At 38.8% G+C, this 71,379-nt stretch overlaps 5 protein-coding genes across 11 annotated transcripts in view; 3 read left to right on the top strand and 2 right to left on the bottom strand.

The window, feature by feature from the left end:
- The first annotated feature begins 3,521 nt into the window (after positions 1-3,521).
- Positions 3,522-7,595, top strand: mmp13b (matrix metallopeptidase 13b). Its single transcript, XM_020644606.3, has 11 exons — positions 3,522-3,663; positions 3,792-3,902; positions 4,429-4,556; positions 4,698-4,846; positions 4,987-5,112; positions 5,225-5,380; positions 5,527-5,647; positions 5,847-5,980; positions 6,086-6,245; positions 6,376-6,479; positions 7,038-7,595. The coding sequence occupies exons 1-11, from the start codon at positions 3,541-3,543 to the stop codon at positions 7,136-7,138; spliced, it is 1,413 nt and encodes a 470-aa protein (XP_020500262.2). The 5' UTR covers positions 3,522-3,540; the 3' UTR covers positions 7,139-7,595.
- A 10,621-nt stretch (positions 7,596-18,216) lies between these two features.
- tsku (tsukushi small leucine rich proteoglycan homolog (Xenopus laevis)) lies at positions 18,217-27,583 on the bottom strand. Of its 2 annotated transcripts, XM_020644585.3 has the most exons (4): positions 27,336-27,583; positions 23,972-24,007; positions 22,906-23,215; positions 18,217-21,259 (listed from the first exon to the last, which is right to left on the bottom strand). In XM_020644585.3, the coding sequence occupies exons 3-4, from the start codon at positions 23,209-23,211 to the stop codon at positions 20,519-20,521; spliced, it is 1,047 nt and encodes a 348-aa protein (XP_020500241.1). In that variant the 5' UTR covers positions 23,212-23,215; positions 23,972-24,007; positions 27,336-27,583; the 3' UTR covers positions 18,217-20,518. The 2 variants fall into 2 exon arrangements, with proteins under 2 accessions (XP_020500241.1, XP_020500240.1); XM_020644584.3 differs by lacking the exon at positions 23,972-24,007 and having other exon boundaries at positions 27,336-27,582.
- Positions 27,584-32,008: 4,425 nt separating this feature from the next.
- On the top strand, positions 32,009-46,764 carry gucy2f (guanylate cyclase 2F, retinal). The gene is made up of 19 exons (XM_020644609.3): positions 32,009-32,545; positions 32,656-33,470; positions 34,308-34,609; positions 35,671-36,025; positions 36,321-36,405; positions 37,284-37,380; positions 37,563-37,688; positions 38,548-38,628; positions 38,774-38,950; positions 39,277-39,433; positions 39,654-39,803; positions 40,042-40,190; positions 40,696-40,859; positions 41,534-41,726; positions 41,818-41,992; positions 43,197-43,295; positions 43,384-43,478; positions 43,550-43,635; positions 44,419-46,764. Exons 1-19 carry the CDS (start codon positions 32,538-32,540, stop codon positions 44,498-44,500), a joined length of 3,396 nt encoding a protein of 1,131 aa, XP_020500265.2. The 5' UTR covers positions 32,009-32,537; the 3' UTR covers positions 44,501-46,764.
- A 304-nt stretch (positions 46,765-47,068) lies between these two features.
- On the bottom strand, positions 47,069-50,848 carry serpinh1b (serpin peptidase inhibitor, clade H (heat shock protein 47), member 1b). 2 transcript variants are annotated; one of them, XM_020644542.3, is made up of 8 exons: positions 50,714-50,839; positions 50,328-50,359; positions 49,433-49,582; positions 49,127-49,319; positions 48,680-48,950; positions 48,491-48,589; positions 48,149-48,381; positions 47,069-48,037 (listed from the first exon to the last, which is right to left on the bottom strand). In XM_020644542.3, the coding sequence occupies exons 3-8, from the start codon at positions 49,549-49,551 to the stop codon at positions 47,735-47,737; spliced, it is 1,218 nt and encodes a 405-aa protein (XP_020500198.1). In that variant the 5' UTR covers positions 49,552-49,582; positions 50,328-50,359; positions 50,714-50,839; the 3' UTR covers positions 47,069-47,734. The 2 variants fall into 2 exon arrangements, with proteins under 2 accessions (XP_020500198.1, XP_020500197.1); XM_020644541.3 differs by lacking the exon at positions 50,328-50,359 and having other exon boundaries at positions 50,714-50,848.
- Positions 50,849-56,768: 5,920 nt separating this feature from the next.
- The window catches only part of gdpd5b (glycerophosphodiester phosphodiesterase domain containing 5b), a 44,426-nt gene continuing 29,815 nt past the window's right edge, over positions 56,769-71,379 (top strand). For 3 of the 5 annotated variants that reach the window (XR_010667131.1, XM_020644590.3, XM_020644589.3), the window contains exons 1-2: positions 56,770-57,224; positions 71,138-71,309. Coding sequence is in view for 3 of the 5 variants with exons in the window: in XM_020644590.3 (XP_020500246.1) it covers positions 71,193-71,309 (117 nt within the window). In the remaining 2 variants the exon portion in view is untranslated. Of the gene's footprint in view, positions 57,225-71,137; positions 71,310-71,379 lie in introns of all 5 variants that reach the window. The other 2 variants (XR_002278308.3, XM_029279460.2) reach the window with 1 other exon arrangement.

Genomic DNA, 71,379 nt, shown 5'->3' with positions numbered 1-71,379 from the left:
ATGCCTTGAGCTGAATGTAATCAATGTGTTGATTGATGCAGTGAGGGATCTAAAAGAGTCTCAGAAGGCAATGACAGCAAACCAACAAACCACAAAGGAACTATAGAATGACTGATATGAATTGACTTAATCCACTCCTCTAGTGTGTCAGGGAATGATTCAGAGTGCTGAGGAACCAGATGAGAGTGGGAGGATGATATGAGGTTTGTATGCAAGCAGCACCTCTTTATTATTTCTCAATCATCTGTTGCCAATATTCAATAGAATCCATCCTCTGATATATCTGAGGAATGAAGTATGAACACATCAACATTTACAACACACACACACACACACACACACACACACACACACACACACACACATACAGCTGAAAAGGCCAGGACATCTACTTTATTTCAGTTCCTTCAGTTTCTTGTTTGCCTGTGTGGTACCATATTTATGCTGCCTTGGGGCAGCTGTGGCTCAGTTGGTAGAGTCGGAAGGAAACCAAAAGGATGGGGGTTCGATCCCCAGCTCCTGCAGCCACATGTCCCGCTGCTTCCTCAGTGGTGTATGCATATGTATAATGAGATTAGTTACTTCTGATAGTCACTTTACATAGAAGCCTCTACCATTAGTTGTGTGAATGTGTAGGTGTGTCATGCGGTGTCAAAGCGCTTTGAGTAGTCAGAAGATTAGAGAAGCGCTATATAAGCTCAAATCTATTTACCCATTTACCTTAAGGCCCTGACACAGCAAGCAGACGGCAAAGAATGAGTGGCAACGAAGGCCGCAGAAAATAAGAGGTGGCATGCTTAAGGGGCTTTACATAACCTGTGTCGAGAGGGAGATAAATGAAACCTCTGAACAGCCAATCAGAGAGATTCCTCTCACCGACGATTCAACATGTCGAATCAACCAAAAACTAGAGCAACGACCGCTCACCGACGGTCCAACTAGGACCAACGGCCAATGATCTCCTTGGTGTGTCAGGGCCTTTAGAACACAGTACCAAACTTTTGCTTCTTGAATTGCTTCACACTGGACAGATAGAAAATCAGTGTTCAGGTTATGACCAACCCATGGACCCAGATTTCAATGGATCACATAGTTATCTACCAAAGTCTGGGATATATCCAAAATAAATCAAAAGTCTATAAATGTTGAGCTAAATCTGTTAACATGAGCCTAGAAATACCTAAAATAAACACGGAGACGATGACAGTTTTCCTGTTTTTTTGTTTTCTTTTGTTTTTATGATTATATTATACATCCAATGGCAATGAGCATTAATCACACTGCAGACAGATTCATGTGAACCCTGTGCTCATTTATCCACAGGGAGAAAACACCAGCCTCCCGACTCTGTCCTCACAGCAACATTGTATGTGTGTGACATTTTAAAATAACAGGGAAAAAAAATCCCCTCGGTTGCGAACTTCCCCCGCTGTGAGTCAGGAGCACTCTGTTGACCATCATCTAAACATGTTGTTGCTCCAAAAATATTTGTCTACACAGAATGCTCAAGAGTTTGGAGCAAATGTTTGTAATGCATCACACAAAATGGGATGCAGATGTCCATGACGTTTTACTTTACTGTAATTGTTCTTGGGCAGAAATCTTTAAATGTGTATTTAAAGTGGAGAGCTTTTGTAAAGACATATACTCACTAATGTATTTATTGTTTCTAAATATAGAGTTATTGTTATTATTTTCTATAATGTAAAAAAATGATTCTAGTATTGTGTCTGGAGCAAGTAATTATAAACCTTTGCAGCTTCACACTGACACTAAGGTATGTAGCGTGTCCTGACCTGACTTCAGCACTCCAGGGCTTTACTTCTTTTTGGTTTATTTGTTTTTAATTGTTAAAAATCTCTGCTGTAAATGCTTTTTCCATTTCCTGCCATCATGACCTTTTCAACCTGTCTGCAGCCACACTATGAGCTCTGTGAGACACATCAGTGCTTCGTGCTTATGATGGCAATGGCATGCTAACATTCCCAATGTGGCAGTGCTAATACTTTAATGTTCAGCAAGTGCTTCATTTACCATCTTTAAATCCAGCTCTTTACCATGCTTACACATGTTAATGAACAAAGTAAGGTTCAGGTTTTACAGATAGTTATTAGTTTGTAGAATATTTGTTTGTAAAAAAACAAAATATTGTGTAAAGTAAAAATTTAGATCCAATGATCCTGAAACTAAAAGTTCCCACAGTCATCGGGGCAACATCTGTAATTTCAGAGTAATTCTCCAAAAGCTGTGTTATTCCATTTAAAAACTAAATGTTACCCAATGAATGCAAAAGGAAATTAGGGGTTAACTTTAGTCAATTGGCACCTCTGGGCAGAAAGAATGTCTCTATTAAAATAAATGTTTGTTGAGATATATTTTAGTTGAATTGCTGGACCAGCATACAAACCAACAGTCCCCCAATTAGTGTTTCATTTTTACAATAACAGTGCCCAGCTTTATTCTTCTGTTTACTTTGGGGTTTTGTTTCTTAAACTGTGGTCTGATCTTAGACATTATCCTGAATGTAACATATCATTGTGATATGTTGTTGGACAGCAGGGGTTCAAACATCTTGTAAATTACAGTTCCTCCTGATTGAGAACACTTGTAGAGAATTACGCATTCATTTTGTCATTCATGCTTTGTGTAACTCTGGTGACTCTGAATCATATTGTGCTGAAGGGCAACTTGAGGAAAAACCTAAGTCAGGAAGCGCTGATTTCAATTAATAGCAGACAGAATGGTTGCAAAAACAAACGCTTTCGTCAAACTAACTCATTGTTTGTCAGTATTAGAGTGCTAATGTCAATGTCAGAGTGTCAATAGTCAAACAAATATCTCCCAAGGTGACTTTTATATCATATACTTTACTCTTCAATTCTTTGTTTTCATCATCCCTTTTTGTTTGTTCACTACTCATTCTAAAAAAGACAGAATGACTATAATGAGACCAGCAGCTTGAAATAATACCCAAATGATGTTCTTGGAGAAAGCCATTTTTCTTTCTCAGAGTTTTGCTATAAAACATATTTTAAAAAGAACTACTGTTTGTGTGTTGTATGTATCTTTGGAACTTTGACTCTCCTGTCTGCATAACAAATGACCTTTTTAAATACTAATAAAAAACTCTTGACCTTGATCTGTAAGAAGTTTTATAAATAAAAAATAGTTATGTGACTTTTTCATGAAATAAATATGTCGAGTAAGTTATCTACAAAGGGTCATATTTTTTAATCCAAGAACAAGATATAACATAACAAAAATACCAAATGCAAGCTGCACTTTTTTTTTTCCTTAGCAGCATTTCCAATAACTCCATTATCATACTCCTTAGATCGTGGTAATATGGGAAATGAGTGAGTGGGTTCAAAGGAGTTCACTCAAACCACAGCAACTGTAGTTTTACTGATACATGCACATTCTCAGCAGACAGAGGAGGAAGTGGCTAGGTGCTTTTACATGAATCACAAGGCTCCTTTGAAAAAAAAAAAAAAGTCAACCTAAAACTCCATAAATATCCTGCAGAGGTTTTGGACCCCAATGAGTGCTTTGGATGTCACAGAGACAACAACAATGATAGCTCTGCTGCTGCTGGCGCTCGTCCCTCACTGCTTCCCTCTGCCTCTGTCTCCCCGGGACAACGACAACCAGCTTTTAGCAGAGGTGAGATCTAAAAGGCTGTTATTCATGAATTAAGTGTAGCAAGGTTTTTTTTTCATATATTAATCCATGCCTAAAGTTGTATATTGTTATGAGTGTCTTTAATCTCTTGTTCTCTCTCAAAAAAACAGAAGTACCTCCGCCGGTTCTATGGCCTTCCTGCTGGTCTCCAGGGAAGACATAGCTCATCAGGAGCCTTTAAGACAAAGATCGAGGAGATGCAGAGCTTCTTCAAACTCAAGGTGACCACATCTAGAATCCTGCTTGAACAGTAAAGAAGAACTGTTGTTTCCTTGAGCATTGTTAATGCAACAGCTGAGTTTGACTTTTTGAAGAAGGAGAACGTCTTCAGCTGTAATATTTCATTGGTGATTTACCAACCACCATGTGTTGTTGTGATGTGCTCCTCTTGTGTAATTGGGGAAGCAAAGATAGAGTTGATTCATTCATTCATTCATTAATTTCATAAGGTGTACATTAAAACTGCAAAGTTTTACGTTTCTTTTTCTTTTCAAGGAAATAATTTGAAATAAGTTGAGTTGAATCGAGGCTTGTTTTTTCTTGCATTGCGAAATGTTTTGTATAAATATAAAGATGTACAAAAGATAACCTAAAAAAACAGTGCAAGAAGTTCACTTCAATATTGCAATCAACTGAAGAAGTCAAAATAAAGAAAATGACCCAGAAGGACTTGAAAAATATCAAGGACTTTTCTTCTTTGTGAGTTCTGAGAGGGTGGAGACTAATCTCTCTCTTCTGCCTCTGAAGGTGACGGGGAATCTGGATGACAACACTGTGGAGCTGATGAAGCAGGCCAGATGTGGTGTGCCAGACATCGGGGAGTACAACCACTTCCCTCGACACCTTAAATGGCAAAACAACAATGTCACTTTCAGGTATGCATTAACCTCGTACTGTGCATATAATTAAACAAAGGAGAAATGATGACACAAATATTTTTGGAAGTAGTTGAGGTATTCAGAGAGAGAAATGTCCACTTTCATTTATTTCATAATAATCCTTTTTTACGCTTTCAGAATAACAAATTATACACCAGATTTGAAAAAGTCTGATGTAGACAGAGCCATCCGCAATGCACTGAATGTTTGGTCTGATGTCACCCCTCTGACCTTTAAGAAGCTGCACAGTGGCATCGCTGACATCATGATCAGTTTTGGCTCAAAAGGTACAAAAATCCAAATGGATATCTTTTGAATAAATACACAAAATTACATGTTATTGTTGTGTTCTACACTGCAGCTGCCCGGCCTTTAAAGAACCATTACATCCTGCTCAGTATATAATGATCTGGTCTGTACTCTGTAGAGCATGGAGACTTCAACCCTTTTGACGGACCTAATGGCCTGCTGGCTCACGCCTACCCACCCGGCCAAGGCATCGGAGGAGACACTCACTTTGATGAGGATGAACACTGGAGCAAGGACTCATCAAGTTAGCCATTTTAACATTCAACATACATCACTAAACTTTGTCTAAAGCTATCATTGAGAAACAAGTGAGGCCTATTTGAACAGTATTTTGACTGAGCCCTTCTACCCCACAGCTTACAACTTGTTTATAGTGGCGGCCCATGAGTTGGGTCACGCGCTTGGTATGTCCCACTCCTCGGACGCGGGGGCTCTGATGTACCCCGTCTACTCTTACGCTACAGGCTACCCACTGGCTGAGGACGACATTGAAGGCATTCAGGCGCTCTATGGTTGGAAAAGATCTTATATTGATCATTAACTTAACAACTTAAATTCAAAAGTTAGATTGTACTTGAGGAGAAGCCTTTTGTAGAATTGTCTTGTGGTTTAGGAGAAATATAATGTGTGCAATGTAATGATTCCAGATCTTTTACAGGTCCAAACCCAAACCAAAGAAAAGTGAAGCCTAAACCTGATGCACCAGACAAATGTGACCCCATGCTAACCTTTGACGCTGTAACAGAGCTCAGAGGGGAAACCATCATCTTCAAAGACAGGTATGGTTGGTCCATGATGTAATCCATAAAACCTATTTTATTCTCATTCATTGTCATGGGTTAAACTAATATACTTAGGCCACAAGAAAATGTGGCAGAAGAAGTTGATTATTCTGCCTCTAAGACCGTATTTTACCATGCATTGTGTTCATTTGTAGAGCTTTTGGCTGCTATTAATATCTGGCTTACTTTTTTCTAGATTCTACTGGCGTCTCCACCCTCAGATGCCAGAGCCTGAGCAGACGCTGATCAAGTCCACTTGGCCGTCGATTCCTAACAAGATAGACGCAGCATATGAGAATGCAGAGAAGGATATTGTCATGATATTCAGTGGTGGGTTTTTACAGAAGAACAATATTTGAGATTAAATTGTATGATTATTTTTCAGATGCTAGAAACAGTATGCATGGTAGAAAACTCAGCTTTGTGTTTCCTCAGGGATCAAAATTTGGGCTTTGAATGGATATAACCTTGTGGATGGTTACCCAAAGTACATACATAAACTTGGACTTCCCAAGAAAATACGGAAGATAGATGCGGCCGTGCACATTGGAGATACCGGGAAAACTTTGCTGTTCACCGATGAGGACTATTGGAGGTATGAGAGCAGGGATTAGTTTTATTGTGCATTTCATTCAAAGAAAACTTCTCCAATCTGCTTAGAAGAATGTTCTTAGGAAATTGACTAAGCCACATTTTCCACATTCATTCTCATTGTTTCAACACAGTTATGATGAAGCCACAGGCACCATGGACACTGGCTACCCACAACCCATTGAGGAAGATTTCCCTGGGATGGATGATGAGGTTGATGCCGCTGCTTATCACCATGGTATAAGAAATTCTCAATACTTTTTCATAAAAGTTAAAGGTTTTATATGTGATTTTTCACACTTAAATATAATATAAATCAAGTATATCCTTGAAATGAAAATAACTCTGTGAGTCATGACTGTCTACAATGGGTGTAACACCCGAGTCCCACTGTCTGTGATGTTTTCAGAGTTTTCAGAGTCCTATCTTCACTTTGTTTACATCGTCAGGACGGCCGGCTGACTCCTCCCCTCGTGTATAAAAGTTGTTTAATTGAGGGACTAGAGAAAGGAAGAATAACATACTGTACTCACTGCTTAACTGTGTTTCTAGATCACACTCGTTTCAGGTAAATTTACATGCAGTGTGAAGATACGAGCATAATAAAGATCACTAGCATTAGCATGCTAACACAACAATGCAGCGCAAGTTGTTTTGGTTTCATGCTGGTGCTCAAGGGCGACATCTGCTGGATCAAAAAATCACATATAAAGCCTTTAAAGCATACAAAAGATGTATTTTTTCCAGACTCTAACACCAAGCTGCTTTAACTGATTCCCGCTCTGTCGTCTTTCAGGGTACTTGTATTTCTTCCATGAACACATGCAGTACGAGTACAGTTACACCTCGAGAAAGGTCATTCGCATCATGAGGACCAACTCCATGCTCAACTGTTGATGAGGTGGTCTGCATCGACATCCAACAACACACACAAACATCACTCCATGAGATGCCGGGAGATGATTGAACGAGCTGTAAAATGGACTGATGAGGGGGAAAGTGTTGAATTGAAAAATGTTTATTTCCACTAGTGCTGGACACCTGTAGGTCACCTTGTTTGTCAGACAAAGAATGCTGGAAAATTCCTCAAAGAAATATGTATACTACATTAGATTATTTCTATTTATTGTAATTTTCTACTACAAGTCTCTCTATGCACTGCAAGAAGCTCTGCAGGTTACGTTTCTTGTCAGTTACAGTTGACTCGGCTGTTGTTTGAGACAATTATTTGACTACTTGTTTCACATCTTGAGTGATTCAACAAAGATTGTATTTGATTTTTTTGTGCTTAGATTTCTGTTCTGTGAATAACAATAAAACATTTTAAAAGGCATAAAAATAAGTGTTGGATAGTTGGCTTTGTTGGGAATGAGCATGTTACTGCATTTATTTATTTGTTTATTTTAAAGGGACGTTGTACATCCGCTTAGCTGTAGCAGAGTTAGCTATGAGCTAATTTACATCTGTAGTCCCTGAGACAACATAGAAGATTGAATTTAAAGTATAAGCCTTAACATCCCCAACCACACTCTGCGCAAATAATGTTGGTACTGAGTATTCCAAAGTAAAAACATACTCTATCAGGCAGCTATGTTGTTCTCTGAAGAGGAAAATAAAGTAGCCTGTGCTCTTGACATCATAATTTTACTTTAAAAAATCAATCAGTCAATAAGCTTTATTGATATAGCACCTTTCATACAAATCAAATGCAATTCAAATTGCTTTACATGAAATAGTGACTAAACATGGTACAAACACAAATGGATTCAGAAGTAGAGGCTAATGCTCACAAATAGGAATAAAATATTATGCAATTAAAGCAATAAAAAGGTAAAGAGTTTCAAATAAATAAGAGAGTAAAGATACAGTTAAAAAATAAATAAAAGCACTTAAAATTAATGGCTAAATAATAAAAGATGAATATATAAAGATAAATGAAACCGTAAAAACAACATTTAAATCAATATATATACTTTTTTTTAAAAGGTGCATAAAAACCTACAGAAAGCCAGACTGAATAGAATTGTGTTTAGTTTGCGATTAAAAGTTTCAATATTACAGTTAACATTCACACCTACATAGGCAGAGTAAGAGACACACACACACACACACACACACACACACACACACACACACACACACACACACACACACACACACACACACACACACACAAACAAAGCTCTTAACTGAATATGGTAAAAAAGTAAAGCTTGGACCTGCAGCTTTCATAATAATGAAAACGAAAAAAAGTAATAAACATAACTTGTCCATTATAAATCAATCCCTACATTGTCACTGCCAGTGTTGACATGAGATCATTCCATCAGTCACTTTAAAGACCGACTTGTGCTCATCAATATTTGTAACAAACTCCTAACAAAATCCTCACTCTGGATCATGCACATGTAATTCACAACCTTTTCCACTAGAGAGAGTCCCTTACAACCATTTGACCAGCTTTCACCACAGACCTTTAGAATAGTCAGTGATAAAAACAATATATGCAGATTCATGTCTCTACACCAATTGTCTCAATTCGTTCCAGATTATAAAAAGGTCAGATATATGTGTTTAGAACAATTAAATAAAGAGAGAATATTTGGCTCTGACTGTATTAGATCTGAACCATCCACACATTAAACAGACTACTCAGTTTTAATATTGTTAAAGTGACTTTACAAACAGTCTCTTTATCCCCACACAAAATCCAACAAGCTTTCCTCTTAAAAGGCACTTTAACTCTGCAAAATGTTGCTCAGTGCTGTGCACATGACAGATTAACGTTGGGTTTTTGTAATAAAGCAATGAGTAAGGTCTTTTTAACAGCTTTTTGTAAAGCGTCTCGAGATCACATTTGTAATGTTGGCGCTTTACAAATTAAGATTGGTTGATTGACTGATTGAACCTAAAGCTGATAACTGGAGCAGAAAGTTTAAGAATACTGTGTGAGTAGTTCTGAGGGTCAGTCAAACATATCGAAGTGAACTTTAGGAAACAGTGCAGCTCGAGCCAAGAGGCACAATTCACAGGCCCAATCATGTGGATGTAATTACAGTGCAGTGAAGCAGTCACCCCATTTGCTCACTGCGTCAGCAGCTCACGGATCCTGTATCACTAAATCTGATGTTGGTTTTTAAAGCCCAGCTCCAGTTGATGGAAACATATGTTTAACTGAAAATTAACATAAAATATATATATTTTTTTTAATGAATAGGATTGTCATATAATTTTCATACACTACTACTTTATTGTGCCACTAAAAAGTAATTGCAATTCATTTAAAAAAAAAAATTCAGTCTTAAATTAAAAAAGCTGGACGTTTTATTCAACAAAGCTAACATTTAAACATGCAAGCTAATTGTGTTTGGCAAACAATACAGTCTGAGGGAGGCTTACAAACTGGTTCAGTTACAGCTGACCTGAGGTCTGTGCCAAAAATGGTCCAAATCCTCTTCCTTCTCTTTCCCTTTATCTTGATACTTAGGAGGTTTACAGATGCCTGTTTGTGGCCTGACACAAAGTGAATCCAATCCAAATGTTAAAAGATAGAACAAGCAGTAAAACACAGCTGGGCTCATATTTCAGGCTTTCTTGTTTGTTTTAGAGGATCACTTTGTCTCACGTTAATGTGCTTTCACTCCTCCAGGAATGCAAGTACGTCTCTCTTTTTTTAATATCTACTTCTGACACACGTTCAGTCTTTGGTTGTTTTCAAATTTGAGCGACTTAGTGTTGACTTTACTTGTCTTCTGCTGAACAAAAAACACTTTTAGTTATCTGTTGGGCATGAAGATTTAGAGGTCATGCAAGTCTCCCCCTGTTTATTTCATTCCAATCACAGTTGGGCACCTCACCCTATTCCTGCCACAGTCAAAAGTCATTACCATTTCCTCCTCTTCCAACTCAGTGAAACTGCAGCATCATGGGTTTGAACTGGAGCCAAAAGGAAATACCATAAACTCTGACTTATTTTAGCCTATTTATAAGTTACCGAAAGCTAAGAAGTTTTGTTGAGTTTATACAAGAAAATCCAGGACAATGCATTAAACATAATGGTATAGGCCGTCTGTTATTATCCTTTTTTCAAGACAGTCTAAGTCATTTTATTAGTGACTGTATGAGAATTCTCAATAAAGTTGCCCTTCAAAGCATTGTAGCACTGGTTAAAAATGTTGCCAACAAATTGAGAGAATGTAATGAGGTCAAAGAAAAAGTGGAAAAAGGCAGTATCCTTTTAGAAAACTTTGACACAGTGCAGAACAGCAGCTCCCGATGGAAACCAGATGGTGAAGAATGGCAGAGAGGGCAGCAGTCCCAGGATATATCCCTTTTCCTCTGGGAAACTCCCTCCCAAGACCAACAATATGAGGAGGATGATGCAAGACGCCTGCTACTCCAACAGTGAGCTGATTATTCTCAGTGTGAGAAAGCAATATATATGCAATATAATATGGTTTAAGGGACTTTTAAAACCCATACATGATCATTTAAAGGCCAAATGTTATACTCTTATTTTAACAAGTTAAAATAAGACTCTAAGCTCCCTAAAATATGTGAGTGAAGTTTCTTGCCAAGAATCCTCTCTGATCCTGTATTTTATCATGTCTATAAACCCCTCTATTTCAGCCCTGCTCAGAACAGGCTGTTTCTGTGTCTGTACCTTTAAATGTTGTGTTCAACCACCTCTGCGCTTGGGCTTTCTTGCACCATGCCTGATTGTTTACAGTGAGAAGGCAGACTCAGAGGGCAGAACAAACACCTAGCTGTGGGGAGTGTCACCCACCTGGGGGAAGGGTCACTGCCCTTTGTGATGTCACAAAGGGAAAATCTTCAAATGGCCTGTTTGAGCACACATTTTCTGAAAAGTGGAGCAGGCAAAAGACAGAGGGAATGGACTTTCCTCATAATTGGGGGGGGGGGGGGGGGGGGGTTGGGTTGTAGACAGACTAGGGACACATTAGTGTTCAATCAATCAATCAATTTTTATTTGTATAGCGTCAACTCATAACAAGTGTTATCTGGGGACACTTTACAAAAAGCAGGCAACAGACCTTACTCTTTGTTAGGAAAACATAGTGAAGTGTATTTTGTTTAAGGTGACCTTTAAGGAATTGATGTCACATATGCATGTCAGAGTACAGGTGGAGTAGGTACAATAGGGTGTTGTTAAACTTAGTTTGAACAGTGCTGATGATTAGAGTGTTTTTCTGTTTAGTGTTGATGTTGGCAAACATTAAACCTTTGTGTGTATCTGTGTCTGTGTTTATCTTCTGTTGCCTTTTGTATACTGAACTGTCTGTTGTTATTCTTCCTCTTCCATGAATAGAAAAGGGAAAAGAAATGAAGTAAGGCGAGCAGTGCGGCGTCACTGAAAGGTACAGTCTGTGTTTCTTAAATAGATGCTGGAATGTGGACCGGCAGGCTGTGCCCTTCGTTGACCCATGAGTGAGTAAATCTGATCAGATATGAGCCGGGGGAAGACGAAGGAGTGAACCAAACGTATGGTGAAAAAAGTTTTAAGAACTGGTCAACCACAGCACATCGTCTTTAAAAAAAACACATTTTGTATGTTAAAAAAATGGATTCCATTTTTATAGCAAGTTGTGTTTGCATGTTCTCCCCGTGCATGTGTGGGTTCTCTGCAGGTAATCCAGCTTCCTCCCACAGTCCAAAGACATGCTCGTTAGGTTGATTGGTGACTCTAAATTGCCCGTATGTGTGAATGTGAGTGTGGCTGGTTGTCTGTCTCTATAAGTCAGCCCTGTGATTGAATAGCAAAATTCAGGGTGTACCCCATCGCTCTCCCAATGACAGCTGGGATCGACTCCAGCCCCCTACCAAACCAAACGGGAAAAACTTATTCCAAGTTTTTTTTATTATTGGGCGATAAGTTTGTCAACATTCACAAGCCTAGCCTAGCATCGCTGGTTCAACGCCAGACAACGCTGGCTGAGAGTTAGCGCTTTAGCAAGCTAGCCAATTAGCATTTGAGTTTAAGTTAAGTTGGTTAAAGCTACTAAAACTATATTTTCATCCATGAAAAAATAGCTTTGATTGTAGTACAAAATGGAAAAGATACAAAACTAAACTTTTAAAGGCTGGTAAAATGAACCTCAGGTAGTCGCTGATCCTGAAACGCAAAAAGAACTTAATGTTAAACTGCTAACCTCAAATATGAGTTAGAGTTAAAACAAGCCATGGGAAAGTATCGGATAGTGAAGATTATCGAAGGTTTTAGTAATTTATACTGAATGATTGGAGCACATTTCATCAGCGTCTCCTCAGAGGAACGATTTCCAAAGAAATGTGATTCAACTAAATAATAACTCTATCCCGCTGTAAGCTGTTTCAGGCTATGTTTGCACTAATTACCTTGAACTCAGATGGTGCCATGAATTCCTGTCACACCATCAACATCACAGTTAAACTGAATTAATCGGGGTCAGCAGCGTGATGTAACCACAGCATCATCTTTATAATCCTTCTTTCATCATTCAGAGAGACATAAAGTCACGTTTCAATCACTGCAGCCGTCAGATCCTCCATTATGGTTGGAAAAGCAACGCCCACTGACATGAAAGGCCCCGTTTATGGCCCCTCCCCACATGTAATTTAACATATACACATGCACATTGCATCAGTACCGTTAGCATTAGCCTCCTGGCCAACATTAACCACTCTGTGGATTTGCTCTGATTAGCTTCTGGAGCTGACTAAAAGTTTGTTGCAGGTCAACGTTGAAGTTACTAAAATGAATAAACCTCGACGGGCCCCTCCATGTATCCAGGCCCCAGAAAGCACCCCCTTTTTGCGCCCTTTTTGAAACCTGAATATAAAAAATACTGACAATATTTTACATAGTTTAAGATAAAAAAATGAGGTGCTAAAAAAAGAGTGCAGTTTCTACAGTGTCCACTAGAGTCTGTGTCCTGCAGTGAGTCAGTCCCCATAGTTAAAATGTCAATTTTTACAGCTTGGTGTCTTAGCATTTGCTAACGAGTGTCCTTTACTGGATGTGGTTGGAGCCTGGGTGAAATTTACATAAAGTGTAAAATAAAGATTTTTTTTAACACTCAAGAAAAATAAAATTACGTTACAATAACAAAAGAAAAGTATTGAAGCTTACACTAAGTGTAATTTTAAAAGGTCAGGATATTTTTGTAATGTCGATACACCAACAAACAATTGTTCTAACAAACCATGACCTTAGTTTTCTGAGATGTCAAATGCTGACTTGTAAACAGCCGATGGAACCATCCCAACTTCCATGTCAGCACCTATTCAAGAAAAATACAAGAATCAGCTTTTTACAACTGCAACTGCTGAGTCAAGGTGCAGCCCTGGAAATGTAAAAGTTGTTTATTGTAATGGGAAAGTGAACCTTTTTTTGCTGTTGTGAGTTTTTTAAATGTTTTTTTTTATTTTTATCATGACCACCCTAAACAATGCATCGGCCGATTGTGACCTTGTGTCAGGCGTCTGATTATGACATAGTTCAGTGTTTAGAAGTCAAGTAGTTGTTCTTAGGCTTTTAAATATAAAACAACTCATTCAAAACTGGAACTTAAACTACAACATTTATTACAAGGATGTAAAATTGGATCATATGCATGAAACCCTCAGGTATAAAGCATCAATCGCAGCAAGACCTCAATTCATATGTTGCAGTTAAGTGTTCAAGCCACATAAAATTGTCATTAGGATTTACCAAATAAACCACAATGCTGTGCCATTGTACAAGCTCCAGCAGCTTAAGTGGCTCATAGAATAACAAGCAAATCTTTGTGGCTGATTGAAAGCAGAGCTGTTCTTTTGTTTGTCTGAAAAATAAAACCTCTGTGCTGAGCTGCAGCACTCTGACATCGTGCCTTGGTGTCTATTGTCACAGCAGCATGACGAGCCAGACGGCATCACTATGTCAATATTACTAATGCCAAATAAAAACTGTATATCTGCCACAATCTCTACGGGGATGCAAAATTAGATGATATCCAAGTTAAGAACAAAAATAATGAGGTTCTTCTTTCTTAATAGAATTTGTTGGAACTTGCCTCTAAATGCATTCTCGGGTTTCACAGCCTCCTGCAACAATGAAAAGTACAAGCTTGCAGTGTTTGAAGCAGTATCGGCCCGCAGTGTTTGAAGCAAAGTGAATTCACTTGGAAAAGCTCCAGCCTCCAGAGATTCTATCTGGGAAGGTCAAATTACATTAGTTTGATATTTGTTCAAGTAAGAACAGGCTACTTAATAAAAATACACAGGTTCTGCTTGCCTGAATTAATTATACACAGTTCAAAGCTTCCTTTTGCTTTGAAGTAATTGCATCTCTGTGCCAAACCTGCAGGGAAGCGAATGATTACCTGCGATTTCTTTACTCACATGCCCCCCCCCCCCCACCCAGCACAATGCAAACAGCATGCCTTGATTGAGTTGTTTTTAGAAATTTGCCTAATTATCGTTCTTTCAATCTTCTTTATAGTCGAAATAAACTAAAACAAGAAAAGCAGGTATGCTTTCATTTGTTTTTTTGTAGATGTGGTAAGGACTTTATCTTGTTGAACCTTGTTCAGACCTGCTTGAAGTGAGCTGCTGTTTGTTTGGCTGTGATTAATCCACAACCCTGTGCACATAACATATGTAAATATTGTTTTTTTAGACATCAGGTGCCTGAAAATAAAGCTTACCACATTAAGTTATCTTTTGACCCAGTATAAACTGTAATCCACATTAAGCTACAAGAGAAAGTCTCCTGTTCTCACATTTCTGCCGATCCTCAGAGGAGGAAATGGAGAGAGTCAGCCATTTAGAAAACGTTTGGGTGATGCAATGACTTCCAACCTTGAAAAAAACAAGATGTAAAGAGAAGATAAAAACATTCAGTTTCAACACTGTCAGTGTTTTGGGAATGTACGGCACTTAAACATGTTTGTGTCAATACTATTATAGAACATTCACTTTCTGCCACATTCAGTCGTTATGGCAACCATATTCCATGTCACTGTACCGCTAGTGAGTTCAGCTTGGTTTGTTTGTCAGATAGTACTCTTTACCATTTCTGTCCACTGCTGTAGAGGTGGGCGATATGGGAAAAATATCATATCACGATTTTATTTTGGAAAAATCCCAATCACGATTTTATCACGATTTTTTTCATACTGATCTTTAGACAAATTTGTAAGTTCCTGACCAGTTCAACCAAACTCATTTCCCTCTATGATGTTTTTAAATGCACAAAAACTGTGCTAACAAGTTTAATCTATTTGAAAAACATCTTTGTAGGAGGTCAGGAGGTCTCTCACCCAGAACATCTTTAGCACCCGAAATGTCTTTCCCTCAATTTGATCAATATTTATAAACAATTTGAAGGTTTTCCTCACCACTTTGAAATTATGATTTAGTTATGTGTCCTCTTTTTGTGTTCATCAGGAACATTTTCACTCAATGATGCATTCATTTAAAAACATGTAGACTTCAAGTTCTTGTGTTTCTGTTCTATTTTAGCCCTGCAGAGTTCCTACAGCTGTAGCTTCATACAGGCTCTGCAGCCTTTGTTGTTTTTTATGACAACATTGGACTAACTTTAGTTTGGTTTATATATAATCAAACATAATACAGAATGTGTTCGTTCTGTGACACATGATCAAAGTAAGTTTTACTGAAAGAATAGTTTAATTCATAGAGGGGGCGGGACATGGTTGATTGACAGACAGACAGTCACTATGGTTACTCACTCTCACCTGCCTGCTGCACGCATCGTGTAACGTCGTTTAGTGTAATCCCTATAAGTTTGGTTATCACTACAGGTGAGCTTCAGGTGGAGAGGCTTGATAGTAACTTTTAAAAACTGAGGGAGAGCAGAAAACACAGACAGCAACATTTTAAACACCGGTGTCTGATCCTGACTGTTAATGTCTCTCCGGCTCGTTAAACGGTTTCGCTATCCGAGATGTAAACTTAACTGCAAACTATGCGGATAAGTTAACCGTTGCTCACGCCGTGTCGGTTTGGAAAAATATCAGTGGAAATGTCATATGGAGTTGTTTTTGCGGACTTTACTTTTAAGTTTCGTTTTCGTTTTCACCGCTGCAGAGCAAAAGAGAGGGAGACGTGACTGTGTCGGAGCATAAACTGCAGCATGATAGAATAAACACATTAGCCCGGTTCTACGATCTCCCTGCAGATCGTCAGCATGTTAAAATCCTTCACGATCTAAGATCGTTATATCGCTCACCACTACACTGCTGTATTGATTTCAACCGTAAAAAGAAACTTGCTGACCTCCATGGTATAAAACATGTTTTAAGGTTTTCTTTCAGAATCCTGTTACACGGTGTGCTCTCCCTAAACAGATGATTCCACACATGTACAGATCAGCCAGCTGGACTATAATGTATCAAGCAGTGTGCACGGCAATGCATTTTTGCTGCATATCAACATCTCTGTGCATGTCCTGCAGCAGACAGAGGGTCATTGTTAGCTACAGCTGATCCTCTTTTTCAGTGTATGTGATCACACTGAAAAACCTGAAACACAGTATTGCCCTTCAAACAGTCTCAACTCAAACTGGACTTTATCTTTTAGACAAATAGAGAAACAACAATATTTGGGCCCAAAGGTTAAACACAGATCCCCTGCTATTGATCTGTGACCTGATTTGTTGTGGTCTTGCATTCCCCTGAATATAATTGTGATTTTACAGTTTTGTAAAGAGCCTTTTATCTTTATGTTTATGGGCTTCTGGATGCAACTGGGACAGAGCTGATGGATGGTTCTTTAGGTCTCAACATACAACAGCGCTCAGTGTAGGGACAAGAAAAAGAAGAAAAAAAAAACATCTGGAAGTGTTTTCTGAAATGGGGTCAATCCACTGAGGGCTTTCGGGCAGCTTCAGCAGAAAAGGTTGCATTCATGTAACACCAGGCATGACACAAGAAAACTGGAGGGGCTTTTAAGACGTACCAAAGATCCTCTTATTTCCTCCCACGTACAACCATGATGTAATCTCCAAAAACCCCTTAGTTTGTCACTCTTTTTTGTTTTGTTTTGGGTGTCTGGGTGAGTTTACAGAAAGCAATGCATAATGTGAATGCTCGCTCTCTCTCTCTCTCTCTCTACCGGGACAAACACTCGTCGCCACACATAGGAGATCTTTAAGCTGCCATGACTGACACCCAGCTTTTTCTGCCTCTGTCTCCTTTCTCTTTCCATCTCCTTCCTTGTCACCTCCTTGGCAGATTACCAAAACCAGTTCAGCATGGTTTTCTGCCAGACTCTGGCATTTCTGCCCACTTCTGGGTTTTTTAGGGACTGTTGAAGACCACAAGTCTGTGTGTGTGTGTGTGTGTGTGTGTGTGTGTGCCTGTGTACCCAGACACTTAGTTTATTTGAAGGAAAAAAAAAAGTCTCCAAAGAGAAAAGATGCTTTGTACCAGATTTAGCTAGCTAGCTAATTTCCATCTGTTGTCGCTGGGCAGATGATGGCAACAATAAAATACAAGTCAAACACACACACGCGCGCGCACACGCACACACACTCACACACACACACACACACACACACACTATGAGAGAAGAACAATACATATATTAAAGCATTATGTACAAGTGTGTCTGAGTTATAAGACGTTGCCAAAATGACAAGAATGGTTCCTAAAAATAAATGTTTTGACTTTGTGGAAGAAATAAAGCTAAAATGCTCCACGCACAACTAGTTCCACTGAACTGTTAGCTTTCCTCTTGTTCTGCAGGGAGACACACCCTGTTATGAGTCAGTCCTGTTCATAGTAACAAAATCACACACTGCTTTAAAAAACAGGATCTCGGGCAAAATGATAAATATAGTGTAGACACTGACACGATCTTTCCTGGGATGTGATTTGATCTTTAATATGTGTTTATGTGAATTTGCTGACACACCTTACCATTTAGAATCTGTCAGACAGAATGTGAGACAGCAGGTGTTCTGAACACACTTCATGGAAATAGTCATTTTATTAAACATATTATTCATACTTTATATATAAAATTATATACAATATGGTCACACACAAATATAAACTTCTACAGCTTGACAGGGCTCATCTTACTTTCTATTAAAACACTTCAACGGTGTCTTTCCTTTAGAGTCTCTCACACTGAAGCCACCAAGCCTTTACAGGTTGTTGACATTCAGAAACCTTCACATGCAGTATGGAGGCCGATCTTCTGCAGAACTACCACAGGAATGCAAAGGTAACGGTCACACACAAGAGCACAGTGCAGCTTGGTGTTTTCCCATCAACAGAAATTCATACTGAATTCAGTAGCAAATATGTGAACGTTGTCATACTTCATTGGGCAAAATCTGTTTGGAGATATAAGCCCCGCTCAGCTGGAGAGTGATCTGACAACAGGTCACAGTAAACCCCGGTCAACGTGGTCACCACTTGTTTACTCCTGTTGCATAAATAAACAAAGCACAGATTAGTAAGAAGCATGTCAAACACTCTCCATTGAGCAGGTCAAAGCTGTCCAAAAACAATGGGCAAGTTGTCACATTTGGTCTGTGTTCACACACACAGAAATGCAAGCTTTATGCTTATTTTGTGGGTGAAACAAAGATCAATTCAGCCGACTAACTTTAGTCACAGATTGTACAAGACTTGACTTTTTTTTTCCCACTCTCATATCTGTATTGTATATGTTAAGCTATACCAGCTGCCACTTAGCAAATAGACTGAAAACAGGAAAAGAGCTAGCCTGGTATTCCTGATACCTAATATCCCACAGTCATCGGTTTAGACAACATCAGTGCTGTGAAGGAATATGACTCAAGGATGGTAGTTTTGTCCTGTTTCATTTTACTGCACACTAACTTGTCTTCTCTGAACATTCTCAATTGACTTTTTCCTTGACTTGCGATACATTTATAAACTCACCAACATAACTTTTAACTGGAACTTTATTAGTGTTCCAAAAGAGCAACATGTAGACAACATGGACCAAGTCCTCTAGTGCTTTCACATTTTTATTCAAATGTATTTCTAACATAGCTTTGTCACTAAATCATGTTTGATTGACTCATGAATTACGTCTGGAAATATAATTTGACTCTTTCTTTACAGTAACATGTAGCCTTACTTCTTATCTCCTTGAAAACGTATCTCATGCTGTTGGTCCGAGTAGCGGCACCAGGGGATGAACTATGAGCAGCAGGGATTTTTTCTTATTTATTAATCATTATTATTATTGTTTGAGGGGGGGTTAAATACCTATATTGTATGAATTTAGATTTTTGTCTTGTTATTATTAGTTTGATTGTTTTGTTTGGATATTCTTGAAAGACTACAAAGATGGGTCAAGATCAAAAAATAAAGTATATAATGTTTTGTTTTTTTAAACTGAGAACACATACAGAAACAGACTGCTTCCATCCAGGCACCAAAACAACACGATGACATTCAGGTAAAGATCATGGCTTGTGTGAAATACCGTCATTTTGAGAGTTCCATATCCAGCTTTTGTGCTAAGCTAAATGAACCAGCTGTAGCTGCTCAACCGGGTATCTTTCTAACTACTCACACTACAAGAATGATTTTTTTCTGAAGCATCACATTCAAAGTAAAATGAAACATATTAGTGGTCAACATTAGAATCAGAATATTTTTCAGTGTGGGTATAATGAACAATGCATTTAACACTCAGTGACATTAAGGCCATGTTTAAGTGCATCATTTACCTCGACTGACACAAGTGCAAATAAAACATAATATGGTCCCACAACCTGTCAACATTATTTAAAGTTTTGGATTGAATGGAGATTCTTTACTGGTTGAAATGTTTGAAAAAGGAAATCTTTTGTGATATGAAACACACTGTAAAAGCTTTAAGATTTATGATGCTGGTGTCTCGACTTCAAGAAGGCAACATTTAATGTTCGAGACGATTTCACATTCCAATGTATATAAAAGTTTGAGACTCAGGACGTGCAGTCAGATCAAAGCAGATAAGGCGTCTTTCCACTATAAACATATTTACAGCTCTTTAAAACACTGTAAAGCTGGTTGTCATAGCAAAGAGGAAGGCAACAATGTGTAAGAGCTTTCTTTCCCTTGGCGTCACACTTTGGTTCTCTTATATGTTAACAGGTGTAGTTGTGTCAAAAAGAAAAGAAAAGCAGGAATCATAATAGAAGACGTCCAGAGGGATGTGTGAGGCTACTCACTCATCCAAAAGCACTTGTGACAGAGTGTACCGGCCCTTTAAAAGGACTAGTCCATTTGCAAAGGCACAGTCTCACAACACCACACCCTCCACATTACAGTTCAGGACCTCGTTGTGTTGGACCTGACCCAGCTGCCGGTGGAACTGTCCCTGTTTCTGGGTCCTCCAGCAGTGGATGTCTCGTCCCAATGTGATGCTCTTAATGCTGGGCAGATGGGTCAGCATGTTATTTGGTAAAGATTCCACACCGGAACCAGACAGATTCAGCTCTTGTAGGGAGTCTAGTCCACTAAAGACGGCAGTGTTCAAAGTCTTGAGCTTGGGGTTGTTTGAGAGATCCAGAATTTGAAGGCTCTGGAGGCCTTTAAAGCTGTGCGGCTCGATCTCCTGAAGCTCATGCAGGCCACTGATGGATAAATAAACCAGATCTTTAAGTTGAGTAAATGCACCCTTGGCGATGTGGGTGATGGGGTTACCATCCAGGTTGAGGTACCTTAGAGGAAGTCCTGCCAGCTTTGGTACACTGGACAGTCGGTTTGTTGACAGATTTAAGCTCTGGATGTGTAACACTCGTCCATGGAAACTCATGGAGACTGACATCAGCTGGTTATAGGACAGATCCACACTGACAGGTTCACCGTGGACTTTAGTAGTGAACACGTCCATGTCGAACACTTGGAATGTGTTGTGGCTGAGGTCGACTTCAGCCAGCGGGAGGCCAGAGAAGCAGCTCGGGGAGAGGCTCTCCAGGTTGTTGTAGCTCAGATCCAGAGTCTCCAGGTAACGCAGCTTGGACAAAGAATTGGGGCTTACCTGAAAATGTGAAGGCAAAGGAAAGAAGAGGTATGAGAAAAGTACTGAAAGAGTCATACTTACATTGTATAGCATTTATTATAATAGAAATATACAATTACATTTCACATACAATATCTCTGGCCCATTTGTAGTAGCCTATTCCTGTTCAAAGAAATTCTCACTTTTCTATTAACACGTTTTAAATAAACACAAATATATGTATCTTAAATATAATTTATAAAAACTTTGTTGACATTTATAATATAGACATGTATATCTGAACGGACAGTTATACAAGTAGAGTCGAGTGTAGAGTCCTAAACCTTTAATTACTGATCTCTGAACACCTGGGGGCAGCAAAAATTCACAATCTATAAAAAAAAATGGATATGGCAAACATGTAGGGAAAGAGTCTCCTATTCACACCTCCAGCAGTAAATGTTGTTCATGTGTGATGGATGCACAATTTCATTCTCTTTTAGCTCTGTGTCTTCACCAACTCGTGAGGTAAAAATGTGGCTCTTTAGCTGGTAAGTACTACACTTACACTTACTACATACCAGTATGGAATTGGGGAGTTCTCTTGAGTTATATAGAGCTTTGTTTCAATAAAATTAGCTGCTTGCTACAGCTTTAATCCCTGCAAATTACAGCTCACAGTTTAAACCAACACAATAAAAACACATGCAGGTAATCTGTTTTATTGGTTACACAGTTTAAATCTACAGTGAGCTAATATTGTCTTTGGTTAGCTAGAGGTGGTGCCCATACATGTTGGACTTCAGAAACAAAACTTTGTGAAATTACTTTATAAAGAATGGACAATTTATTCATTAAATTTAACTTAACCTGAATCAAATTGTGTGTCCTCAATTCAAATGGTAAATGGTAAATGGACTTGAGCTTGTATACTTCTTTTCTAGTCTTCAGACTACTCAACAACTGTACAAATTCACACACTGATGGCAGAGGTCCTATGCTAAGTCACCATTGTGGTGGAATTTCTGTATTTAGATTATAATGTACAGATGTCATTAGGTTTATTCACTGTTGTGGACTGATGATTCCCCATTGTGCATAAAGCAATTATAGCAAAACCAGCAGCAACAGGCACTCAGTTGACTGAGATGGCTTACGTTGGTGACAGTTTATACATAAGATGAATACGCCAGGAGACATGATTCAACATCACAATTCTGTTCTCGTGTCTCGCTCAATCACATCTGCAGAACTCTTCGAAAGGCATCGCATATATCCTAAAAGACATCATCATTATCAGGGTCACATTGACCCACCTAGACTAAACTGTGACGTCTATAACACTGGAGCACACAGTAAGTCTACCAAACATCCTTACAGATATGAGGAAGAACAGTTGACACTCTCTAAGCTGTACTTGGTGTTCTAATAACAGCTAAACTCTTTCAGGTCTGACTGACATTAGAGAACAGTGAATAAACATAATGACATCTGCACATTATCTAAATCTAAATAACTACAGAAATTCCACCACAACCATCAGAAGTGACTACATAGGACATGTGGCTGCAGGAGCTTCAACCGACTCTACCACCGTACCAAAGACGTTTCTTTATGCTATATAAATGATACATAGCAAACATTTAGCACATTTCTTTAATGTTTTAGTTCTTCCAAACACTCACCTTTGTTATATGGTTGCTACTAAGGTCCAAGCTCACAAGGGTGGTGTAGCCAGGACCAGCTAACATGGCATCACTGAGTGGGCCCATGGAGTTGGAGGACAGGTCTAGGTGGGCAGTGTCCAGCGGGATGGGGATTGGCATGGTGGTGCTGGGTCCCAACCCTCTACAGTCCACCCGAGTCAGACTGAAGCTGTCGAAGAGGCCGAAGCTTTCCACCTCACAGCGGCAGCCCGGGTGGCAGTTCTTCACAGCGCTGGACTGGACAAAGGCCAGCAGCGACAGGCCGAGCCAAAGGAGTAGAGCCATCGTGCTGAGGAGAGAGAGGGCAGATTCAATATTCACTTTTTGAAACGTGTCTAACCTGTCACTCCCATTCAAGTTAATTATCCTTTCATTCCTTTCATTGCGGTCAAACAAGCTTTTAATCTTCATTCCCCACGTGGGAAAGATGCACAGCCTAAATCACCAGATCGATGCACATTGTCTTGGTTGAAAGAAAGACAAGTTTGTAGTTAACAACTCAGAACAAGTCTCCCTCTCTGAATGCTGTCTTCAAGCTAATTGTTTACTCTTGTGAATAGACTTCAAGCTTTTATTCCTGCAACTTGAGTAGCCCCAATTTCCATGGCTCTTGCCTTCCCAGCGGGTATGACCTTATTTATTTGATCAAAGGCTTCATTTGCACTTTCTCAGTGTACTCACTAAAAAAAAAAATAGGCATGGTTGTAAAAAGGGAACATAAGAATGTGTCGTGAATCAAGACCCTTAAAATATCTTTGCTCCATATTGAAAGCAGGAAAAATTGCAGATCCTCTGTGCTTTGAGCAAAAAGAAAAAAAAAACATTTTAAATAATGCAGAATTTAATACTACAATGCATCTGAAATAAACGCTAAAGAGACCTAAAAATGTATATTTAAAAAAACAAGTTCAAAAAAGCCAAATGTGGAGCAATAATCAAGTAAAAGATCTTTTAAAAAGTGACAAAATAGTGTCTGAAAGTTTATCATATGTGAATAAAATCAACAGTAAATTAGTTTCATACATAACTAGAGAAGGTATCGTACCTGTTTCAGCTGTTTCTGTTGTCCCTCTATATGTCACTGTGATGAGAAAATGAGAGCTGAACAGAGCTCACCCAGTTTTACTTAAGCAATGTGTACACACACACACACACACACACACACACACACACACACACACACACACACACACACACACACACACACACACACACACACACACACACACACACACACACACACACACACACACACACACACACACACACACACACAGTGAAATAAGTGTGAAAATTGGACAGAGGTTAAGTGTTGTGTAACAGGTAGAAATGAACAGTCATGGTCAAATGGCCCAGGCATGACACAGCAGAGGGTGAGTTAAAGAAAGAAGTGTTTTATAGCCTGAAAACCTTACATCAATTAATAACTAACCTGCAATTACTAACTCCAACTCAGTTGGGACAACTCTACAGTGGTCTCACATGTTTTTCTAATAATTGATGAAGGCTTTTGAACATGCACACTCGTGCAAGAATGTTGTTTTTAAATGTCATGTTCATATTTATACTTCCCATGAGCACATGCATCTCTGTTAAAATTACAAAAACGGTCTCTGATCATCACAGTGACATTATTTTTAACTCATAACTGTCTTTTAGAGCGTGTAATAAAGGCGTTCAGAGGGACTCAGGTTACAGCTGTTATCAGGAGGATCTGACAGATTATTTATCTTATTGTCTTATGTAACAGGCTGAAGTTACGAGGCTACATGGTACTTTTGGGTCAATAATGCAGACTGATTACTACGGCTCAAAGTCTCCTTAGAGAGCACTTTTCACCTCTGTGCAGTGTTCCCTTTGTTTGACCCTTGAACTCTGAAACTACCGATGAATGCTTGTAACACTTAAGAGTCAGGCCTCTCCAGCTGAAGGTTTTGACCAACAGGAACGGGCGAGTTTTATGACTGACAAATGAAAGCTGAGTGCACAAATCTCTAACCCACAGAACAAAATGTAACAAGCTTAATCTTGGCTTAACTCAAATAGTTCAGTGATTCAATAAACCACCAATTAGAGAACTAAGAGACAACTTTACTTTTTTATAATCCTGGCATTTTTATCCTTTAGTCCTATAATTGAAAATGATGATAATTTCATTTCTATTAACACATCATTAGCTGCCACCAAGAAAAAAAAAAGTAAATTTCCCTTCTCCACCTCTCTGCAATTACAACTTCTGTTTAACCTTGGGCAAACAACAGGCCCAGAAGCCATCTTTGGTGGGAAACCACAACTCAGACTAAACATGGGAAACTGCCAGTAAAAGTAAGTGCTCATACCTTCTTTGTGTCGACCTCACAGCTCCCCAGCAGCTCATCATCTCTGATCCACACTGACCCTTCCCTCCTGCTTTCCCTGCATCATGTGCTCCATCTGTTGTGAACTCACTGCACCAGGTGTTTCTCTCAACCTCTCTCCAATAAATCTCAGCTAACAGCAAACTGCTGCTGCGGCTGCCTTCAAATCCAACACATTCTTAACTACTACAATCAGCCAAAGGCAACGGCAGTTACAGCCATGATCCCCCTGAGTGGACAATTGGCAAAGTCCTGTGAAATCACAGCCTGACACCTTCTTACTTTCATGGGGTCCTTTCACGCCTTCTATCCTGGGAAAGTAACTCAGCAACCTCTGAGGATCATCAACCATGAGGTGTTTAGATTTGTCCCCTTCCTACAATGTCTATATTTTATCACTGTGACTTTTCATCACAAATGTTACATTCTTCAAGATATCATCTCGCTGCTGCATTGCAAACTTGATCAAATTCTGCTAATAATGCAATCACTGGAAAGGTGTTATCAGTGCAAATACAATGATTAATGTGCCAAAGGTAAATACAAAGGCACCACTGCCTCAAAGCATTACCACTCCTCTCAAGTAAAACACAAATCAGCTTGATTTTCTTTTTCTATATGATGTTTTAAATGTACTGCCGATGTAAATGTAAAATGTTTAAATGTAAGAACTTAACCCAACACGCAAGTTCTCCCATTCAACACATTTATTTTCATTTAATGTTGAATGATAAGTCAAACATTCTCCAGCCCTCATTTAGTTCAGTGTCCTCCAGCACTCTGTTTGTTTTTACAGTCAATGAGACCTTTCAGTTTAATTTAATCTCCACGCTGAAGGCTGAAAAGTGTGTAATTGGAAGGATGATGCCACATTAATCCTCATAAGCCCAACAAAAGCATGACACTCATGAGCAGGAAAGTGTTCTTAAGTGTTTTCAAACAAACAGCGGGCAATGAGACGCCTGCAGTTAATGTGAATGAATCAAGTTTGGAATAATGAACGGGATGTTGTTGTAGATATACGAGAATTAAGATGTGTTGTATTTTCGATTTGGATTCTCAAACTGATTTCAGCCACACAAAAAAAACCAACACTGTTGAGATATTGGAACAGATATGGAAATAAAACAGCAACAACCTTTCAGACTATTTCTGCATTCTAAAAGCAGCAGTGTATGACTGGGAGCCTGGACAGTTTTGAAGTATAACTAGGCTACTTCTAAACAACTACATTACAGAGCATTATTCCTTTTTCTTCAGTATCCTACAGTAAATGAATGTAGGGCCATTCTGTTGTGAGGCTATACGACCTTAGAAATGTTTCATAGATTTATTTTGCTTGTCTACTTTAACTTTTTCTACAATGGCTTATACAGCAGCATGTTTTCTTAGTGCTCAGATTTCAGTCTTTTTGCCCATTCTAACTCATCAAACTGTGACAAGCTGTGATGAATTAGTAACTCCCCTGACTGCATAAGCACACTGAATCACAGCCATCATGTCCCGGGACGTTCAACACAGGAGGAGGGGAGGCTACACACCTCTGCAGATAGAAAAAAAAATAGCTGTACGTGGCAAATCAGGGACAGCTGAGGACTCTAACGCAGCCTTTTCAGATAAATGATAAACAACAACAATGCATGTGTAGCCTATACAGCCTATTGATGTGGCCTACCGTTAATGTAACATTCAAGTCAACCCCGCCCCTTCGAGCTGTCAATCATTGCTCCACATGTCACCTCTGTGCGCATCATTTACTCCAGTTTGACCACAACATGGTGTCTCTGTCTGGATACTTTGCGGTAACAAACACACGGAGGTCTGGTCAGTTGAGTGGGGTCACCAGGGGCGGGTTTCAGGATAACGTGAAATCTGATCTGACCACCGAGGTCCGCTGCTCTGCCACATTTCTGTGCCCGAAAACTTCACTGCTGTTAGACGAATATTAGGCTAAACACGCGTTTTCTGCCCAACGACGAAACAGTAGACTAATATAAGCTGTCATACTGTAAATAGTCTACTTTTTATCAGCCTATGTTCAAAGTTACTTACTTTGCTGCTTTTCATCCACACATTCCGCTTTTCGGCCGTTTTTCACTTCACCGCTCCCATTTCTCAGACCTCCGCGGAGCCTCCGGGTCAGACTGCTTCTTCCGTCTGCTGGTGTGCATGAGCTCTGCGGGTCACTCCGTGAGTGTGGAGGACCTCTAGAAACTGTCACAAACTGGAAACACTGGGACACACACTCGTCTTCCCATCCCAGAAAGTCTTTCGGTGTTTTGTTTTTTTTACCTCCCGCTAATGTACAATTGGAAGCACTTCCGGTTAAAGCCTCCAAAATAAAACGGCTTAAAAGGATTTTATCACAGTCTGTGGATTTTAAACGCGCATTTGTTTTCAGGTTTTCTTTTCTCAAATGATGCTCTTCATACTGGTGGTTTATTCATTTGCTTTATACTTTTAACTGTGTTGCATTGGCTAAGGTTTCCATGGATTTTATTTTAAACATCACTTAGTTAGTGATATGAAATATGTTAACTTAATAGACTGTAAGGTTAACTTGTGATTCTTTTTTTTTTTTATCAACATATTTTTATTAAAGCAAGTTCAAAACATACAGTGCAATTGGGATACAGTCAACATTTTATTTTTCCTCAGAAACATTAAAAACCCAGTATCCCTTCGCCCTTGTAAACAACCCTCCCAGACCAACAAATAGACCTCTTAGTTTAAAGACAAGAATAAAAGTGCAAGATTGGAAAACTTCACAACTTGTGATTAATTTAACCTTGCTAAAAACTAACTTTAAATAAGCCTACACAGCATAACCAATTGAGGCCGAATTTAATGTATCACACACTACAGACGTATTTTTCTCCCGCTATTTCACAATGGTAGTATTTTTACTGCTATAGCAAATGTAGGCTATTTTACACAGAGGGAATGAGAAAAAAGTTTTGAAAGAATTTGCCCTTCAACTGTTTTCAAAAATTCACACAGAATGAGCAGCGGTTGGGTCTTATTTTGAAGGCTCACGCATGTATTTCCGGTCTCTGTCTACTAGCTCAGGTTTTGACGCTGTTTTTCGGTGCGCACTCTGGTGGAGATGCCGCGAAAAATACATCTGAAAACAAAACAAGCTGAAAACTGTGTTGCGCAACAAAGCGGTGGTTTGTTTGATTTGGCCTGAATTTCAAATTCTGATGAAACTGATAAAAATAAATAATTGAACGGAAACGCAGACTTTTTCTGTGTTTGCCTTCACATTATCTGACCTTCAGTTTGAGAGCACTGAGCTTAGCAAATATAGATCCTACAAGAAATACAAATTTAATTGAAAATACATTTGAAAAGTTTTTCTGTAAATGCCATAATGCTCAGCACATGTGATATCAATCACTTCATAATTCAGAAATCACAACAGAACACACAACCTGCAACATTATAGACCTAACTCATAATGTGTGGAGAGTGGAGACACTAGCCTACTACTGTAACACGTTCTCTAAGGGGGGGAACGTGTTACAGATAAATCATGGGGAACATCTGGTGCTGCTCACACAGAACTGAGGGGCCTCCAGTCCTCAGCCATTGTTTTCCTTATGAGAGCATGACAGCATCACAGCAAAGATTACAGCCAGGCTCTCTACTCTGATTCAATTCACTCAAACACAGACTCTCAAGGGTACATACTTTTTTTGTTTTGTCGAAAAGCAAAAGAAAACATAACTTATCATCTCTCAAATGAATCCAAAAGTATAAAGTTGTGATGGAAAGAGAAACAAATCAAATAAGCTTTGTTACACATGTTTCTACTTGTACACACACACACACACACACACACACACACACACACACACACACACACACACACACACACACACACACACAACTCCTGCATGGTGTAATGTCTTGGAATCTTCAAGGCTGTAAAGATAAGATAGGGGGCAGGCTGATGGAATGTAGGGAACATTATCAGACTGCAGAAGACACAAACACACAGGAACATCATGTTATTCAAATGGACCAGAGTGGGCATGTCTCATCAAACATATTTCTAACTTTAAATTCTGACAGAATTTACATTTAACACGCTTTTCTTTTTTGTTCTTTCGTTTTACCCAAATCAAGTCACAACACACAGTCTGCATCATATGGGCAAAAATAATACTGAGGTGTATATAGGCTACCAACAGGTTGTAATGTATTGTATGGCTTACTGAGAAAGGTTAAGAGAAGAATGCTTCCTAATTTATACAGAAAATATAGCTAGTCAGCATTTAAAATCATGATCATGGATGGACGTTTTAAAGAAGTTGTATGTTGCCTATTGATCTGGTGGAGAATATGATCACATCCCCTTTAGCATCTACAGAGGTAAACAATAATCTCACTTTTATATCCCAGTGAAAACTATAATGAGCATGTCTGGATGGTTTCCCACTAGATGGCGCCAGAGGTAAACACACCCAAGTGTCTCCACTGTCTGCTACTACACTGTTGGGGTTAACTTTTAAATGAGCCTATTATGTTCTTATATTTCAGTTTGAGCTGTTTTAAATTCGCTTTTCTTCTGCTGGATTGCATCTTAATGAAAATAAATTGTAGGTTTAATACAATTCCACCAGTTTCCACCTGCAATATTATAATTCAGATTAAATATTAAATTAATAGACTTCATTACGCGCGCAGCTGTTTTCTCTTACACCACTTTTCTGTTGCCATGGTGAATCGTAGTATCGGGGCTCCATTCATGTTGGCTTTTTATCGTCGTGGTGCACGCGCTGAACACCGAGTGGACCTACTCAGAGTTGATTTAACTACTGTAATTGAAATCTGCTGATCTGGAACCGAAAACTCAGAGTTTCCCACCTGGGAGTAAATCAACTCAGAGCTCAGGGTTAGACTGAGGGTTTGTTGAACCTTCTTTCAGAAACGGGCCCCTGAAGAACCTTCCGCGAAAGTAAAACATCCACATGTAGTTCATAGCTGCACAATATTCAGGAGAACTCTGTGAGCTTGCCTTAGACCAGCACGTTGAAACTGCTCTGGGTAGCTCATTTGAAATCATGTAGGCCTAAATTTCACTTAAAATAAGTCTAGATGTCGAAATAATTAAACTTGATGAGATTTATAACAAAGATTTAATTTTAAGTAGCCTATTTTTTCCTATAGGTGTTGTCGACATCTCCTTGATGTAGGGCCTATAGCCTACTCTTCCTAGTTTTAAGCATTGATTTAAATATAGGCCTAATATATTTAGCATCCTGACCCTTTTATTTTCTGATTGAAGTTGACGGATCACATATACCCGTGTGGTTTTTTTGTCTAAGAACATTTGTAGGTATTTCCAACACTGCTTTTTCCTTTTTTATGTTCGAGGCAGTATATTGTGAAAGATTTATCTGGCTGATTGGAATGTCAAATATTTGGTTGTTCAATTTACCTTCTACATTTTTCAATGGTTTGTTTTGTTTTACATCTTTTATTTTTATTTGATGTGCATGTGCAAAATAGTGTCTAAGCCAAAGTGCACGCGCTAATGGGAGCTTCTGTCAGGAGCATCTTCAGATGTGCTGTGTGTGTTCAAATGCTCACAGGCTACACAAAGAGCTGAGTCAACACTTCTGCCCTCTATTCCTGGATGCAGGACAGCAGTGTCAAGGTTTAAGAGGCTCATAAGCTTATATGGGTTAACGGTCAACAAAGGTGAAATCACAGACACACACACACACACACACACACACACACACACACACACACACACACACACACACACACACACACACACACAGAGTAACATAGCCTACATCCAACCTGAAGGTAGAAACAGAATGGAGGGGCCTCTGTTTTTTTACACTGTCACACACATAAACAGCTGATATCTGATGTTAGTAATCGAACAGATGCTAGATAAAATACTTTTTGATTTTCTAGCCAGTTTTGACAGAATTGGTCATCTTCGTCATATGACCTTTCACCTGGTTTATTTGAACTGCAAATTGTTATTGTCAGGTAAATTATCACTTTAAAAAATGATTTATTTGTCGCTGTTTTCTTCATTACATATCACTTCTACTGCACAGTGATGTGTTCTGTTAAATCGTCCATGCAGCCCGTATTTTGCCCTGTCATGCTTTGGTTGATGTTGTGGCAACCAGTTGTTTAAGGTACCATTTGCCGGTCAGGCTGCTTCACCAGAGCAGTCTTCAAAAAAAAAAAAAAAGCTGAAAAGACTGACGCAGGCAAAACGCAGCAGAACTCAAGGGACCCAGGGACAGCCCTTCGTTATCTTTAATTACACCTCTCCACAAGGGTTCAAATTCATTTAATCTTTGGAACCTGCTGTACTGTGAGCATATTAGACCAATTAAAGCACGGTTCAGGTGTCTGTGCGCAATATGGCTAATGTGTCTCCATGGTAAGAGAAATGACCCTGTTTTGCAAATCAGAAAATGTTTGCTCCATAGATATACACCCACATATGAAGGCCTACATGTGAGGGTGTAGGTTTAAGACTAGGCTGTACTTAGACTACAGAGGAGTGTGATAACAAGTGAAAAGCCTTGTTGTCTCCCCAGCCTGCTTGACGACGAGTCTTTTAATGTAGGCCTAAGGCCTGTTGTCAATCCTCTTATATTGTGCCTCACTGAAATGGATTAGGGAGTAACACCTACGATTCGGTCCAGGGTCACTTTGGAGGGATTTAACTGAATGGACCTGAAGCTGACACTGGTCTCCGTTACAGATAAAATATCCAATAGCATATCTATGTTGCACTGTTACATTTAAACGTGAGATTGCTCACGGATGTGATTTATAACTCGATCTGGAATATGAAGTGTATTTTTTTTTTTTTTTTTAAGATATACATGTAGGAGAAGGGAGACAAGGGGGGCAGAGGTGATTTCTCTTCTTTCTTCACATTGTGCCTGTGAGCAGAGCTGTTTGTGGAAACGCACAGAGGCGCTGACTGCGGGACATAAGTAGCTCTCCAGGGTGCTGAAGTTGTCTCCAAACGCGACAGACGCAGCACCCGAGCTCTGCCTGTCACTTTCAGCCCATTATCCCAACACCATGACTTGGCTGTGTCTTCTCCGGATCGAGACTCTGGATGCTCGGGGTGAATAAGGAAGTTTTTTGGAATGTTAAGTGACGGTTTGCATGAACACTGGAGGCACACGAGCAGATCCAAGAGGACACCTGTACGACTGACTTACTGGACTTTGAATCTCTCAAGATGGCATTAAAAAAATGAAATGGTAAGTAGCCTACTTATTGTGCATACACTCCATTTGTAACTTATTGTAGCCTAATATACAAAAAAAAGAAACACACGTGACTAATACTTTTGCTTTGACTCGTTTTGCAGTTGGCATTGGGCTGATTCTTTATTAAATAGTGAACAAATAGATTCACTATACCTTGGAAACCCTGGAGGGAAAATGCAACATATTTCTCCACATTTCAAAGGGGCACTATGGGAGTCCAACCATCCGTGTATACCCATCATTAGAAGCAAACCAGCTTTTACGACACTTCCCTCTTATAACTTCTTGTTATGGATCCTTCTTGGAGTATTTACGTTCCCTTGTTGTGTCCGCTGTTTGATATTCAAAGTGGGGGTGCTTGGCCCTTGGAACTGCGACCCTGTTTATTACAGGGCCCTGCCAGCTGCGGCAGCCCGACTCGCTGTTAACAGGATAAACGGAGACCTGAGTCTGGATCTGGGCCTGAAAATGGACTACATCATCCTCCAGGAGCCGTGCGAGACCTCACAAGCCCTCACTGCGTTTATTTACTATGAAAAGATCGCTGATGCGTTTTTGGGCCCCACCAACCCGGGTTACTGTGTCGCAGCTTCTCTGCTGGCCAAGAACTGGGAAAAGGCCATCTTCTCCTACGGCTGTGTGAACTACGAGCTGGACCGCGTCATCGGATACCCGACCTTTTCCAGGACAGTGCCGTTTCCCTCTGAAGTGTTGTTCACTGTGTTGAAACACTTCAGGTGGGCCAGCGTTGTAGTGGTCTCATCCAATGAGGATACTTGGATAGATACAGCAGGGAGAGTCGCCTCTGCTTTGCGGAATAAGGGGCTTCCGGTTGGCATGGTTACATCCATTGGTACAAATGAGACTGAGGTGGAGAGCACACTGAGGAGGATCCAGGCTGCAGGAGAGATCAAGGGTGAGTGCTTAATGCAAACTCTGAATTTTGTGTTCAAGTGATACTCAGAAGATAAAATAATGAATCTACTAAAAAAGTGGAATTAGTAGGCTACATGACAGCCTAAATTAAAAGTAAAAAGGAAGCATAAGCCTAGCCTATATTCAAAATTCAAATTCAAAAAACTTTATTTGTCCCCAGGGGGCAATTCAAAGGCACACAGAGCAGTAAAATAACAACATTTTAAATCTAAAATATAAAGTTTCAATTTAAATACAACTTAAAGTTTAAACTTAAAATACAAAATATGAAGGAGTAGATATAAGTGGACAGTGATCGGACTAACAGATGTAAACAGATGTAAACAGAACTATGTGCAGTAAACGAGAAATAAATATATATATATACAGAGCTATGTGCAAGTAGGCAATACTAAATGATAAGTTATAAAGTGTATATATTACAAAATAAGTGAACATCTTCTGAACAGAAAGCCTCAGTGAACCGACACATTTCACCTTGTGGCAATTTGTTAGTTTTCTTTCGCACTGAGCACCTTTATCTCTGGAGGATTTTGGGACACCTTCCCTAGAACATAGAGGGCTCAAAGCTAAGAGATGATACAGTTATGATCTGCAACTGAGGTTTCTGGCTGAAATTGTGAGGGAAATTCAACCAACTCAAACATTCAGCACGTCTGCATCCTCTTGAACCAAATCTATATAAAATTGCAATTGTCCAGATGTCAACTACTGACACTTTAAATCTACATATTTCTCTCCTCTGGCATGCCCTTTCTGTCCATAGATCACATATACAGTAACATTTGATGATGTTTTTTTCTGCTGTCTGTTTCAGTCATCATCATGTGCATGCACTCTCTCCTGGTTGGAGGGGAGCAACAGGCTTCTTTTCTTCTCAAAGCACAGGAAATTGGCCTGACCTCAGGGAAGTATGTGTTCGTTCCCTACGACACCCTCCAGTACAGCTTGCCCTACACCAATGTCTCCTACTTCCCTCTCCAAAACAACAGCAGGCTGAGGGAGGCCTACGATGCTGTGCTCACCATCACTGTGGCTTCTGAGACTTTGTCCTTCAACGAGGCATTCGCTGGCGCCAAGAGGAGCGAGGAACTGTCGGTAGATGAGCAGCCAGAGCAGGTAGAAACTCTCTTTGTGTGTGTCAATAAATCAAAAGAATAGGTTGTTTTCAAACTGTACTTACATGTCCATTACTGCTACACACGAAAAACCCTCTTGGAAAGTGAATTACATTTTTCAAATAACTCTAAAAGTTGGTCACTATTTTGTGCAAATTGTAATTTTTATCAGTTTTTTATGTTTGTCCTGTAACTGAAGCAAAGTCAAGTAGTTTGCTGTTGTTCATCACATTATAAAAAATACATTCTTGTCAAGAAAGGTTAAAAATCCCCTGTATTGAGAAGCTTATCATACCAACACTTTATATATTAAGTCTTAATAACAACACATGCTTAGTATTTTATCATTAAAAATTCCTATATTAAATAGCTTGTCATATTTCAAACGTAGTAAAAGTTTCCTCATGTGTATGAACACAGCTTGAAACAGATGACAGAGCAGTGAGGTGAAGAACTGGAAATACTGGAATAACAATGCAAAGAGGCCAGACTGATCATAAACTAATCCAACTAACCAAGTCACACTGTCGGGGTGACTTAAGTTCCCATTAAGGTTATATCTTTTCATTTTTAAATTATAAAACTGTGTGCGCTGTTGTTTAATATTCATTATCGGAATCAATCAGTCTTAAAAATTGGGTTGTTATTAATGACACTGCACGTGGTTGGCTTTTTTCTTATCTTGAGGGCGTACCTTTGCAGTCAACATAGGTAATTACTACTAATTACGATCAATTACCTGTGGTGTGCAGTAGGATATGGTTTTAGGTCCAATTTTATTCTCCATTCTCTATGCTGCCACTCGATAAAAATGTCTCTCTTTTTAATTACTATGCAGCACACAGATATACCAAAGAATCCTAGCAGCTGTCAGACATTGTCTCAGATATTAAATGTTGGATGGCACAACACTTTCTTCAGATATATAATTCAAAATCATAGATAACATCATTTAATTGACAAAAACTCGACCAATTTTAATGAAAGCTTTCTGTCATTTTTACACCTAATAAAATTGAACTGTAAATTTAATTTTATAATACATAATGTTTTCCTTTTCAGGTTAACCCACTTTTTGGAACCATCTACAACAGTATCTACTTGCTGGCCAAATCCATCAACAAAGCCAGGAGAGCAGGCGTGTGGCTGTCAGGCTCAAACCTGGCCTACTTCACAAAGAACATAACCTTCACCGGCTTTAATCAGAAGGTCCTGGTGGACAATGCTGGGGAACTTAAGACCAACTATGTCATCCTGGACTCTGACAACACAGGGGGGCAGCTGTACCAGACCTATCTGGTAGAGCTAACATCTGGAGTGCTTCGTTCTGCTGGGAGGTCTATTAACTTTCCAGGAGGATCTCCGCCGCCGTCTGATTCCAGCTGCTGGTTTGACAAGACAGCGGTCTGCACAGGAGGTAAGAGGCTGTATGAATAATGGAGCAGCTACATGTCCATGGATGTGTTTTCACAAGTCCTAACAGGTCTATATTATGTTATCCATCCATCCATCCATCCATCCATACATTCATCCATACATACATCCACCCATCCATCCATTTATCCATCAATACATCCATCCATCCATCCATACATACATCCATAACATGGAATTATTCAGATATGATATAATTTATTAATCAAATAATTGTGAAATATTATATCAATCCATCTTCATCTCCCACTTGCTCATTAACATGTTGTCATCCTCAGGTGTGGAGGTCAACTACATCATAGTGGTGTTTGCAGTCATCATCGTTCTGGCTTTGGGAGGACTCGCTATTAGTTTTTATATCAGGTACAGACTTAAAACACAGATTTAATTAAAACAATTCAACACTGAGTTTCATTTCTGTACTTCCTTTAGTTTTCGTTTAGTGGTAGGTATGAAAAAGTTGCATTCACATACTCTTTTTGAGTAAGTCCTGGGAAAAGCTTGGGAATAAGACAGAAAAACCATGACAACAGTCCCAGAAAGCATAAAGCAGAATACAAAAAGTCTGTGAACTAGAGAATCATAGTTAAAGACAAGAGAGATGACCTCTAAAAGAGTGGTTACTTAAATAATATGAAATGAGAAATTCTTGACAAAATGCGGCAAAATGCTGAGAAAAACAAAATTGCTGTTGTGCAAGTGTTTTGTTACACACGTGCAGTTCTTTTTTTTTATGTGAAGTGCTGTTACATTCTTTTCCTCCACATTTGGGAAACCATTCAAACTTGAAACTGGATCACTGAAAATACCCTTGGTCTATAGATCACCTTCATGTTGCATCAAAGTAATGTGTTTAAATGAAATGGATCACCCACTCTATTAACTCAAAGTGAAATCTTAAGCAATCTATTGATTTTAAAGTAACTTAAAAGTCCTGTTGAAATTATGTTGATGTAAAAAATAAAGACTTGATCCTGACTATATTGTGTTTTAAGTCTGTACAGCACTTTGGTCAAATGAGGATGTTTTAAATGTGCTATAGAAATAAACGTCTGCATGACTTTGAACTAATCTCTTATCTGCCCATGTGACCACAAAATGCTCACAGGAGTATAAATAAAAAGTTCTCATATCGGGAACAGTTTTAGTTCCAAAGATGATTTAGGAGATAGTCAAAAGACTCGGACTCCTATTGGTCCAACCAATTTCCTATTTATTTATTTTTTTAATCCCACTTGCAGGAGGAGGCTCCAACAGATCCAACTGGTCAAGGGTCCTAATCGAATCCTACTAACCTTAGAGGATCTAACTTTTATTAATCCTCAGCTTAGCAAAAAGGTAAGAGCATCTCGATCAAGTCAACAAACTTCAAAACATCAATCTAATCTCAATGTATTTTTCTGCATTTCAATAACACAAAATAAAGAATGTATGTTCAAAATCTGAAATAATGTGCACCTTTATTTAAAAAATATTATAGGTATCTAACCTTTCAATCAAACTTCCCCTTGGTTTTGCAGAAAATTACCTTAGAGGATCTGAGTGAGTCCAAAAGTGCTCTGGAGGAGAAATCTACAGACAACTCACACTCTGTGAACAGCATGCAAATGGCAACTCATGAGACCACAAACGTAGCAGTGTATGAAGTGAGTAACAGTGAAGGAGACATTTTGTCATTTTAGTCTCCATGTATGAACTGTATTCAAAAATGCAAATATGGGTTGGTAAGGTTTTCGCTGTTAGGCTTATGTCTGGATCTTATCTCTACTGAGACATCAACAAAAACAAAACACATTCCTCAAAGTGCCAGTGTGGTGGAATTTCTGTAGTTATTTAGATTAATAATGTACAGGTGTGATTAGGTTTATTCATTGTTCTCTAATGTCAGTCAGACCTGACAGAGTTGAGCTGTTATTAGAACACCATGTACAGCTTAGAGAGTGTCAACTGTTCTTCCTCATATCTGTAAGGATGTTTGGTAGACTTATTGTCTGCTCCAGTGTTATAGACATCACAGTTTAGTCTAGGTGGGTCAATGTGACCCTGATAATGGTAATGTCTTCTGCAGTTCTGCAGATGTGATTGAGCAAGACACGAGTACAGAATTGTGATGTTGAATCATGTCTCCTCATGAGTATTCATCTTATGTATAAACTTTCATCAACGTAAGCCATCTGACTCAACTGAGTCTTATTGTGTGGAGTCAAGTCTTCGTAATTTTTTCAACAGCCAGCACGTTTTTTTTTTTTTTTGTTCAGATTGGTTTGTATGTGGAAAATCATGTTTTTTGCTATGTTCCGTTTATGGGTGAAAAAGATATGTTGTGACTTTCAGTTTAAAATTCATTGAAATCAATTGTTGTGAAAAATGTGAATATTATATTTCAGGGCTTGTGTGTTTTTGATCTGATTGTTTGTTTGTCAATGATTAAAAAAATACTCTAAGTACTTTTCTTTTTTTGGAAAAAAAAAAAAAGTAAAGAAAAAAGTCTGACTTCTCTTCCAGGGCGACTGGGTGTGGCTGAAGAAATTTGAGGAGGGGCAGTTCAAAGAAGTGAAGCAAAGTGTGACCAAGATTTTCACAAAGGTAGAACAAATCTCTCGAGCTACAGAAACACACTGAACTGTATTGACACAGCTAAGAGCTGAATACTGGGAATGGAGTAGCAATATTGACAAATACAGAAATGCATTTCTTAATCATTCTGAAAACCCCTTTTTTTTAATCTCAGATGAAAGACCTGAGAAACGAAAACGTGAATCCATTCCTGGGCTTCTTCTCAGACTGCTCCATGTTTGCCGTGGTGACGGAGCACTGCTCCAGAGGCAGTCTGCAGGACCTGCTGAGGAACGACGACGTTAAACTAGACTGGATGTTTAAGTCCTCACTTTTGCTTGACCTCATCAAGGTGAACTCTGGAATATTGCATTATTGTCATATAATACCCATGTGGAATTATTACCATCACACTCTTAAGATCAACACTTCCTCTCTTTGACAAAACATATGATTATCTCAAATCACTTCAACTCAGTGTGCAGTTTCTTTAACTGAGTGGTTTGGTTTGTATAAACTGTACATGTTTGTATCTCAATATCAATGTACATGAGGGAAACCTGGGTGATTTTTGAAGTTTAAATTAAGCTTAAAATAGGCGTTATCCTTGTTGGCCTGCATGTGCACAGTTAGTCATAATCAATATTAATTACACCATGTAACATTTTGTACTTTCAGGGTATGAAATACCTTCACCACAGAGACTTCCCACATGGGAGACTCAAATCGTGTAACTGTGTGGTCGATGGGCGCTTTGTTCTTAAGATTACTGACTATGGTTTCAATGAGCTGCTGGAGTCTCAGAAAGCTGCAATAGAAGAGCAATCACCTCAAGGTACCTTCTGTTCTGGATACAACATGTGTCACATCTGTATTTCATTAGCTGTATTTACAGAACATAAAGAACCCACTAGGTTTTCAACCCACATGGATCTATGGTATTAGCTTTTTAAAATTAGATGAGCTTTATATGTTTACACAAAACTCCTTGAATCTGGCTGTGCTTAATGTCACATTTGAAGTCTAATAAGAATTATTATTTTATTTTCACTCAGATCAATTCTGGACAGCTCCAGAGTTCTTAAGGGACCAAGCAATCTCACGCAGAGGCACCTACAAGGGAGATGTGTACAGCTTTTCTATCATCCTACAAGAGGTGGTAGTCCGAGGACCCCCGTACTGCATGCTGGGTCTAACTCCAGAGGGTCTGTATCTACCAGGGAGACAACCAGATACAGACAAACCACAGAAATTATTTCACATGTTATGTATTTTGTTACTAAAATCAAGATTTCTCAAGTATTACACCAATTTTTAAAATAGGTTGAGAAAATTAGCATTTTTTTACTTCTTCCATAAAACAGCTCACAGAAAGGAGTGTAACAGTGATGGAGTACTAATTCTAGATTGAAATTTGATTGACATGTACATTCTCTTCACCAGAGATCATCCGCAAGGTGAAGAAGCCTCCTCCGATGTGCCGCCCCACTGTTGCCCCGGACCAGGCTCCTCTGGAGTGTATCCAGCTGATGAAGCAATGCTGGAGTGAACTGCCTGATCGCAGGCCTACATTTGATGAGATCTTTGACAGGGTACATGTCAAGAGACAAACTTAAAGTCTTTATATGTGATTTTTCTCACTTAAATGTCGAAATCAAGTATATCCTCTGAAAATAACTCTGTGAGTCAACACTGTCTACAATGGGTGTAACACCCGAGTCCCACTGTCTGTGATGTTTTCAGAGTTTTCAGAGTCCTATCTTCAGTTTGTTTACATCGCCAGGACGGCCGGCTGACTCCTCCCCTCGTGTATAAAAGTAGTTTAATTGAGGGACTAGAGAAAAGAAGAATAACATACTGTACTCACTGCTTAACTGTGTTTCTAGATCACACTCATTTCAGGTAAATTTACATGCAGTGTGAAGATACAAGCATAATAAAGATCGCTAGCATTAGCATGCTAACACAAGTTGTTTTGGTTTCATGCTGGTGCTCAAGGGCGACATCTGCTGGATCAAAAAATCACATATAAAGCCTTTAAAGTGGTTGATCAACCAAAATACATTGATTTAATACGACTCTGATCTCTCCAACTAGTTCAAGATCATCAACAAGGGCAAGAAGACGAACATCATCGACTCCATGCTGAGGATGCTGGAGCAGTACAGCTCCAACCTGGAGGACCTGATCAGAGAGAGAACAGAGGAGCTGGAGGTGGAGAAACAGAGGACAGAAAAACTTCTGTCAGAGATGCTACCTCCGTGAGTTCCTACACACATAAACACTCAAAAATACAAAAAATAAGATAACACACATCATTCTAACTTGAAGGAAGTACTTCACCCCACACCTCACAGACTAAATGGACAGCTGACCACCACATAGTGCAATACAAGTGTGCAATATTAACCTTAAAAACAAAAAACAAAAATATGTGTGCAATAAGAGATGTTGAAAGTAGAGACAAGAAAACATATTTATATTTTCATTTCATTGTACAGTGTTCCCCTTTGCTATTTTTTTGTATTATATCTTTACTTTAATACAGTGTATAGCTTCTGTACAGTTTATTTTAATTTACTTAGCTGTTACTACAACTCATTTTTATTTTTTATTTTATTTGTACTTTTCTACTCTTTTTTTCTTACAATGCTATTCTATTTTATATATCATTTTAACTTTTTTTGTAGAAGCTGACTCAGGGAGAAACGCACAAGAAATCCAATGTACCTGTACTGTCCTGTACCTGTGCAAATGGCAATAAACATCTATTCTATTTTATTCTATTCTATTCTATTCTTTAAAGTAGCCTCACCTAAAATATCAACATGCATGTCATCTTTAAATGTTGACTACTTTCCATCTGCTCAGATCATTTAGCGACATTAGCCTAAGAACTAGCTCAGCCTCTGCTTCTCTGCCCCTCTGTCTTCAGCTCTGTGGCCGAGGCCCTGAAGACAGGAGCCACAGTGCAGCCCGAGTACTTTGACCAGGTCACAATCTACTTCAGTGACATCGTGGGTTTCACCACCATCTCCTCGCTGAGTGATCCCATCGAGGTTGTCGACCTCCTGAACGACCTCTACACTCTGTTTGATGCTGTGCTCAGTAATCATGACGTCTACAAGGTCAGAGAGCTCGCTCTGTAGTTCTGGTGAAACCATCAGCTGGTTTAGAGACCGCCTCTGGCTGAACTTGTATTTGTTGTCACTGTCACAGGTGGAGACTATCGGTGACGCCTACATGGTCGCATCAGGTCTTCCAAATAAAAATGGCAACAAGCACGCTGCTGAGATCGCCAACATGTCTCTGAACATCCTCAGCTCAGTAGGAACCTTCCACATGAGGCACATGCCAGATGTGCCTGTCAGGATAAGGATAGGAATCCACTCAGGCGAGTCTATATCATTTACATGCTGTTTTACCCGTGCACACCTTTTTTGCTGCCATAGGGAATATGAAGGTGACTGTGGGAATGATTCCGACTGCATGGTTTTTCGCCTTTTTTGAATTGTTGTCATCTACCACTACAGTTAGAATAAAACTTGTGTGTTTGATCAAATTTCACTAATTTATTTCAAGGATAGCCCCTTGAGATGCATCATGTCATTTGTGAGGGGGTCCTTACAAAACATAAATATAATCATCAGTAATACAAAATCAAAAATGAAAGGTAAATCCAAAACATAATACCAAACATTTAAACACAGAGACACCCACACCACACACACACACACACACACACACACACACACACACACACACTCACTCACAATCACTCACACTTAATGCTCCCCCAAGCCTAGCCACCCACCAACCAGCCAATATTACACATCAGAAAAAATCTGAAGAAAAAAAGAAAGAAAAGAAAACCTCTGCAATAACATACATGTAAAGGTAGAGCTGTGTACACCCATGCACACATATGCACCATATAAATGCATATACATATATATATATATATATATATATATATATATATATATATATATATATATATATATATATGCATATACACTATACACTACTTACACACATAGTGTACGCAACATCAAGGCACAAGGTACAGCACAGTACATACATCTAGATATGAGGTACACGAGTGCAAGCAAGAGGAGAGCAAGTCCAGACAAACTGAGTCCAATAAAGAAAGAAAATCAAAAGCAAGAGCAGGATGAATAAGTAGAGATGATTTAAAGATATGAAAAGGACGATAGATCTAAGTGAGCGAGGTAGGTTAGACCAGTCTGATGGAGCTTTAAATTTAAATGCACTGCGACCAATTTCTTTCCTGATTCTTGGTGTAAAGAAAAATAGATGATCAGTATGCCTTAGGCTATACTGTGAACTGATTATTTATTTAATTTTACTGTCAATAGCAGTGGTGATGCATGCTGGGAAAGACTGTGGCTTGGAAAAATACAAAGCGTAGTAGATTGAATAAAAACAACAATACAGGCCTCACGTTTGTGGCAAACAATCATAGTTAAGAACACTTTATTGAAATGTTTTAATTCGCAGAATATTCAGTTTACTCCATATTTCAGGTGGAAACACATTTTTCTTCCTTTTTCTTTTTCTTTTGTTTGCATATCCAGGCCCCTGTGTTGCCGGGGTGGTAGGTCTGACTATGCCACGGTACTGCCTTTTTGGAGACACTGTCAACACTGCCTCTCGCATGGAATCCACCGGTCTGCGTGAGTACCCTGTACACATACAAACAACATGATGTGTTGTAATGTTTTAATGTCTTCTTCTCTTTGTCTTTGTCACATTGTTCCTCAGCTTATAGAATCCATGTCAACATGAGCACTGTGAAGATTCTCCACTCACTCGATGAGGGTTATAAAATAGAAGTGAGGGGGAAGACGGAGCTCAAGGTAACAATGATTTCATTATTGATTCAAGTCTGATGAGACGCTCTCTAATCCATGCCTTGTCTTTTCATTAGGGTAAGGGTATTGAAGAGACATACTGGCTTGTGGGGAAAGCAAACTTTTCAAAACCTTTGCCAAACCCACCAGATATCAAACCAGGGTAAGCTCAATTATGTATCTGTATCTTCTCCATGTGTATGTCTGAATCCTTCAAAGTGTGCAGTTTAATATGTAGTGAATTCAAAAAATAGCATAACACACTTACTCATTAGATCAAACTCCCATCTCATCTTAACTTGTGTTATACCAATGCTTCCATGTTTTTTAGGAATCAACTGTTTTCTGAATGTGTTTGTTTTATGGAGTGTTACATCTCATCGGTGTTATCAATATGTAACTTTCTCCTGCCATTGATTCACACTGACTCATGCAAATTGCAACTCTCTGAATGTTGCTTCAGGGAAGACAATCATGGGCTGAACCCTGAAGATATAGCTGAATACAGAAGAAAAAAAGCTGAGAAAAAGGCTTGACCATCATATTCCAAACACAGGAGGTAGAGTCCTGCATGCCAGCTGCTGTTGTGTTGTGGAGATGTCACTGTTGCTGTCACTTCTATAATGCAACCTCTGAGTTTTGTCTCATTGATTACTCTGTCTTATTGATTGCTCTGTGATCTTTAAGTCTCATTAATCTTTTGATCTAATCACCTTCTACATCTTCTTAAGCAGATTGGGAAAAGCCCTCTTTGTTTAACTCATTCACTTTTACTGCTGCTGGCTGGGACTTTTTCATAATTAACTTTTTGTTTATTTTGTGGTGTTTTTTGGCAAACTTTGGTGATTTCTTTTCCTGCTGTGTGGTATGCTTTGTTGTATTTTCATGGCTTTGCTTGAACAAATACATTACTGGCCATTAATCCACCCTTAACATTTTGCTATAGGACAAACTGGCAGGAGATGGTGACACAGGAGATAAGGACTATTTTTCACAAGGCCAACAGGCAGGTGGACAAAAAGGTCTGAATGAGGAGACATGCAAGAAGCAAATCCAGAGGAGCACCAGAGAGAGGAGGACTTAATCAAAAGAAAGGAAGAGACAGAGAGCTGGGAGGGGCGGGTGGAGAATGGAGAGCGCCGCCCAGCCTCTCACTGTGGCTTAATGCAGACTTGTTTAAGAGGATTGACCATCCAACAGCTAATCTGCCTGCAGCCAGCACAGCAGAACATGACAGTGCTAATGTAATGAGGGTTGGCGCATTACCTGCAAATGTACCTGCTGCCAGTAGCACAGGGACGCTGCATGGCGCCTGAATGAGAGATGTACTCATTCAATATTCTTTGCACTAACCGGCCACTGAGTGGTCACCTATTTCAGGGCAACACCCCAAATGCCTATTTCAAAATAAAACCTGGGGCTTAGGCTGTTACTAAGCTGTGGCTGAATAATATATGTTGCCCATGAGTTAAAGGCAAAGGCTGCTAAAGACTATCGAGACATTTTGCATTTATTATTAGAGCAGAAAGAAAACGAGTCTATCAAGTCCATTGAAATCCATTTCTAAAAAAAAGAAAGAAATGCAATGCAGTGACAAAAAGATAATGAAAATGATCATTCATTTTCTCTTTTGTCAGAGTCATCACAATTTTAAGATCCTTAAGTTGAACTACTCAGTCGTGGATTTTGTCCTTGTTGTTTTTTCTATAATGCTTAAAGCCAAAAAATCTGTTTCAGGAAATCCACCTTTGCTGGTTCTTTGTGCTACATATCTGAATGCAATGAAGTACTGTTGCTGTAATTGTTTGCTATCAATAGTAGTCCTAAAGTGCAAAATCATTAACTATGCGAGGTGAAGTTCATAAGAAGACTTTATTTATAGCACCAACAACATTCAATAATATTAAGTTCCACCAACAATTGTGTTTCCAAGTTCCGAATATCAAAATGTTTGATCAATATTGGTCATCTGAAAGCTGACAGCTAAGCTTCCACTTAATTACTGGTCAACAAATTGACTTTGAAAGACTTCCCGGAGGTTTAAGCGAGGATGCACGATTTGTTTAGAAGCTAAAAGGCGCCATCTAGTGTTCAAATTGAGATTGTTGTTAAGAAGCATTGAATGAGCATTTTTATCGACTTGATAACTTTTGAATTAAAACAAACAAACAGGCAAACGTTTACACTGTTCATAATATAAAATGGCATGTATTTAAAAGCTTATTGTCTGAGAGCGCATGCAAAACATTTTCAAAATAAATAATTTTAATCATTTCTTGATGGAACGTACCTGTGAAAAGAGTGTTCAGGAATAAAACCAAAATATGAATTAACCTTCCCTTTGTATTATGTGAAAACATCCCCCAGCACCTCAAGATATTAACACTGACAATGTGGTCAGCTAAATTCATGGTGTGGAAAACAACAGTCAGTCTGAATCATGTAAATGGGGTTATTTTAAATGCTGTCATTTTTATTTTGTGTTTACACTGCATTCCAAAGTATGAATTGTATGTAAATATGACACGATTAAGTTATTAAATCATTCATTTGTACTACATTCATTGTTAAACTTGAGAGACTTGGAAGTGTGTCAACAGCGCTTTTATTCTTTGCAGCCACAGGGTGGTGCTATAGCTCTTACTCAGAAGAACCCAATCACTTTAATTTCTGACAAAGGGATTATACACAACACAGATGTTCCGTTCCTTCTTCTTTTATATATGACCAAACATTGTAAAGGTCATGCTTAGAGTGTCTGAAAGGAACTTAAAACTCACAGTCACCCTACTGTTGTTGTGCAGCTTCACATTTATATGTGAGGAGCTGGAAATGCAGGAGATTGAGTTTCCCACTAACCATGTGAACCGTGCACTCCAGACACGGCAAGGACAACTATTTCTGGGATCTTTGAATGATTCCCACCAATATTCAAGGCGAGTGTGAAGGAGATAAACCACATCATACTATGGATACTCTGGCACGTTAGTGACACAAGGAAAGGGTGCTTGATGTTAAAGGCTTAATTAATATGTGATTTTTCACACTTAAATGTAATATAAATCAAGTATATCCTCTGAAAATAACTCTGTGAGTCCCACTGTCTGTGATGTTTTCAGAGTTTTCAGAGTCCTACCTTCACTTTGTTTACATCGCCGGCACGGCCGGCTGACTCCTCCCCTCGTGTATAAAAGTAGTTTAATTGAGGGACTAGAGAAAAGAAGAATAACATACTGTACTCACTGCTTAACTGTGTTTCTAGATCACGCTCATTTCAGGTAAATTTACATGCAGTGTGAAGATACAAGCATAATAAAGATCACTAGCATTAGCATGCTAACACAACAATGCAGTGTGAGTTGTTTTGGTTTCATGCTGGTGCTCAAGGGCGACATCTGCTGGATCAAAAAATCACATATAAAGCCTTTAAATCTCCACATTCCAGACCTGGAAGGACTGACTGACCTCCAGCCGACTGGAAAGATTGTTATCCTTTTCCTCTTGTCAGCTCACATACTTCTGTTCACCAGAGGATTCGAGTGATTATGCTGGTACCTGGACATGTCAGGCCAAAATAGAGAACACACTAAGAGAAATCAGTTTCTTTCTTTTATTGAAAAGTCAACACATTATTACATAACCGCACATTTTCAACAGCTTCCTTGTGGAAAATACAGCAACAACATGACACAGTATGGTTGGCAACACCAATAAATGAGGCCCCAAATATGAATTTGCCACCTTTCCTCTGCAGGTTCAGCTCATGCAGGGGAACATTTCAGTGCAGACTGGAGGCAAAATAAACATCCGAGGCCATGAAGAAAAGAGTGAGGGAGTGAGAATGAATCTTGTGCAAATACCTCTTTTCTTTAAACATTAAAGATATTGCAAGAAAACACAAGTGGATCATAGCCAAACCAATACTGGAAAAAAATCAGGGTGTAAAGAAGAAGGAGATCACACTTAATATAAGCATGTTGTCTGCTGTGCCACCTGCTGTTTAATATAAGGCGATCTCAAATCAGGCACATATTTGTTATTGTTCCCATGAATTATTCATTGGGGGGTTTTAAGGCTGAGCCCCCACATGATACAGGGTTGATCTCTGGGAAGGTTAAGAATTATAAACAGTTAACTTGGGATTTTATGGAATGTGCTCAAGAGGTAACAGTCAGACCCAAAAACATACACACATAAGAAAATGTTCCTGCCATAGTTTCAAAAATAAAAAAAGCTAGCCACCATGGTTAACCACATGAACATTATAGCTCATCACGCATCTTGTCTCCTTTAGGTTTAACCACTCTGCCAATGTACATGATGGACTTGGTCTTGTTGTCCCTGACCAGGAAAATGAAGGGATGATCCACATAGAACAGTTTGGGGTTCCTCAGCTTGTCTGAGCCGAAGATGCTGGTATCGTATGGGTTTCCTTCCACGTCGAGCTCAAAGGCTGACGCGTGGAAGACATTAGAGAGGTAGAGATCTTTCTTTCCAGAGATGTTGGACAGGTCAGCTTTGGCTTTGTCGACGGCTTCAGTCAAGCCAAGCTCAGCTAGATGTTTCTAGAAGAGACGGACAATTCCTCAGGTTAAAAAGGCTGATTCTTGATTTTTTTTTTACATGTTTCTACTTTTATTCTACAACAACTGATCTATAAAACTGCTGACGTTTACCTGCAAGTTGTGGCTGACTTCAACTGAGATTTTAGGGAGGGAAATGGCCACAGCCCTGTTCTGCGTCTTGCTGAGCCAGGTGTCCACCTGCGTTCTGGTCAGGAGTTTCTCTAGGCGCTGCAGGGGCTCCAGGTGGTAGGGCATGATGAGGATCATAGAGGCCTGCTTCTGGCCCAGAGGCATGTTCAGCACAAAGATTTTGTTCTCTGTGTCCTCATAGAAGTCATACAGACCTGATGACAGAAAACCCAAATCAGATATCTTATCTTGTTTATTATCAGCAGATTCAATCTGTGTTAAATACATAATCGCTTAAGGAGCGGAGTTGATGGAGAAACTCACCTGTGCGATGCATCATGGGAATTCCGACAGTGAATGAGCGGGTAACCAGGAATCCACGGTTGTCCACCATCTTATCATGAAACTTCTCATCCCAGTGAGCTGTGGGACAAAATATAGAGGAGTCAGTGAGTATCTCTAAATGACTCATGTAGGATTCAAAAATGTAACACTTTCCTTTTTTTCACTTACGCTTGAAAAACATAGCGTTTACAATCATGGCTCCATCTGGGCTCTGAACATCCTTGGTGATCTCAGGTAGCTTGCCACCTGTCGACTTAGCCGCCCACTCGTTGATGGAGTTCACTGCACTTCTCTTGTCCCTGAAGTTGATTTTTGAATGGTCATAGTTGTAGTGCTTCTTGCTGTCTTTTACAAAATCATCAGCGAAGGAGACGGAGCTGGGGCCGTAGAGGCGGTTGTTGATCTTCCAGGTTGTGTTGCGGGTCTTTGCGTCACTCACCTACAGGAAGAAACAAATTCATGATGTCAAACAATGAGCAATATCAATAAAGAAGTGACAGTTTAAGGCTAGGCCCACTGTGGTACCAAAAGAGAATAGAAAAAGAGGAACTGAGAGAAATCACAGACATAATGACAGTTAAATTCTGGGGTAAATATTCCGTTGGTAATTCTTACCTCAGAGAGCAGCTCAGACAGGCCTGCATGAAGATGCTCATCCCTGAGTTTGTCAGCACTGAGGACAGTCTTGACCTGGGAGGCCGTGGATGCTTTGCCTCCAAGAGCCACGATTCCCAGAGAGGAGGCCACCACCACTGGAGAGATGAGGATGTTCTCTGTGTCTTTGTCCTTTGCAATGTTGTGGTAGAGGCTTAAATCCAAATCACAAGATTTAATTTATTCTGTTTCTCACAGAAAAAGTAAAACAAGCTTATAAACGGCAAAATATTGTTAGTGATTGACAGTTAAAAACATATTTCAGACCTGAAGGCCAGATTGGCGCTGTTATCAGCCATCGTGGTCGCATGACTGCTCAACTTCTTGTCCTCTGCGGAGGCCACGAGGGCCAGCAAGCAAAGAGCGACAGTGTTTGTCATCCACATCCTGTCCGTCTCCAAAAGCAGCTGTAACAGCCTGTGAACAGTGAACAAAAGAAACAAAGAGTTAACATATCTTTACTTTTGCCTAGTTATGCAGAATCCAAAAAAAAAAAATGTGTTCAGTGAGTTTGAGGTGGAAGAGGCACAACTCTTTGAGTTTGTGAGGAAAAAAAGAATTGTCAGGATTTTATATTACTTTACTTCAATCATGAGAAAATGCCTGAACACAAGCTAAGATTGGGATGTGGTGTTGGGCGAGCCAGGATTGGCCCAGCCCACACAGAAGCTTCAGAAAGCCTCCAGTCTGAGGCAGACATGTTCTTCGCCACGTCAGCACCAACCAGAGGCAGAGCTGTACAGCTGGAGCTGCTTTTCACTTGGAGCAGTGTGCAAAGACGGTCACTCTCTTCTCTTATTTTCATATAATTGATGCAAACTGTTGCACGCTGTCAGCTTTCTTTTACAGAACCAAAAAAAAGCAATTCTCAAAAATCACAGTTTTTCACTTTAAGATAATATAATGCCACCTTTCTCGCTTTTACATATTTTGTAGCACCACCCTGTTCAATACTTTGGGTGTGTTCCTTCAGGCTTGATCTAACTCATCCCATCACTTGTTCAAACGAAGGGCCAAATGCATTATAGGCTGTAATTAACCAGCTGCCCTGGTATCTCTTAACGTGTTTCTTTTTCCTCTCCATCTTTCTCATACGTCTGCATATCAATAGTTGAACATTTTGTGAAACAACAGAAAGTACTTTGCATCATTTTTCGGATACCTTGAGATGTTTTCATATCTGCGATTTTCATTCTGAAAAACAAGAGGTGTATGTAGTAATCTCTATAGAGCAGGCAGTAAAACATTATTCAGGCTCTTGTGGAGACAAAATGAACAGACTTTGACTGTAGAGAAATGAAACTGTCAGAGTAAAAAGCCCACATAACATCAGTCTGAAAGTTGCATGAAAAGTACTGCTTTAAGATGACGCTACAGGTCAGATTTTATCTGTGCAGGTCAAACAGCCAGATGAAAAGTGGAGATTCAAAACTGGTAAAATGGAAGAAGTAAATGTGCACTGTAACTTTAAATCATCAAATCAAAGCAGCACATGAATAGTGTTCATTCCCTCCTAAAAACAAAGGCAGTCATTCTCCTGATCCTTACCTTGCACAGATTCAACGGCCTTTTTCTCAGAGCTGTGTCCTGTGGATCAGATAGTTTAACTGTGAGACACTCGCTTGCTCTATTTATCTGTCCTGAGACAGAACTTTCTGGAAGGGGGACTGGGATATTCAAATGAGGGGTCTCTGTTATTCCACAGGAAGTTGGGAGCTGGGACGTCCCACTTGCAGGCACAGACTGGAGTGGGAGGGGTTGGCACTGATCTGAGCTCAGCTTTGAAACTCTATCCTGGTGGCTGCAGACAGAAGAAAAGTTTTTGTCGTAGCTGCTAATGTACAAAAATATTCCCCAATCCTCAAGATCTTTGCTCTGCTCGCTGACTCAATCTCACACATCGATTTCATCACATGTTGCATCATCTGATCGACTCTGTGCATATGATTTGTATCATTTGTCCTGTTGTTTAAGATCTTAACAATACTCTTGAATGATACAAAGCATGCAAGATATCAGGGACTGGGCACAATGTTTGCAGATGTTTGGGATGGAACTGAGGAGTTTGACCTAGATGTCTAATTTTCAACCTGAAACTTTCAGAACTGTAAAATGTTCACTCTGATGGATTATTTCTTTAAGAATGTTGCAAATTCTTCAGCCCTGCCCCCACAGTGCCACGTCTGCACAGCTGATTGCAGGGTAGTTGAGCGATGGGGGAGCACCACTGTCTGTAAAATCTGCCTTGTCTTCACCAGAATCATCAAAATTAGCTCTTGAATAACCAGCGACCGAGAGCATCTGACAGATAAGTTATAGCACATAGAACAGAGTATATTAGATTGGTCTGAGGACCTTCCATCAGTCCCTTAATCCCCAAATTCCTCTACTGCAGCAGGCCTTTGCAAATCGTTCTGACATGCCAACTCACTGAATGTTTGAGTGACTCGCTGGAGTAAGAATCTTAAACAAAGGTTTTCAAGGGTAAGAGGTCAAAAAAATACTAACTTCATAATCCTTCCATTATCTTTTTTTAAATATTAAATGGCTTACATTTAAAGATGAGTGAGCCCCCTTGTTTGACCCAGGCTTGCAGCCCCCCCCCCCAGTGGTTGTTTGTCATTCTGAAAAACCCCCAGGGGTCACAGTTTACACTAACATTCTTTAGCATGTGTAGACGTATAGGGAAAACTTCTGGGTCGTGCAAGTCTGGTCGAATCTCCTAACACATCATTTCTAGAACTTGAAATTCTTTATTTGTTTACCTTAGGGCACAGAAGACTTTAAACAGGCACATAGCCGTAAAAGGTGAGAGGAAAGAAAATAGGAAGTGAAAAGCGATTCATTTACAACTATATATAATGCAAGGAGGCCTCTTGCTAATGATGCTACAATATCATGTGTGCTTTATCAAATGTCGTGCACAATGGGACTTTCAACCAAATACAACAACACATTGTTTTTTTTTATGCTTAAGGGAACTGCAAGACTTTTGAGGGGTCACCCAGGGTGGTGTTTACTCCCTATTTACAGGGTTCCACTCACAGTACCTTCATTATACTTCCAAAATGTGAAATGTGTGTTTATATAGAACCTACAGGAAGCCCCCACAACATGAAAACATCTCAAATACAGCTGCCTTCCACTTCCACAAGAAGTGCGTTACACCTAGAGGCACAGCTCTGAATGATGCAATATTTGAAAAAATTAAAACATGGACATAATATCTCTTCAGAGAAACTTTATATGAACACTGAACTAAAATAATGAATCATTAGGTTGAGATTAGTTCCCTCTTCAGTTATAGCTCAATGATAAAAAAACAACAACTTTAAAAGATGTTTTTCAAGCTTGAATTCTTCTTAAATTAGTTTATTTCCCCTGATTAATAAAGATTTAAATGCTAAATGATGTGCATGTTTGCAAGGATACAAACATTTATACAATATAACAAAACAGAATCATTGATATTTTTAAGAAGGTTATTGATGGTTAAAGTAAATGTATCATTAATATTTGTCCTATCATTGCAAGTCTTTGCTTTTTGTTCCGTTATAAGATGTTGTGAAGTAAAGGCAGACAACTTAGTGGAATTCAAACAGTAGCTCATACAGTTGCTTCATGGGTAAAGTTGCTGCTGTAAAGACTTACAGTATAAGGGGGTGCAGTAATTAAAGCCACTTTCCTGTCCTGCCATCTGTTCTTCTGTGCTAGTCCAAACAAATGGACAAAAGCAATTTGTCAGCTTGTTGCAACTGTTGAGAGGCTTTCTTAACACACCTCTCTCTGTTTGTCACTTCCAGATGGATTAGTGTAAGGGTTCCCTTCTGATTAACTTTCCACATGGGCTGCAACATTGTGAGTGAATGCTATAGACTCCCTAAAGTTTAAATTATCTTGCACACAAAGAAAATCACCTTCATTTTAATAGAAGTTATTTTTCAAAGTTTCCAAAAAATAAACATTTTCTTTAGAGAATCATTCTTATAGATGGCATATATTATTTGTTCTTATGTATAAGGTTATGAAACAAACTGCTATGTCCACGACGACAGTCTGAGGATCTGCTGGACCCAAACACTCAGGAGGTGGAGCGCTGCTGCCAAGAAGACCATGACGCAAGACCCACAGAGTGTTTCAGCTGTGCTATGTGATGTAACTTCCTGTAGCTTTGAGTCTGTGTTTGCAGAAAGCAGCTGGATCCTAAACATATTTTTAATCCGTCAATACGCACTTTCCATTTAAACCACACTGACATTAGCTGTAATGACGTGGAAATAAACACTATGGGATGAAAAAGGAGTGTAGATATTTTTTTTATGAAGTTCATGCAAAGAGAGTTGGGATTACTGGATTTGTCAATAGACAGACTGATGCTTTTTCCAGAATGACTGATATGGACCATCATGAACTGTTAAGAAACTGCATTAAACATCTGCTGCTTTAAAGTGTTTTTTCTGTATTTTTAATAAACTATTCGACTCCTTAAACAGTTAATTATTGACAGTCTTCTTTGCAATTTTAGATCTCGACTCCTGTCAAAAAATAGCAAATAGAAAAGTTATCAAACTAATTTAAGGAGGATGGTCATTAGAATGACAGCTGGATAATTATTACTTTTATGTAGGAGGGATGCATGATGCCCAAAAGACTGGACAGACCGAACTCATTTTGATAACTTTTATTGAATAGAAGAAAATGAAATATATCATATACAGACACTTTTTTTTTTACTGCTGCGGGTATATTGGATCTAATGTGATGATGTGAATGCAGCAGCACAGAGTTACTGACATAACATTCCCCTTGGTGGAAAAAGTTTATAGGCTTCCTCCAAGCAATCAAAGTTATATACAAGTAATTATAAGTTTTAATTAAGGTTCTTTTAAAGTGTATCTTCTTCCTTTTTACCCCAGATATCTTTGAGGTTTTTTTTTTTTTATTTAATTGTGGGCAATTTTTTTTCTTCTTTATGTGCATGAGTGGAAATATATTTTAAAAAATAGTTTTGTATAGGAACCACGAACCCTAGAAGTTTTAATGAATACTTCTGTCTTGGATGTCGACAAATATGAGAATAAAATGGAAATAATTTATATCTATTTTGATTTTAAGAACTCACACAAAGGTGATTTTTACTGCATTGTGCACTTAGAACCACTAGATGGCGTAAAAAGCAACCAAATATGTTTGTCATTGAAAGCTTGAAGAATCCACATGCTTTACCCAATCTTTGTGTTATTGTGAAATAAGAGAAGTGATAGATATAGTGACTGTTTATGGAAATGTTCTGTGTTTACATTTTCAGTAATATGAAAGAACTCTGTAATCTAAATATTAAAGATTGTTTAGCTCAGAGAAGGTGGGATGGATTCCATGATCAACATTTCTTCTTTTGATAACTTACTTAATACTGTACATTGAGTTCTCCTACAAAGAACAAATTGTATAATGTTAATTCAATAGTGTTTCAATCACTTCAGCTTGTTGAATTTACACCCTTCTGTGAAATTCCACGACACCTTTAAAGTCATAACAACATGTTATATTGACATTCAGACATTAGTCTTATGTCTTTGGTGGTGTTTACAGAATTTATGTTTTTCTCCCTGCACACGTTGTGATGTACCATTCAGATAGCACTAAACTGTTTGTCAGACCCTGCAGGTTTTGCACTCCCCCCACAGAGTAGAACCCTATACCAGCTGCACCCCACCCCACCCCACCCCATCCCCCTGCCTGCCTGTGGATGCTGGATGGCATTTAAAAGTAGGTGGAGTTCATAACAAGGCAACAGCTTGAGCTGCTGACTAATGTCAACCTGTGCAGAGGGGAGCCTGTGTGGGCCATATCAAACAGGGATATGCCACAGGAAGTCATCCCTCTTTCCCAGCTAAAGATGCTCATGGAGAGACAATAGATAGATAGATAGATAGATAGAGACTTTATTGATCCCGAGGGAAATTCAATTTTTCAAATATGTGTGTATGTGGGTCTGTATGTGATGTGGGATATAGGTGTCCATCGACCAGATAGTCATAGCGCTGTTCCAAGTGCATGCACTTCCATTAGAAGAAAGCGAATGTATCTGGCTACATCACTGTATTGACTGTTTCCATGGTAATAAATCTGAACCTCTACTCCTTTTAACCAAAACTCCTCCTTCACTTGACTAATGGTGAGTCAACCAATATCTTTAACTGATTTGACATGGTTGAACACTTTAAACATGGTCCCAGTATCTGTTGATGAGTCATTTCCTGCAGATTACATGTGTTGTGTTTTCCAGGTCTAAATACCACAATTTATCTTAGCTTTGGTGCTGATATGAATAATACAACAGGAATTTACAATGTTATCATACATAACAAAAATATGAGAAGATAATGGGAACCAGTTAAGTAAAATGATTGAATCTTAACTGTGAAATAAAAGAAGTTTATAGGAAAAAAGTGGAAAAAAAACTCTGTCTAACCTTTTGAGTATCATCCCCAAAGCAGGCAATCTTATCAAACTAGATTTTTTTTTTCACATGATTTTGTAATGTAGTGCAGCTGCCACTTTTCATAAGCAAAAATAATAATAATAACAGAGGAAATAAATATTATCCATGCAGTCAGTGCAATGTCTTTTTAGATGTTTTCAGCAGACATTAAGGTTAAAATTGATCTTTTAAACCAATATTAAAGCAGGTAGCAAAGGAAACAAAGTTGTATTGTTGAACAATATTTTTGTTTGATGTATTTTCTGAATATCATTGCCCTTCCTCCACCAGTGTCCCACAATAAGGAGTAGTCTCCTCTATAGATTAAGGTGAATATACATTTTTCACAGTGTGGTTAAAAACAGAATGCTGACATTACATACTGTTGCTATTTGTGACTGCAGATGGTGTTCTCCTGACAAAAATCAATAAATCTGTGTCATATAATGAGTCATCTGATAGCTGATGTGTTGGCTTGTAAAATTATGCACTTCTGAATCTGGAATTAGTCTACTGAAGAGAGGTGCCAGGACAGCTTTGGTGGTTTTATTGTTCAATTTGATATCGACGTATATAACATACTGGTTAATGAGACATCTGAATAATGATAATTTATATACTTAGAAAGTCCACCTTATTTTTGTGTTATAATAAAAAGATGGAGAAACCCAGCTGTTAAATAGCCTAACTAAATACTCCATTGTCTAACCGACATGGCTTTCATGACCTTTAGTCAGTGCTGTGTGCTATCAAAATGTTTTTTTTCATTATATTTCAGTATCAGAAAAGTGAATTGGGTCACTATAATAAACAGCTAGATAAAATTTTGATATTAGCACGTTGTTGCATTCATGTTTCATCGGAATTTATGCTTGCCTGATGTTGGACGTTTAGCCCCGGATTATCTCACGCGATGTGAAAGTGTTGATGAGTAACTATGACATCTTGGAAACCTCACTTTCATCCAGTTGATCAAATCCGCGTTTTAGGACTCATAAAAATTCAAACGGTTTAAGGTGAAAGAAGTGCACAAACCCAGCAGTCGGTTATTTTCCATGTGACCTGAAGGCGCGGAGCAGGAGTAAAGTCAGCTTGGTGACGCTCTCTCACTGTACAGGAGGGCTCGACATCAAAAAGACCGACACACACTCCTCCCTCTATTCAGCAGGCTACATAGAATCACTCTCAGGGCTAAAGTAGCCTACCACTGCTCACTAAACAGACGAGAAGGCACGCTTTACTTGAGCTTCTAACGGGATAAAAAAACACCGAAGATGGAGTTACTGAATGGGCTACATGAGACGAAACTCGTTTAGGTAGCCCGACCGAAAGCCTCAAAAACCGTCCGTGCTCACCCGGCTCTTTTCTCCTTTTGTTATCGGTGTAAAAACTTCGGCTCTGTCAGCATTTACGGACCACCCACCCCACACACGTTACCTTTGACACGGGTTGTCCCAGTTTGACTTTCGAGGGCTTTTTACCACTGGGAGAGAAAAAAAGACAAGCTTCAACCTTACCCTGTAATCGCAAAGCTCATCTTTAAATCAAAGAAAAGTGGAAGCAGCTGTCGGACAGGTGAGTGTACAACGGTTTTAAAGGTGACTCAATTATCTGCCTAGGTTACCTGTATGTTTTTTTTAAATAAAATGCCCAGGACGTTATCTGTTATTTCATAACATGTTGTGGTGTAGTCTGTACCACATAGTTTAGCCTATCATATGAAGTGTAGCCTATCTGGTTAATTCGTGACCTAATAACACTATAGGTAGGCTAACAGGTTTCTATCTGTTACAGGCTTTAAGCTCACTAACTAACAATCAGGCTGCTCGCTGGTGGTCTCAAAGACACAGGACACGCCCATGATGTTGTATCTCATTAAAGCTAGGGGCTCCCCTTTTGGGGGAAATAATACACAAAACGTGGTAGCCCTTTCTCATTCAGTTTACCTTTCTCCTAATACATTTGAATTCCATGAAGCTGAAGAAGGTTAATATAGACTCCCCCATCCATATGAAGGAGTGTGTGTGTGTGTGTGTTTGTGTACACTCATGCAGAGCACTCTTTTGCATGATTTATGAGCATGACACCATCATTTTTCCCTGGAAGATGTGGGTTGTCATTTGGTTGCTTCTGGTGGTCCTTTACAGATTAAATGATGTGTTCTGTATGGGATCACTCATCACACTTAGTCTACGTTGTTTATACATTTATTAGGTGAAGTTGCATATAGGTAAAGATGTAAACGTTTTAATTCACATTAAAGCTTTTTCAGAATTGAACTTTTTTTTTTAAGTGTAAGATCCTACATATCTGTCACTACTACACCTGAGGTAAAACAGCAAACACTTGTTTGTTTTTGCTTAGGCTTCTAGTTGACAAATGACATTTATTTACATCCCCTGGGCATGTAGACAACTACTTTTGTAAAAGGATTCTAACCTGTTTGACCAGGGTGTCAGTAGCTGGAAGATTCAGCATGTGTTAAGGCTTGGCGATATGGACCAAAACTCATATCTTGATATTGATTAGCTGAATGGTGATACTCAATATATATCGATATGTATTTTATTAACAGTGAAAACACATGGACAATGAACTACCTGTTTGTGAATTTAAAAAGTAATATAATAAAATAAACATGTTCCTTAAATACAATAAAAGAGAGAGAAAGGAGGAGCAAGGTTAAGAGGGACAGACAGTCAGTCATCATCAGTGAGATGAGAAAAAGGTGAACTGTCACCTCTGTAACGTTATTTTAATGCAACTTAAACTATATCCATATTAACGATATTGTCTTACCCTATATCTTGTTTGAAAATATATCAATATATCTTAAAAACTTGATATATTGCCCAGGCCTAGCATGTGTACAAAAGTGACTGTGCAAGGCTTTTCCCTTTCTCATCCCTTTTATACAACATCCACAGATTGATTGAAGGGCATTGGAGTGGAGTGTGCTGAATGCTGCATTTCCTCACTCATTTTTAGCTTGTACAGCATGGTACATGCTTCTGCATTGTAAGTTGGGCTCCTGACCCAAGAGCAACAAGCACTATGGAAATGTTTTCAGGTCATAAAAATGAAACATATATTGTATGCCTTGTTAGATGAAACATCATCCTCCTTACATTCAAATAGACTTAGTTGGGACTTTAAGAACAAGCTTGATGAAACAATGACACATACATTCTCACTTAAGTTTGATACTTGAATATTGATAAGCTTTTAGGTTATGAAATATACAGCCGTACTGGAAATGCTTTGGCTTAGCTGTAAATGTCTCTAAAGATCAGCCTTTTTTTCATTTGGGCAAATGCCCAGTGAAGAATGGCAGGAGATATAATAGGTCAGAACACAGAGGAATGTGGTATGCTGTGTACACAGTGGAATCCACTTTCTGGTAACCAACTCTTATACAAGCACAGTTCTACAAATTCTTTATTGAGCTCTTAAACCACTTTTTCAATATAAAGAATTAAAGTTCAATGTGAAGTGCTACCTATAAGACATGTAGAGCTGCTCTGTGTAGACAACCTGAAACTTTTGTCATTTCATTGTATTGATTCTGTCGTCCAGCTGTTCTTGTTTTGCCTATGTAACTCTGAATATATACCCATATTGTGCAGTATATTGACCCTCTTTTTGAACAGACACATGTCCAACACTCATCTTATAATAGATGCCAAATTCTTGGATATTAACTCATTTACCAAAAGAGCTTTGTGGTATACTTAAGAGGCAACTCCGACTTGTCTACAATTAGGGCTTGGTATTTCCCACAACCTCACCATACAATATGTATCACGATACAAACTAGGGCTGGGCGATATGTCCTCAAATCAATATCAGGATTAATTGAACATTTTACTTAGATTACGAGCGATTATTTAGTTTTTGTTTTTTGCCCTCATAGTACACTGACGAGGTCTCTACTGTAAATAAGCTCAACTATTAAAGCTGGGATATTTTTGTAATGACAGAGTGCATATCTGATGAACTATTTTGTGGTTATTCATTGAATATTTCGAACTGAAATCAAAACATTGCTTGAAATGAAAACAACACATTTTAGTTTTAAAGTAGAAATTAAGTTTTTCTGCAGTGTTTACATTTGACTTATTTTTGTTCTGTATAATCTTCCTTTAAAGTCAAAATGTGTCCAAACGACGGACATTGCTCCCATGTCACGGATGGGACGTGTCGTCATGTGACTGCCCTGAAAATAATCGAAATAATCGACATGTGCAAGATTACGTCGGTTAGAGGTTCTGAATGTCTGTTTCGATTAATTTCCCATCCCTAATACAAAGGGCCTCAAAATTAGACTTATCCCGATACATTGATTCAATAGCGTGACTCATACTCATCATTAATCAGCTGACTGAAGCCTTTGTTATCAATTACACTGTACGGGCATCAAAGTGCTTTTGGGATCTTCTGAGCCCATTAAGAAGTTGAGGGACATTTTGATATGAAAGCATCATTCAGTGTTGGTTGGGTTGGCACACGCACTGGCTCCATGTTAGCCTAGCCTCGCTGTTGTTGGTATAGCAACTTGTCATATTTAGATGGAGCTTTGCCCAGTGGCTACAGAATTTACCTTGTTTTTTTAGAGCTTGCAAATTGCATGACTCGTTTCCAACTCCAAATTTCCTGCTGTTTTCAAAAATCTGAAACCCTCCATTAAATGTAGCTTGCGCTGCATAGTTTCTCCTTGATGCTTGTTTGTTTTGATGTGGAACATGCCTTGCATCATTTAGTTTGCATTATGTTGTTTGGCTTCTACTGCTTTATTTCAAAGTCCAGCTAACAGACACAGTTGGTGGTGCACAGTTATTTTGTCAAAGCTAAGGGGTACCCTTTGAAAAAAAAACTGAAAAAACATCTCCTTGACTGAAAAACAAGTCATGCTTACTTTTCTTCCATTCTTGGTTATTTTCCCACCGTGTGAGACCCACCACAATAGAGTTAACTGTGGACTTCTGTTACTGAGAAAGCGTCAAATGAGATTGGAAATTCTAGTTTTCTGAACCCTTAAGGTCTTGAGTGTCACATCACGGTTTAATTTCAGAAAGGTGTTGTTTTTTCAGGTTATTTCATGAAATGATTTTATTGCAGACATATAGTATACTTGTATTAAAAAAAGTACACCTGGGAAATATACTTTTATTTCTTTGTGTATACGGAAATCTCCTGAAAAACTTTGGAGAGGGGCCCCAGAGCTAGCAGTAGGTCCAGGCATCCCGGGGCTACAGCCACAGACCCACACTCGGCTCTCGTCCCCGATGTCAAAATCCTGGTCGGACTCGCTTTATCTCCGCGTTTCAGTAACATTGAAGTTATCCTGTGTCTTTCAACGATACAACTTCCCCATCTAAACATAACTTTCTGATCCGAGCTGTCTCTTACTCTCTCCCGTAAATAAACCGAAGTAAACAGTTCCATAGCGCCCCTACAGGCCTGGAGCACTTCCATTTAAGGATTAACTTGCAGCGTTTCTGTGTTTGCAGTTGTTTTCTGGTTGTGTGTGTTTTGACTTAAGTTTCATTTCTGTACTTGTAGTGCGTTTGATGCTTATGCAGTTGTTTTGCCTATTTGCAGCGTGTTTGTGTCTTTGCAGCGCGTTTGTGTCTTTGCAGCGTGTTTGCGTCTTTGCATTTGTTGTGGTAGTTTGAATTTGCTTTTGAATGTGCAGTGTTTCAATATATGCTGGCCGTTTTCTAAAATCTATGTCGTTTCATCAGTGGCTGATCGTTTGACCCCTACCGGCCACCGTACAATTGAGCAAATGTACCGCTCTGCAAACTGAGATAAACCAGCGCTACATCCTGCACTGTTCTGCCTAGGCGTTCTTGCCCCCAGTGGTTGGGGGTGGTTAGGTTTATGGATGAAAAGTAAGATTAGTAAGGGAATATCAGCAAATCAGAGCCAGAGTAGATAATGCCTCCGCAAGGAATAAATACTGCTGCCATTTGTCTGTTTTTCTCTAATATAAATATACATTATGTCTTCGTAGAAAGAAAATTTAAAAAACACAAAACATTGGTTTTCTACTCAATATTTTGTTGAGTTAATCCATTTTAGCATATAGCCTGCTTTCATACACGATGGCTACCCTTCTTTTATAGTTGCATTCACATTTTAAGCATTGTAACTCAATGTCTCTTTGAATGCAAATGTCTGTGTTTAAATGCTAGTTGGTCAGCTAGTCCAAAACTTTGTTCCAAACTGAAATATCTTCAACATCTAAAACGATTGCTGAAGATGAATGCCTCAATTGATCTTTTAACTTTTCTTGAAATGCACAAGCAGGCCAAAGTTTTTACTTTTCTGGTGATTTATCTCAACAACTCCTTTACTACACGGATTCTGGGGCAGCCATTCATGGTCTCTAGAAGGTCGTAAAAACCTACAAATGATTTGTGTTTAAGTCAGGTTGATTTCTCTTTGTCCAAAGTAAAACAGTAATGAGCTAATGTATGAAATATTTTTAGCTACAGATCTTCAGTGGGCATGCATGATGGACGATGGGCATTCTCCTCAGGTCTCCCTGTACAATCTGGAATCACAATACTTAAAGTTGATGTAGAAGCATGGTTAATTATACAATAAGCAGACAAGAATCAGTGTCATCCAGTCTTAGAGGTGATAATTATTCAAACCCACACACCATCAGATGCCTACACTTGGTCATTGTTGATCAGAAGTTAGCTCTGGCCTTTCTCAGACTGAAAAAACGGCGTAACTGGGGCGCAGATGTCCTCGCGGTTATGCCGTGTCCTATATACGAAGGCTCAATGTGAGCGGCCTGGGTACAAATCCTAATTGTGGCTAATTTGCCACGTCATTCCATAATTGATTCACTTGGTTCTATTTCTTTTTCTGCTCTTACCTTCTTATTGCTGTTATCTGTTGATTTGCTTTTAGCTCTTATAGTTTCTTACATCTTTTTAAATCTTTGGTCCTCTTGGTCTCAGCTCGTGTTATTGGGTTCTTGTGTTTCCTGGGTTCTTATGATGGTTCTTGTGTTTCCAGGGTTCTTATGATGGTTCTTGTGTTTCCTGGGTTCTTATGATGGTTCTTGTGTTTCCTGGGTTCTTATGATGGTTCTTGTGTTTCCTGGGTTCTTATGATGGTTCTTGTGTTTCCTGGGTTCTTATGATGGTTCTTGTGTTTCCTGGGTTCTTATGATGGTTCTTGTGTTTCCAGGGTTCTTATGATGGTTCTTGTGTTTCCAGGGTTCTTATGATGGTTCTTGTGTTTCCTGAGTTCTTATGATGGTTCTTGTGATGGTCGGGTTATATATGTCTGTTGGGTATCATGCATGATGGGTTCTTTTCTGTGGAATTGTATTTAATTATTTTTTGTATTTTGCATTTGTTATGTTCTTCCTGTTGTTTCAGTGTTTCCCCTACCATTATATTGGGGGGGGCGGCCCCCCTGAAGGTCAAGTAAAATAAAAATATATATTTTTATTTTTAAAAGATTTATTTTTGGGCTTTTTGTGCCTTTATTGTAGGGATAGGATAGTGGATAGAGTCGGAAATCGGGGAAAGAAGTCATTTAAGGATACCTTTCCGATAGAAAAGGACAGCTGTCATTAAAAGTAACACATGAACATCAAGATTCCTTCAAGTGTTTGTGTCGTCGTGTCGCCGTGTTGGCATGTTGGCTTGTCCCCACCCCCCCAACGCTGTAAACCTAGGGGAAACACAGTGTTTATGTTCTTCTGTGTTTGGTTTAGTTTGTTCTTGTTTTTGCTGTTTGTCAAAGCACTTTGTAAACCTGTGTTTTTAAAGGTGCTATATAAATAAAGTTATTATTATTGTAAACACATACTCTCATACAACCACAAGCACACAGTGCTGTGCTCCCCTGCTGGCTCCACTGATACTGTCTCTGTCCCCTGTTACGCCTCGGTTACCTCTTGAGACTGTACAGAGGGGGGGGTGTGTGAGTGGGTGGGCCCCTTCACCCTTTAATATCTAATCACATTGTAGATTCCTATTGTCACAATTCCGTTAAAAGCTCAGGATAGAAGAACTACATTTATCTATCAATGCTGACAAACCTCTCCATCAACAAGGCTCCTTCTGAGCTCCTAATAAGGCTAGTCCACTTTATCCACATTGCTTTGACAGGTAATGTCTCTGCAGCATCAAGCCAGCTTTAAAAACAACAAAAATGTCTTTAGATGAAGGCTTATATTGTAATGTTAAGCCCACCTTCATGTAGGTATCCCGGATTGTTATTCTTTTTATCAAGATGACTTATGAAAGCAACATCTCCACACATCACCTGACCTACTTACACCCACTGTACCCACAATGAGTGGGTGGGTTTCCTTCTTCTCTCAGTTATTACATTATGTCATGCTCCAATAATGAAATGAGTTCCAGTAAAGCTCTTCCTCTTCCTGTTGTCAATTTTCCAAATAGGAGGTACTGATGGAATGTGTTTAGATTAATTTTTCCTCAGATTATCTCAGACCAATTGTTTTAATTGATGAGCTGTCAGTTTCATGGATGAAGTGATGTCTGGTTGCCTACATCCATAAGATAACTAATTCTGCTGCTCATTGATTGGTGTTTGCCTAGATATTGTGGTCCACTGTTTTCAACTGTCATAACATGCTGTTGGTTATTTTGAATAGTATCAGTATTTCTCCAGTTTCATCTATCTTTGCACCAAAGTTTTTTCACGTTTTTCAGCAAAGCCCTTTAAAGTGAATCAGTTGTAATGACTTTAATAATGTAAGGTGTTATTAAGAGGGCTCAGCTTGCTTGGCCTCAAGTAAACACTAATCATTCACTAACAATGAGTTGTTTGTCCTTCATCAAGCTACTGTGTTCCTCGTTTATATGTTTAGTGATTATATTAATACTTTGTCTTTTCTAAAGCATTGTTTGTCAAACTGAATGCTTTTAAAATTATTGATAATGGCCAAAATGGATCTCAAATTTTAGAATAAGTAATCATTAAATGGAAATTATGACCTGTCCAATAGTCTCTACTGTGTTGGAAGTATCCCTCAATATTTGCTTGCAGGCCAAAATGTTCTAGCTAGCCCCAGTGCTTCTCAACAAGTATGCAAAACTGACTGTTTTTATCACGAGGCCATACGCTTCATTGAGCAAGAAAAACTTGAATATTGACACATTTTATTTACTCATTGTGCCACAGGTATGGTGTGCTTGGAAATCAAAATGCTTTTCTTCTCAGGAATATGCCTTCAGTTCTTTTTAAGATGATTAAGCTGACTTCAACAGACTAACATTGAAAGACAGTCTTGCCTCACATAGCTTCAAGTCTTCTGTTCAAGATGCTGGCAGTTGCTCTTGTGTGAAAACAAATGTCAGAATCAGTTCACCTCGACTTTAAAGCAGACTATTTCCTGCCAGCCCCCTTTGTAAGAAGTCATTGCCAGAGCTGTGTGAGCCAGTGTGTAAACACAGCAGGTAATAGTCTGGTACATGAGTTTCCCTGTTGTTCACACTAAGTGGAGTTTCAACTCTTCCTCCCCATGCTCTACCCAGGTACCCCCTCACCCAGACCACATCAAGTATTTAGAGTTGTGAAAGCACATCTGACATAGATAATTGTCATATTGACATATTTGAGAGGCGACTCTAGAAAATTTCAGAACCTGACTGTCCTGAATTGTCCAGAAATTCCCCTGAATTCATGTGTCAAAGTGGCTATTGGCGTTGATTATTTCACCATCGATCAGTCAATAAAATTTAAAAGCCATACATAGTGTAAACAGGATCTCTTGATTGAATGGGCACATCATTAAAAAACAGTCCTAACCTGAATGGGAAAGTGGAATCAGCTCTGAGTTGTTTTGTTCTGACCCTGTTGACCTTTAAGTCTTTAAGGCCAATGGTGATGTTCGACATAATCACAAATCTATTTTTCTATTTTTCAGCATAGCTGTCAACAATTGGCAAAGCTGATTGGACAGTTTCTGTATAGTTTGTGGTTGAACCTAATGTCAGACTGGGGGAGGAACTGTGGGCGATAGGCTGTGGCCAATAATAGTTTGCCTTTCACCACACTGACTCATGGGAGTGGTTTGGTCAGATTTATATCAATAAGTTATGCATTTTATATTTGATACAACATGCCAAGCGTTATTTAATTTGATTAATGCAACGGTGAAAACATTAAATCCAGGACTGAAAGCCTCACTTTTAGATGGCACTAGACTGATTTTTTTTATCATTCAAACCCAACCTGTTCTTTGTCCCAAGTCATCAAATAAAGCTGCTTGGTAGGTTGCAGAACACTTCAAAATATGATTTTGGATGTACCCTGCTGTAGGTGTGCTTTCTGAATGCTGAATGCAACATGCCAAGCATACCTTGCTTTTATTGTTTTTCCGTTCCTAGCATGATAATTCACTTGATTGCCTTTTGAAATCCACGCTACATGTAGTGATTTTACAGTCTGTCCATTTAGCTGCAGTTGACTGTATACATTATTGTTTAGCCCTCTCAATACCATGTAGGTGTTTAGGGGATTTACATGATTTGTATTTAAGTATTTTTACATTCAAAGTTGTCTGTTTTATTGAGGAGGAAGGACCAAAGGTAATTTTGAGGCAGTATGAAATGATGATGTAGCAAGAAGACACAAGGGTTTAGGGCTGCAACTTTCAGATTAAGTGTCAGATCCCAAGTCTAATTTATTTCACTACTTAAGAACAGAATCCTGTCGTGGTTTGTTTCCCCTTGATTTCACCTGAGCACCTTCACAATATGATTACGTCTGGCCAGTAAGAAACATGTCTAGAGGTTTTTTGTTTTCTCAGGAAACTTAACCTATCTTTGTGACGTGGAAAGAGGAATTATAGAAAGTAGCGAGAAGGTTAGTCTGCATAAGTGTTTTGTCTGTGTTTATTATCTGTGCTTACCTCTCTAGCAAACATCTCTTAATATTGGTGTTCAGTTTACCACGATGGGTCCAGTGATGATACCTTTCTTCTCATTAAAAGAAAAAAAAGTTTTGATCACATTTTGCTTTTGTTATAGCATGAGTGTAAAAAGGTACATAGAGTCACTTCAGTCCAGTTATAACAAACTTACTTTCTCATTATACTGACTTTACATTAAACTCCCACTTTGCATTTTGAACTATTGATTGCATTGTGTCCAAGTGTTAAAACACAAAAATGACTGTTTGAAGATGCTCTGAAGGACAACACATTGAGCATAATGAGTTCAATTTGTGATTTGGACCCAAAGCATAATAATTAAGTTCATGAGCTGATATTTTATTTAGCCTTTTTTTGAACTCCTAGATTGAAACTAGTTGACAGGCTGTACACCTCATGTACACTGAACCGGCCCTGCAAGCCACATTTCCTTTTTGATAAACTTAGACTCGTCTCAAAAAGGAAATGTGGCTTTCTGAGTGCAGTTACAGCTGTTAGTTTAACACCCTAGAGTGGTATGTTAACAGGAATACCTTAAACTCAACAGTGCACAACACACTGCTTGGAATGAGAGTTGAAATAAGCTCAGAATAGTCAAATTAGATAAATACCTCTCGAAAGAAGTAACTAAACCTTAAAAGCTTAATTGAAAATAGATGCAAAGATTTTGTATCGAATTACATTAACATTTTATTGAACCGCTCGTGTCTTCTATAGTGGTGTTTAGGATGACATTGCAGTTGTTTTTGTTAGCTATGTCTTTGAAGAGCTTCTCCTCTCCATTTTTGGGTTTCCTTTGGATCTTAAACTTGTCTGTAGCTTGGCCTTTCACTCTGTTTCTTGGTCGGACGCAGACACTGCTTTCTGCTAGGAAACTGCTGAAGCATTTCCTCGCCTGCAGACTCTCTTCCCTCACTGTGTCGTTGATTTGAAGGAAATGAGGCAGCAGAAAAGAAGATAAAAACATCTGTTTTGGGATTTTCATACACTTTTTATGGACACACAAATGTTAAGAAATCTGCTTACTATGCTTGTAAAAAGCTTTCATTCTATGTTGATTTCACTTGCTAAATATCTTCAATCACTGTTAGGCAATGTATCTGAAACAATCCAAAATATTACTTTAAAGCATGGCAAAATATCTTAATTTGAAAGTCTGACTAAATTTAGTCTTAGATCGCTTTTTGCCCAACCATTTCAGCCTGTGTGGCTCACTCGTCTCTGATGCAGTCAATCACTGTGAGCGTTCAGCCAACATGGTGGTCACGCTTCTGCAGCAGTGTGATCCGAGGTGTCGCATCCATGTTGGCAAAACATGACGGCAAAAGCACAGAGTCTGGGTCGAATAGAATTTCTTCCTGAGATACACGTGCATTACTAATAATCTCGTATTCAGCAGGGGTCTGCCAAGTCGTAGCAGTTTATTACAAAATGAATTGTCTCCACTGGGTCCTTTTCCACTGATGAGTTTTTGGTAAGACATCAAGCTGATAAAGGGATTAATTGCAGCGGTTTTCCTTCTGTCTTTATATAGCTAGGAGGAGGTTTGAGGCCTTTTATCTACCAAGTAAAGAATGGATGAGACCCTCAGTTCAAGGTGACAAATCTGCTGCTGCCTAATTAAGATAATATCCCACATCAAATAGTTGGAATTAAAAGTGTGTGTGTGTGTGTGTGTGTGTGTGTGTGTGTGTGTGTGTGTGTGTGTGTGTGTGTGTGTGTGTGTGTGTGTGTGTGTGTGTGTGTGTGTGTGTGTGTGTGTGTGTGTGTGTGTGTGTGTGTGTGTGTGTGTGTGTGTGTGTGTGTGTGTGTGTGTGTGTTCTGCATTAAGGGTATTCAAGGCTGCAACCGATATGAAGAGCTTTTAGAGGTAAAAATGTTTCAACATAAACCACATGAACCTCTTTGCTGTGACAGACTTGAACGTTCTAATTTATCAACATGTTGCTACATGACTGTCCTCAAAGTCAGTTGTTGTGACTTTGCCAGGTTGACTGAGTCAACCAAGATTTTTCATGTGCATTAGAAGACATGCCCAGACAGATATATTCATGTTTTTGTCTTTTGTTTATGATGTCAAGAGTGGTTAATCCTTGTCAACCATCAGAGGAATACAAACTGACAACATTATTATTGAATTACTTAATTACTTGCCCAACTTAAATAATACAGTATAAGAAGATTATAAGAGAGAATTTAAAAATAAAAAACACAGAATGTGAAATGTAGGAGCTGTTCAGTGGACTATGAGAAAACATCTTAGTGTGTGTAACTACTCACAGAGTGCATGTAAGGAAGATACATTTTTAAAGTCCAGTGGACATTAATGTAACACATAAAGAACAGTTCAGCATTCACATTACTTTGATGTTTTACTGACTGTGGGGCTGATGAGAGTCTGGGTGAGGGGGAGGGCAGGGACTACTTAATCTTATTAGAATTACATTTTTTGAGAACATTTAGATTTATACATTCAAGATTAGATAAAGGAAAACAAAATATGTTTGTCAATGGAAAGATGCAGAGATGAAGAGAATTTAGTTCTCCAAAGTATAATGACTTCAGCCTGTATAATGAATTTATAAAAATGAAAACAATTTGATGAAGTCTCTTTCTTAAAGAGTTTTGGTTGTGATAACTGACTGGTAGACAAAGTTTGACTCAAACTAGCTCTAAATCAAAAGGCACATTTTTACTTCAATAAGAAGAATTGAGCAAATACCTTTTTTTTAACTTAGAGTATAGTGCATATTAAAACAGAAATAAAAATTACAAATGGGGGAAGGAATAATACCTCTAAAATGCAAACAGTCAATGGACTGGACTTATAAGGCGCTTTCTTACTTTCTTTCTTAAAACTCCTCATGTTTCATTTTCTTGTCATGGATAGACATTTCCATTTTCCACCTCTTGACTGGGCTAGAGCAATATATATTTATATAAATAACTATTTGACCATCTGTGTGACCAGAGCCTGCCGTTACATAGGCTAATAAATAACTACAGACATGCTATTTCATCTCTTTTTTTTGAACATGACAACAGCCTCAAAATCATGTTATTTCTAAGCTGTATCCTTCATTTATCAGACAGACAACATTAGTTTAAAATAAAAGAACTATCAGACAAACATATCTGCCCTGCCAGAAGTAAGTATCACTTACTTCTGATCTGATTTATTTCTGAATCCATCACTCAGCCATGTAGCTACCCATTAAAGATGTTTTCTTGATGATAGGAGCATCAAACTAAATTAGATAAAAAAAGTACAATTCTGGTTATATTTGAAAATGTTAAGATTTACTGTACATCCTTATTGACTGCAATTGAAGCTTGTGTATTTTGCTTTCCCTATTGTTATTGAAGATTTAACATTTTTTCAGCTTATCTTCAGTGCATCTGTGCTGTCTTCTTTATCTTTAGGCCTGTCACCAACCTTGTCTTGTTGGCAACATCTCTGTATACATGTGTTTTCTGGATTAAGCAGAACACGTCACCTATTTTTATTGAAGGCATAGGGCAGCCTTTGCAAACTGCCTATCAAGATCCCTGTAGTGCTACAGGGTGATCATTCTCTTTTTTATCTTAGTTTGCCCTACCCAGAGCAGTTTGACTAATAACAGGAAACATTGGCCTGCTGCAGATACTAATGGGCACATGCCCAGAGCCAGCTGGATCACAGCAGGAAGAGTTAACATGTACAAAGACTCTAAAACATCTCATGTACATATTAGCTGTGCTCCCCAAACTGCATGGAAAAGAGGAAAACAAAATGTTTTATTTGTGTCTGCATATAATGTTTGTTTAGTGTCTTTTTGAGATCTATAAAATCACATGTTGTTGCTTAGATACACTTTCAAGAACAGATTGAACATTTGTGTGTGATTTGCAGTTTTGGTAAGAGACATTAACTTGTCAGAACAGTTAGCACTGCTGTTAAATCATCATTGTTATTACAGCTGATTGCAGAGTCTCAGTGCTGATTCAGCAGCAGCTTAATGGGAGGACTGTTTTAACGAGTAATTGGGGATCGCTTAATCAGCCTTCTCTTTTCATGGTGAGCACAACTGATTTAGACCGATATCACTTAAGTTTTATGTTCTGCTTCTCAGCCATATTGAGAGGGTGTGTTGTCCAATCTAGAAGGGCACTATGCGCATGTTCTTAGAGAAATACAGATTTATTATTGTTCCGCACAGTTTTTTTTGTGGGCATTTAGGTTTGGGCTATACTGTATAGGTTAAAAACTAAATCTTTTTCACACCAAACTAGATTGAAGATTAATCTTTTTTTTTCCTTAATAATATTTAAATGACAAAGAAATTACTATAAACATGTTTTACTTTTATTTTGATCAATTAAAGTTGGGTTTGGGCTCTGTCTCAAAAGTTTGGTGATTTTTAAGCCAGTACATACTTTCTATTGAAGCGACAGACATCATGCTCTAAGAAACTATTGGTTCAATGGGTTTTTTTTGGTCTCAACATTTTGTAACCATGTTGTTGGCAAGAACAGTAATGCAAAACATGCCTTGTCTTTTATCTTCTAACAGGGTACTTAAGTCAGTGGGATGTTAGAGCGCTGGAAGCAGGACTGACAGAAGGAGCATGGTGAAACACCAACCCCTCCAGGTCTATGAGCGCCAGCTGTGTTTGTCATGTATCACTGGGATCTACGGTTGCCGTTGGAAACGATATCAACGTTCCCATGATGACACCACCAAGGTGAGAGCTGATGATACCTCTTTTGGGAACTAGTGGTGACCTGAAATTCTTATAACGGCTATATAAATAT

Source organism: Labrus bergylta, chromosome 11 (genome assembly GCF_963930695.1).
Source record: "Labrus bergylta chromosome 11, fLabBer1.1, whole genome shotgun sequence".
Lineage (NCBI taxonomy): Eukaryota > Metazoa > Chordata > Actinopteri > Labriformes > Labridae > Labrus > Labrus bergylta.
This window is presented reverse-complemented; position numbering and strand designations above follow the sequence as displayed.

Bases quoted from the DNA above. Each gene is read 5' to 3' on its own strand.
- mmp13b (XM_020644606.3), top strand. From the start codon at position 3,541: ATGAGTGCTTTGGATGTCACAGAGACAACAACAATGATAGCTCTGCTG. The intron at 3,903-4,428 runs GTGACCACATCT...CTGCCTCTGAAG, and splicing joins AGAGCTTCTTCAAACTCAAG to GTGACGGGGAATCTGGATGA. The intron at 6,246-6,375 runs GTATGAGAGCAG...GTTTCAACACAG, and splicing joins ACCGATGAGGACTATTGGAG to TTATGATGAAGCCACAGGCA.
- tsku (XM_020644585.3), bottom strand. From the start codon at position 23,211: ATGGCTCTACTCCTTTGGCTCGGCCTGTCGCTGCTGGCCTTTGTCCAG. The intron at 21,260-22,905 runs GTGAGTGTTTGG...TCACATTTTCAG, and splicing joins GTAGCAACCATATAACAAAG to GTAAGCCCCAATTCTTTGTC.
- gucy2f (XM_020644609.3), top strand. The intron at 43,479-43,549 runs GTAACAATGATT...TCTTTTCATTAG, and splicing joins GGGGGAAGACGGAGCTCAAG to GGTAAGGGTATTGAAGAGAC. The intron at 43,636-44,418 runs GTAAGCTCAATT...ATTTTGCTATAG, and splicing joins CCACCAGATATCAAACCAGG to GACAAACTGGCAGGAGATGG.
- serpinh1b (XM_020644541.3), bottom strand. From the start codon at position 49,551: ATGTGGATGACAAACACTGTCGCTCTTTGCTTGCTGGCCCTCGTGGCC. The intron at 48,382-48,490 runs GTGAGTTTCTCC...TTCTGTCATCAG, and splicing joins TCCCATGATGCATCGCACAG to GTCTGTATGACTTCTATGAG. The intron at 48,038-48,148 runs GTAAACGTCAGC...CGTCTCTTCTAG, and splicing joins AAGTCAGCCACAACTTGCAG to AAACATCTAGCTGAGCTTGG.